The following is a 72,089-nucleotide window of genomic DNA, read 5'->3' as shown; positions in this document are numbered from 1 at the left end:
AACTTTTAGGGTTGTGAAGTTCCAACCCTAATATCTCTCACCGTTACCATCGCCACCATTGCAGCCGCCGCTGCAGCAGCCACCGCTTCAGCAGCCACCGCCACCGCCGCTGCCACCGCCGCCGCCGCTGCCGCCACCGCCGCTGCCGCCGCCGCCGCTGCTGCCGCTTCCGCCGCTGCTGCCGCCGCTGCCGCCGCTGTACCCAATACCACCGTCGCTGTTTCCGCCGCCGCCGGTGTCACCCTTTGCGCCATCGCCATCGCAGCCACTCTTGCGGCGTCGTTTTTGCGCCGTCACCGTTGTCCCTTGCGCCATTGCCTTTTTGCGCCATCGTCCGAGAGAGAGAAGGAACCGCTTCCGTCGAGCGACATCGACGATCGTTTCCCCCAATCGACATTCCGTTCACTCTTGGGGTTGATTGGGAATCCGGTGAAGATATTACCTCTCTCTCTTTATCGTTCCTTTCTAGATAGAACTTGATTTTTTCTCGTTCTTGTGACTTTATCCAAGGATATTACTGCCCGTTGGTGCTCTCCGTTGTCACCGGTGCCTCTCTTGTTGGACTATCTGTGATTATGGCAGCTTCTTCATCTATAGACGTGATGGCAAATTGCCATATGAGGGAGTGGATCATTGACAGTGGCGCTACTCACCACATGACCAGCGATCCTAAGGTCTTTCATGGGTATAAGCTTTCATCAGGAAAGGATCGTGTTTCCCTTGCCGATGGTTCATCTATCTCTGTGGCTGGAAAAGGGAGTCTCCCACTTTTGAACAAGTTCTTAGTCCACAATGCTCTACATGTTCCTCATATTCCCTTGAATCTCTTGTCGGTTAGCAAGATCACGAAGGAGTTAAATTGCGAACTTATATTTTCCGCTGATCGCTGTGTTATGCAGACTTGGTGACAGGGAAGAGGATTGGGATTGGTCTAGCTTCTGACGGGCTCTATCGTTTACCTATGCGTGCTGCTCAGGCTCTCATGATGGCAGTCAGCCAGCCACGAAGAATAGAGAGGACTCCCTTCAGTTGCTTCTACGTTGGCATGAGCGCCTTGGACACTTGCCTTTTGGCCTTCTTAGACAGTTGTTTCCTGATATATGTTCCAGGTTAGATATGACTATGGTGTCTTGTGATGTCTGTCACCTGGCCAAACATGTTAGGGCTTCATACCCTTTGTCTAGCCATCGGTCTAATGAGGTATTTGCCATGATTCATTCTGATGTGTGGGGGCCTGCAGGGATTCCTTCTTGTCATGGTTTTCAATATTTTATCACCTTTATAGATGATTATTCTCGTAACACTATTGTCTACTTGCTGAAAGACCGTAGTGAAGTTCCTACTGTCATAGAGACTTTCATTGCTTATGTGGAAACTCAATATGGAGCATCTGTTAAGACATTTCGATCTGACAATGCTCGAGAGTATATGTGCCAGTCTGTTGATAGCTTCTTTCAAAAAAGGGAATTGTTCATGAGACTTCCTGTAGTTATACCCCTCCTCAAAATGGAGTTGCTGAACGAAAAAATCGTCAGTTATTGAATATGACTCGGCTCTTCTTTTTCAACGTCATGTTCCAAAAAAGTATTGGGGGATGCTGTACTGACCAGTGCGTATCTTATAAACCGGTTGCCTAGTCGTGTGTTGAATGGGAAGACGCCTCACTCTTGTTACCGGGGAGTCGTGAACCTTTCTCTCTTCCACTCAGAGTTTTTGGTTGTGTTTGCTTTATTCACAATCATAGTCCTCACATTAAAAAGCTTGATCCAAGATCTATTAAGGGCATTTTTTTAGGGTATTCTCCCACTCAAAAAGGGTACAAGTGTCGAGACCCTTCCACTGGTCGGGCCTATGTTACCAAAGATGTCACTTTCCTTGAACATGTTTCCTATTTTGGTGAGAATCCTCTTCAGGGGGAGTACTCTATGTCACAGGAAGAGTATTCTCCGAGTCAGGAAATTCAGTTTACAGATTTTTTGGACTACAGGCGTGACTCCGTTGGTCCATCCAGTGAGGTGCATGAACAGGAGAAAAATGGAGAGTGTTCCACAGAGGCAGAAGAGAAGTGCAATCGTCTATTTGGGCAAGTTTACTCTAGGCGAAAGTTTGTACAGATGAGATGACAGGTGGTGAGAATTCTACTCCCAATCCAATTAGTCCTTCCCTGGATGACCAAGTCGTGAGCAGAAGCAACCTGTTGAAGAAGAGATTCAGACTGTTGCTGCTAGTGAAGAGCTTCCCATCGCCCTGCGAAAGGGTGTCAGGTCATGTACTCAACATCCTATTGGTAACTTTGTTTCATATTCTAGACTGAGCAAGGACTACAAATGCTTTGTATCTTCTCTTTCTTTGACTATGATTCCCAGGAATGTTGCTGAGGCTCAGAGTGATCCTAAGTGGACTTATGCAATGCAAGAAGAGATGGAAGCCTTGCGAAGAAACATGACATGGGAAGTTGTAAAGATTCCTGAGGCGGCTCACTTGGTTGGATCTAAGTGGGTCTACACCGTCAAGTACAAACCAGATGGGAGTGTTGAAAGATACAAAGCTCGTCTTGTGGCCAAGGGTTTAGTCAGAAATATGGGATTGATTATTTGGAGACCTTTGCTCCTGTTGCGAAGATGAAGACTATCAGAGTCATTATCTCTTTAGCTGTGATGAAGGAGTGGAAGATGTACCAACTTGATGTCAAGAACGCATTTCTCAATGGAGACCTTGAAGAGGAAGTATATATGTGTATGCCTCCAGGATATGAGGAACCTGGAAAATGTTGCAAGCTAAGGAAAGCTTTATATGGGCTCAAGCAATCTCCTCGAGCATGGTTTGAACGACTCAGACTTTCATGAGACAATGTGGATACCATCAAGGGAATGGAGATCATACACTCTTTGTGAAGAGAAATGAGCAAAAGGTTACTATTTTGTTCGTATATGTTGACGATATGATTGTCACAGGTGATGATGAAGATGAAATAATGAAGTTAAAGAAACTGTTGGCGATTGAGTTTGATCTTAAGGACCTTGGTAAGTTGAAATACTTTCTTGGCATAGAAATTGCTAGGTCTGGGACTAGCCTTGTGCTAAATCAACGGAAGTACACTCTAGATTTGTTAAAGGAGACTGGGAAACTAGGGTGTAGACCAGCTTCTACTCCTCTAGATGCTGGCCATAAGCTAAGTCTTAGAGACGGGGAGCCACTCTGTGAAGAGGCAAAAAGAAGATATCAATGTCTTGTAGGGAAGTTAATTTATCTTACTCTCACTAGACCTGATATTACCTTTGCTGTGAATGTGATGAACCAGTTCATGCATGCTCCCACGGATGCCCACTTGAAGGCTGTTGACAGGATCTTGTGCTACTTGAAGAGGAATCCAGGCAAAGGTCTCTTATATGTCAAGCAAGACACTCTTGGGATTGAAGGTTATTCAGATGCAGACTGGGCAGGCTGTATTGACACTAGGAGGTCCACCTCTGGCTATTGTATTTATTTGGGAGGGAATCTCATAGTGTGGAGAAGTAAAAGGCAAGATGTTTGTTCGCATTCCAGTGCTGAAGCAGAATACAGAGCTGTTGCTATGGGAGTTTCTGAGCTTTTGTGGCCGAAAGTATTGTTGACTGATATTGGTATAAAGGTTGAAGAACCAATGAAGATGTATTGCGATAACAAGTCCGCAATTAACTTGGCCAACAACCCTGTGCTTCATGACAGAACAAAGCATGTTGAGATTGACCGGCATTTCATTCGAGAGAGAATTGATGCTAAAGAACTTGTACTTCCTTACATGAGATCTGAAGACCAAACAGCTGATGTTCTGATGAAGGCTTTATCTTCGACCTCATTTGAGAGAAATGTATCCAAGTTGGGCATGTTTGATATGTATGCCCAACTTGAGGGGGAGTGTTGAAGTATGTTAGATGGGTCTCGGGACCGGGTTTGGATCCTGATCCGATCCAGCTTGTAGCCCTTGTTGGGCATTATTTAAGTCGTGTAACCCTAATCCTTAAGGTGTGAATGAAAGACTAAGGAGAGAGAGAGTCTGGCGCTAGTGGGCACCGGCTCCTCCTCATTCGTGGTTTTTTTCCCTCTTGTTGAGGGTTTTCCACGTTACATCGTGATCGTTGTTTCTCTTCCTCTTCTTGTTCGTGTTTCTACACTTAGTAACTTGATCTGGTGACACCCAACTAGAAGTTTCTCTTGTTCTCTGCCTTCTTCCTCTGCAATACAATATGCATGATGCCGGTAGGTATGGTCATGAAGGGTTGCATGCAATTGATGTCTAGCAATGTTAAAATGACTTGTACATGACCTAAAAAATCCTTAGACGAACTATAATGGATGCCACCAGGCATGCCATCTATTTGCTCCCCTCCCCTGAATGAGGGTTTGCATGCAATTGATGTCTAGCAAGAGAATGGGATCCGCCTACTGGTACGAGGTCTAACCATGTCTCCCCACCTTTAACATGGATAATTGGACCTAAGACTAAGCATTCTCAAAAGTTGTACAAGTCATTCGATTGATGCATTATATATGTTTGTGCATAAGGGTTTGAAATTTGATTTGAAGTTCATTTGAACTAAATTTTGAACAACCAACGTTTGACATGTTTTAGATAAAATGATATGGATTTTAAACAAGTTATTTGAAAATCTAATTGGTTTTGACAAGTTATTTAGAAATTCAACTTTTTTAGAAATTTGGGCAAATTCTTTTCAATTTTGGCAAAATTGAAAATTGTTCAAAATTGATTCTAGTTGGCACCATTGATTTGATCTAAAAATTTGAGAGTTTAAGTAATTTGGTTGGAAATTATATTTGTAAACTGATGATTTGATTTGTAAATAGTTGAAAATTGGAGTTTTAGTTCATGAACTTGAAGTTAATATGCAATCTTGGATCAAAATTTTGAACTTAGTTTAAAGTAAATTCGAAAATGAATTGACTTAAATAGTTGTTTAGCTTGAAAAAATGGATCAATTGATCAAATTTGAAAATTGGTTTATTAAAAGATAGGAACTTTGAATTGAAATTGTAGAAGTTCTCTTTTTAGAGAAGATTGTAAATTTTTCAAGTAAAGCTTTTTTTTGGAAAAATAGGGATTCCAATGTTTTATAAAAAAATTTATGTCCAAATATATTTTTGGCAAGATTGATAGGATTCTTGTATTCTTTTTCAAACTAAGTGAGATTCCAAATTCTTTGTTGCAATATAGCTCGGTCATGTTTTGTAACTTGAATTGTTCACTTACTTTCTAGAGATGGTGCATGTGTGTGTGAATTAGATAGTGAACACAGGCATGAATTAAGAAAATAAACTATATGCGTGCATACATTCTTCACTCTCACTAACTCTCCATGCATCTACACGTGTTAATTTTTTATACAACATACATGCATTCATGAAATAAAGAGCAAATTTATATTAAATTGGATATGTAGTACAATGTCTAGGCTATACTTGGTATTGGATCAAGTATAACTACTACAATGCAGTCCATAAGCTTGACATAGATAAAATTCTTAAACTTGAAAGTGAAATCTGAAAATTGAATGAAAAATCCCAGTTTTAGAATGGGAAAAACGTGGAAAACCTCCAGTTCCTCATGTTAAAATGATTATAGAACAGACCATGTACTGATTAATGGTTGCAAATTAAGAAATGTCTACTTTGGAGATCTGTCTTCAAAGTAAAATGTAATTTGATAGATTAAATCTTGAAATTGATGAAACATATATACATATTTTGAATATATACATCTATTTTTCCATTAAAGTACATGTTGGAATGCAAAACACATTTTAGAAGCATGTTTACTCCAATTTGGTTTTAAATCTCAAGGCTATGCAAATTAGTATAGTATGTTGAGAGAATTTGACAAAATTTCTTTTGCGGTTTTGTGAATTTTATTTACAGCTTTTGGCTGAATTTTGTGATGTATTAATTTGAAAACCAAACCAATTGCAAAATTGAAAATGTGAAGTCGAAATCATGAATATCAGCCATATTAGAAGCTACTCTCTACATGCTGATTAGGCAAGACTAGGATTCGGTCTAATTTCATAGACATTGACAAATTAGTAGCTTCCTTTGAGCTGAAACAAGTATTTTAGGATCTCAACTTGATGTTCCAAGATTCTTTGAAATATCAAATTCTAGGATTTAAAAATACATATATATACACTCAATCAGCCTGATTTCAAATTTTTAATTCGCTAAATCTTGTAGTTTTGAGCCATCAAGATTCAATTTGGAAGCAATCTCCTTTAGATTAGCTTAAGGATGTGACCCTTAACCTAATCTTGAAAGAATAATAGCCATTTTCATGTGAGATGATAATATATATATATATATACACACACACACATTCGTATATATACATAAATGTTGCTTTTTGAATTAAAAAGATTGACTAAAGGGCCACATAACACATGAACAGTGATAGTTTATGGCTGGGATTTTTACATCAAAGGGTTGAAGGCATGGCTTCTAACCTCCTTGACCACCTCTCTCAAAAGAAACTACAGAAAATTATGAGAAATATAGATTGAAATGGAAGAAGATCAGTGGATCATCTCAATCAATTATTCATTATGTAAGGGTGGATCTCATCTATAATAATGAATCTGTCCCTAATAAGCTTTTGAGAAGGGAAAATGCAGGCATGGAACATTTAAATAAAAATTCTCTCATTTGGTGACTAACTCAACAACCAGAAAAAGGCAGTGGCAGTGGCGTTCTGGGAGTTGTGTCAGAGGTGAGCCTGCACAGGAAGAGCTTGCTGGTGGTGAGGTTTTTGTGGGCGGTGATGGGTAGCTAGCATCCCAGATTCACCAGAAAGCTCATTGGAGTGATGTGTGGGTTGCTGGAAGAGTGGCTCCTCTCATTGGGAGACTCCATCTGTGGGTGGTAGAGATGCTACCATGGATTGATAGCTATGGCAGTGTTTGGATGGGCAGTGGAATTCAGGCAATGGTCACCGGATTTCAAGTGGGGCACTGCCCCCATACAAGTAGTTCAGAACAAGAAACGAGACAATATTAATGCAGGAATAAAGAATTTTATATAAGAGAGAGAACGTAGAGGTGCCATGTTGACATGGGACAATGTGATGCTGATGTGGTGCCAAGGTGGAAGGTGTGGGGGCTAACTGGGTGCTAGGCTCGAGCCTGCACAAAGAAAGGCCAGCTTAAGGAGCTAGCACGCATGGACTGGCTGGGCAGTGCCTTGAGTAAGTGACTGGGAGAGGACACGGCCCTTGGTTTGGTTGGGCCAATAATGGCAACGTAGGTAGTCGATGGCAGAGAGTGTGTGTGTCCTAAGAAGTAGCAGTTTGGGTCAAACCTCGGTGGCATGTTGCTATAGTGGCTGGTCCACGGTGGCCAGCTCAGTCTGAGTCATCCTAGAAGCTGGGCAAATGTGGTAAAAAAAAAAAGGATGAATTTGGATCAGCTGGCATACCCATGCCATGTGGCAATCTCTGGGGTCTGCTAGTGGCATCCTTGGGCACTGGCTGGTCCTACATGGCATTGGGAGGTCGGGCCCTAGCTATTAATTGGCCAGGTTGCCTTTATGCACCCCAACTTCCCTCCCTAGTTGGCAAAGGCGCCAAGGTGGAGGGCATTAATAGTTCCACGCAGAATTTTGGGGTGATGTCTTGTCCACTATGGAGGAGCCAGGAGGTCGACTCTTGAGTGGCCCCATCTAGGCCAAACGGCCATATAGGTGAAGGTAAATTTTCAAATTCATGAGCACGCACATGCACAATCAGTGAACTCTAATACGAAGTGCCAAATATGGAGAGTTAAAACCATGGAGAAACAAACATTTGTTTTCGATCAATGCTTAAATTGAAAGGGGTTGTATGGGATTCTAAATGTAAGTGAACATGAATAAATCACTCTCAATTCTAAGTCCTAATGCACACAACACTATTAAATGGTTCTGAACCAAAGCACTCTACTTAGATGTTTGCATGAATCTATAGCAACTATTTGGATTGACATCTCGCATAGTGTTCAAAATCAACTGTGATATTTTTTGCATATATGTACATTTATGCATTTGGATCTTGGTTTGGGATATGGTTCTGAGATTCAAATCATGATATCCATAGAAATTTAGATGATAGGTATGGCATGGATCTAAGATTCAATCAAGATCTAAATCCATAGAAAGTTTCTACAAAATGGATCTTAAGAGATTTGGATTAGAATTCTAGACAATGTTCGTAGATCTAAGAATGTTGATGTAAACATTGTAATTGATGCTTCAAATACCATAACGTCAAGTATATCTAGCATATAGACTAAGTGCAAAATGACATTATTCAGATAAATTGTTGTTTTACCCTTGGGCATGGGTAAGAGATTTAAAATGAAATGACTTTTTACCCTTGGGTGAAGATTTGGACCATCTATTATGTGTTTGAAATGATTTCAAGTTGGAGCTTTGAGATTTAATAATGACAAACTTGATGACGTTAAGTATATATGACATATAATCCTAGGTTCATATAGAAAATATGGATTAAAAAAAATTGATTGGTTTACTCCTTGTGTAGATTTTGAACTCAAATAAGCATAAATCATGGATTTGACTTTGCTTAAAGCTCTAGGAATCAAAGAAAGCCATAAACTAATGTATATGAGACATATGTCTATGTTTGTGTAGAATAATAGGCTTAAAAGAAAATGACTGTTGTGTCCCTATGTGTAATTCTGATGCTCCGGGTGAGTTTGGCAAATCTGATTAGCCAGCCTATGTGCCTATTTCTAGATTGACTTTAGTTAAAATATTACTAAAAAACCCCCAACATTCTTCTAAAAATTTTCTAAAATTACAAGCTGTGAATGTCATACATATAAAGAGAAACATAGAAGGTTTTCAAAAATTAGGTTATGATCTCATCTTCACTAGTTGAGTTGCGGGCCTTAGATCAGCCATTTACTGGTAAGGATATGTTGAAAGATAGAAAGTTTTGCTCTGAGTTAACTGAATTAAGCTTGATAGATGTTTACAGAGTGTACAAGTATTATGAATGATTCCGGACATTCAATACTGAATTAACTCAAATTGGGTATGAATAACTCAAACCCAAAAACTAAGAAAGATAGATTCATACATGTAAATACGATTTTGGCTCAATTATAGCTCACTCTATTAGGTTGAGGTCAAATTCAGCTTAAATCCAAGAGAGAGAGAGAGAGAGAGAGAGAGAGAGAAAATGAACTTTAGGACCTTCCAAACTAAAATGAACTAAGATGGCTTCATAAATGAACTCAAACCAAACTAAAAGAAGATAGATTTATACATGATAAACATGATCTAGCTTGGTTTCAGCTCACTCCACTAGGTTGAGCTCAAACGCCTTAAAAACAAAAAAGAGAGTGAAGTTCGGACCTTTGGAACAAAATTGAACTCAAACCAAGATGAATAAACTCAAACCAAACTAAGGGAGGATAAATTTATAAACGATAAATATGATTCTAGTTTGGTTTGAGCTAACTCAACTCGGTTGCACTATAACTTAATTCGAACAATGCTAAATAGGGGAGAGAGTGGCCTAGTGGAAATCTGTGAATAACTTTGAAACTCAAATGTGAGCTTGGTAACTCAAAGTAAGTAAAATAATAAATTTTTTCCACTAAAGCAAACCTATCCTGAATTTGGTTAGACTTAATGATATATAATCGAGCTAAAAATTGTAGTTCTCGATTCTGGTAAGCTGACTTATAGGGAAAGCTGACTTAAACTGGTAAAAATGGTTGGTGATATGACTTTAACTACTCGTAGAGACTTGTAGAGCTAAGAATTACCTGATTTATGTTTGTTTTAAATCATTACAAAGATTTCTAAGATTTTCTTACATTAAGGACAAAATGGTCATTTGACATGGTTGCGACAACTTAGGTGATCTAGTCTAGGTATTAGATGTCTAAATAGGGTAAGTTTGACCCTGGTTTTCTATGGTGGGCTCCTACATTTGAAATCATTTTTTTAAAGCTCAGTTCAAAACCTCCATGTATGAGGTAAAATGGTCATTTGGTCATGGTGAAAATTTTTAGAGTTAAAAAGACTTCCTGAGGTGCTTTTGAGGTTCAATTTGTGGGCATGCCAAATTTCACTAAAAGGTTACTCAATTTGCCTTTGGAAAATCACATTTTCAAAAATTGACTAAATTGTATCTGTGGTTGTATAATGGAAAATTTGGCTTTGCATATCTCTCAAAAATCAGCTCAAAGTTACTATGACAATGTCTAATATGAACACTCCATAAGCACTGAAAATCTTCAATGTGTGCTCAATCTAAACAGAATTACTGAATTGAAAGCAAGAATAGTCAGTTCTGCACTTAAGAATCTGATCGTAACTCAATTTGGTCTAACTCACTCGAATGAGTGGAAAATGATGATCATACATGAGGAAATGGGAAAAACAAGGTGTCATTTCTTAAAATGATTGTCCTAACACTAGAATTGAGACTTCAAAAATGGAAATGGAGCTGGAGATAATATGCTTATGCTGAGGAGATCTTATCGTGGGTCTAGTCAAGTCTGCATGTGTTTTGATGGCAAGAAATGATTCAAAAATGAGGGAAATTACCTAGTTCTAGATCATTTCTGACCAAATGTAAGCTAATAAACTTGGTTGGGTGTTTCCATTGACTTATACAAATGAAAATTACCCCAATTGCTTAGTAATACAATTCTCAGGACTTCCATAGTTATTTGCAAAGCCAGAGAAAATGGATACAATGAGTTGATCGGGAGCAAAATGTTCATTTTCAATGTGATGATGACTTGAGTGATATGGGAATGGAGTTAGATACCTATGATGTATGATTTGCTTTGGTGTAGTTCATGGCCCTTATATTTGAAATTCTTTTGGAAGAATCAGTTAAATATCCCATTTAAGAAGGGTAAAATAGTCATTTTTAACCAACTATTAGCACAGTTTGGTTCATGCTATAGAAAGGCTATAAACTAGGACAATTGGTATAACTAAAGGCCTAATTAGACAACACCCAGAGAACCAGTAGTAGGTTCATTTGGGGTGATTCAACAGATGGGAGGCATGATCATGCACTGAGGTTGTTCTCCCTGTGCTTACCTTTACAGGAGGATGGGGCTGGTTTGAAAGTTTGAGTAGCCTAATAATGCTTGGATGTTCTAGTTGACACTCAAGGCCAAGTTAATGGGCTCCTTATGGTGCTACTTGTGTTGACAGAAGTATTTGTGCAACCATAGCCTTTGGTTGCAGGTCTCATGTGGGGATGGGAGGAAATTTCTCATCTTGTCTCTTAGAAAGTGATTAATGTCTGACCAGAACAGTTAGGTTGGGGTCTGCTGTGCTAATTTTTTCAATGTTTGGAACTTCCAACATCTGTGAACTATAAGCAGAAGCTGGTGGGGGTGATTCACTCATAGAATTCTTGGGATGTGGAAGGTTTTTGGGTCTTTGGATTCCTTTAGCCATGAGGAGTGTTCGTTTGGTAACAAATAGAGACACTTTGTTATGGTCTGATTCGGTTGTGAGTAGTCTGAAACTCTGAATTGAGTGTATATACATGAGAGCATTAAAGTGAAGATTGTGAGGATGTGAGGGGAGCCATAGTATATAGAAATGACTCAATGGAGTGCACAAAGTGGACATCGTATATTGCTCTGAAAGGCGGACTCTCACCCAAGATCGCATAGAAAATTTTGAAGTCCCCCTTGCCAATCGGTGTCCTCTTTGTGAGAAGGAAGAGGAATTGATAGCCCATGTGTTCATTCATTGGTCTTTGGCGTGATCCATCAGGAAAGTCATCGGTTGCAAGTTTAATGTAATGGTGAAATTCAAACAGTCTACGATAGTCCTTATGAGTCCTGGTGCTGGGGCATTAAATTTAGCTAGAAGGGGATGGTGTTTATGCTTTCCAAAGGTTATCTGGAAGCTCTGGCTATGAAGGAATAAAGGAGTCCAGATGGGGATGTAGTGCAGAAATATGTTCAATGAAACCTTTGTGGGAAGATTGTTAAACAATTGATGATAAATGCGTGTTGGGGGTTGGCGAGTAAGTAGGAGATTTTGGCTTGGTTGGATTCTGGCATTCATCATGATCCTTAGCCATCATTTGATGGTTTCAGTTGATCATACACTCTGCCTGCAGATGGATTGGAGACTCTCATAAGGTAGGGTACTGGGTGAAAAAGCGTGGATGCGGGGTTTTTGATTCTGGAGTTGTTATATCCCAGTCAGACTATGTTAGGGTGCCAAGGAGATCTAAGTTGGAATTCTTTGTAGCCTACCATGATTTGGGGGTTGGCATTTCAGCAGCTCCCATAGGCTGAAGGAATGCATGGTTTCACTGCATGAAAGAGGTTGATTAAGTGCCTCATGGATCTGGGCATCATGTTCTTTCAAGGAAGATTTTTGTTCTGGTGCATTGCATCCTGCGTTTGAGGTAGTGAAAGTCTCGCATCGCGCATTGATTTGCATTCTTCTGTTGAATGGTCGACTCCTTAAAGGTGTCCATGTTGGTTATTTTTTCTGTACATTCTTTTAATTCTGTTGAACAAATTGAGAGACTGCTCTCCCAGCCGTTTATTAAGCAAAGCAATTTTGAGCTCATATTTGAATCTAGGTTCCATTTGATAGTTTCAGATCTAAGAATCCGGAGTTGATTTTTAATACTTGGATCTTAGATCCAAGGATTTAAAAATGTGGTTTCAGTATGGGTGAACATGAAACGCTCGCCTTCTATATTGCACAACTCGAGCTCGAATCAAGTTATATAATGTCAACTCGAGCTCGGCTCAATCAAGCGTGTCAGAGCTGAGCTCATTTAACTAGTATATAAGTGTGTCGTTTATATGCTATGGCAAAATGTGGCAGCAAGCATGCTGCTGCTATGGAAGAGATGAAGCAGAGTATATGCAGAAAAAGAGAAATCATATGAGATATTTGGATTTTAAGTTTTGGGTTTTCAAGGAACTCTCGCTCATGCTCAGCGCTGAATGAAGGTTTCAGATCGCTTGCTGGAACGAGGGCTTCATGAACCTGAAAGCCCTCGCTCCAGCCACCCTTTGCTGGCGAGGGTTTCTGATTAATCTGAAACCCCTTGCTGTGTGAGGTTTTCAGATTGATTTCAAACCCTTTGCTTTGCTGAGCAAGGGTTTCAACCCTCACTCGTTCCGAACGCGGGTGTTTTGAAACCCTCGCTTGTTGGAGCAAGGTTTTGAAGAAAGAAACCCTTGCTCCAGCGAATGAGGGTTTTAATTCCGAAGCTCCAGTGAATGAGGGTTTCATCCCTCACTCGCTGCGAGCGAAGGTGTTCTGAAACCACGTTTGTTGGGCAAGGGTTTTGAAGAAACCCTGCTCCAATGAGCGACCCTCGACTTAGAGTTAGAGAGAGGGAGAGGGAGAGAGAGGTGTACCTTGACAGGCTTTGCAGCAGCAAATGAGAAGGGCAATGGTGGTATTGGGTATTTGGATGAGATGCTTTTCATTTGGATGAGGCATTGAAGAAGAAAGAGAAGGAGAGAACCACGGGATGGCATGAAACGTGAAATGGAAAAAACAGAATAACTACTACTTTTGCTCGAGGTGAGTCGAGCTTAAAATATTCGAGTTCAATGAATTTGAACTCGGCTTGACTAAAAAAAGAGTTGAAAAATGAGCTCGAGTTTGGCTCGTTCGTTAAAATAGTTGGCTCAAACTCGATTTTGAGTCGAGGTTTAACGAGCTGTGCTCAGCTTTGTTCACCCTCTATAAACCGTGTTTGGTAATGCAAAGCTTGCATCCTCGTCCTCTCTTCTCTCTCGGCCCTGACCATGGCAGTGTCATTTTTTTTTCCCGATCTCCTGTCATCATAAGCAAAGGGCATCTTCTATGGCTGAGCTCTCTCTTTTCAGTGGTGGTGGCTGTTTTTTTTTTTTTACTGATCTCCTCTTCATCATCACAGAGGAAGGGCATCTTTTGTGGGTGAGTTCTCTCTTTTCAAGTGTCTGCAGATATACTCGGAGATGGTCAGGCAAGTCATCTCCCTCCCTCTCCCCCTCTCCCTCCCTCCCTCCTCTATCCCTCTCCCTCTCCCCCCCTCTATACCTCTCCCTCCCTCCCTCTCCTTCTCTCCCTCTCTGTCTGAAATCATCAACAGTGCCGATGGTTTTTATTCTTGAAATCCTCAGGCTCATCAAAAGTGTGAAGTTCCCTGCACTTAGGAGTGTTAAAGGTAGTGTCTAAAGAGGGATTGGAGCTCTCATCTCCATCGACTGAGCTTCAACATCTTTCTCCCTCTCAAAAAGCTATTTCTGAAACCATTGCATTGCCAACAGTTTATTTTCGTAGTGTTCTTTGGTGGAGAGAAAGGGCCATGGACAGTCGATAGTTACAATTGCTTTTTGAAAGATTTTGAGAATCATATCTTCTAGTTGGTTTTAGGTGGAGAGAAAGGGCCATGGTAGGAGATGGGTCGATAATGTGAGATCCGCGCAAGTGATCAGATGGGGGTGGCTCGATTTCTAATCCTGGATTTCACTCCACATAGATTTGAAATTTGTGGATTAGAGATGCACGGTTTGTTTTGTCGTGGATCTTCTGAGTAGATCCAACCATGGCCGAATCTCGTCTCAATCATCATTTGTCTGGCTGAGTGCTATGAAACAAGTCCGCGGTAGTTCAAAACTATCCAAAATCACCTACTCGATTGACAGGCATAGCTTTAGTAGCTGCTTTATCTCCTGAAGTCGTGTGGACCAGAAATTAATTAACAAATAGGAAGCAAGACCTTCCGACCCAACAGACCAATGAGACTATCCAATCCAATGGCTTTGCGGGACGCTCATGCTGGACGCCTGACTTAACTAGAGCTCGACTTGAGCAGTAGCTCATGCAGGAAAGTTCGACACCTCTCGTGCTTGACTCCATCCAGAAGTTCTCGCGAAGAGAAGAAAATGCTGCCCTCTGTCTTTGACCACTTTGCGAAACAGAAAACCCCTCTAACCGGCCCGCCCTTCCACGAAAACTTTCTTGAATCTATGTCTTCAAAGCCTTTGTTTCGGAAGCCAAGCATTGGGAACCCCAATTTTGATCTTCGGAGAACGGGAGCTATGGAGAGGTTCCAATGCAATGTTTGTTGTTTCAAGCTCTTCATCGAAGTTTCCGTCGATACATCTTCTCTGCCAAAAGGACCTTTCTCTGACACAGGTCTCCGGTTGAGCACGTGGAATCCACTCACCATCTTTTTCCATTCGTGGAAGAGACCTGAAAACTGTTCGGTCATTTTCGCTCGGTCCTCTCGTAGCCTTGTAGCATTGGAAAGTACTGGGTAAACTAGTGCTTCTTCAACCAGATCTAGGGCTGGATACCAATAATTGTATGTCACTAGTACTTTTGAAAGACAAAACAAAATAGCAATTTTTAGGAATTCGGGCCAGCACGAGTGATCCTCGAGTCTGTGGTTACCTCCGAACGAAGGGGCTTGAGTTCCCGAAGTCTCATGTTCTATCTTTTTCTTTTGGCAAGGTGGTGCGTGCTATCTGCTCGGGAACAGCTATGTGATAGGTACAGGAAAGCCGGTCATCCAAGCTGCAAGGGAGGGATGATTTGGTAGGCCCTTCCGCCAGTTCTCCATACCAGCTTCTTCTACATATACGCAGTTGAAGCACCTCAAGGCTCCGAGATCCAAAGTAATCAAACACAGCCTAAGGTTTCTCATGTGGATCTAATTTGAACTAAATTCCTTCTATTTTGAACAAAGTTTTGACTATGAAAATGTGATGCAATTCTTGATTCATGGTAATTGGCTTCCGCACCTTTTTATAGTAATAACACAAACTTATTTGTAGATTCTTTGTTGGGGTCTTCTTTTGTTACGATTTCAAATTAATACATCTTATTGCAATTTATCTAAGGACTGTGTTTTTTAATTTAAATGGCAAAATGAAGGCAGGAAGTAAAATTCCTATTTTAAAAAGTGAAATGTTAGCTGAAGTCATAAAAAGTAATTTTGTGATATGAGGATCATATTAAAACAAAGAAATCAGCTTGGCTCCCCATATTAGTGGATGTTGGATTGAAATCCGTATTTGATAGTTTTTATGAAAAGCATGTTATTTAAAAAATATGATGTGGTCCACTTTTAAAATTATAGAAAAGGTAGGCTTGGAAATGAATTTTTTTGGAATTTATTGAAAGCACCAAAAACTTTTTTCTTTGAAAATGCTTTGCTTTAGTTTTTTGTCAAATGCAATAAATGAACGTGTTTGACACATAATTACCGACAAACATTTGATCAGAGAATATCTTTTAATAAACAGGCAACGGCAAAATTATTTAGGAGAAATTAAATGGTGTTTTCCAAATTCTCCGTCTTTTTACAGAATGTGATGGTGTTGGCATACTTAACACATTTTTTTCACTTTGAATCAATTCATTTTTTAGAAATAAAATTACGAATCATTTTAATTCCATATTTTTAATTTTCCTTTTTTTGATGATCCACTAAGTTATTTATCATTGATTTTCTTTGTTCTACTTTGAAACGATTAAAATTTTAAACTATGTAAAATACATTTTGTAAAAAGTATATTTCTATCACTTGACATGATAAATTTAGGTCGAAGAACGTGGGTCAGTGTTATTAATTATTAATATCGTTCCACATCAGCGGATGTGTGTTGAATCAGCCATCTTGCCAATACGATGCAAGGCTAATAATTATCATGTTTCTTCTTTTTGTCATATTTAAAATCAATGAAATTAGTTTGAATTATTCTTTAATTCAAGAATTTTAAAAATAAGGTGACGACGATACGTCCCATGTATTCAAAGGAACACCATCCATGGAAAACGATTGGATATTTCAACACATGGAGCATAGGTATGGTTACCTGTATCTACCTCTAGCTACCCATTTTTATATGGATTTGGTATTTACTGATGAAGTCAAAGTAACAATGAACCCAATAAATTGTGAGCATTATATTTGGCCTTGGGGGAAGAATAACAGCTATAAAAATCCTGCTCTGGCCAATACTGACAAAAGCACTAAGCTAAACTTTACCCAATGGCCTATACATATGTCATTGATAATTTCCATATTGCACTTTCCATCCTTCAAGGCTACAGTAAAAGAAGAATGAAGACATTCTTACCTCAATAATTTGCAAGGAAGAAAATCCAAACATGTTAAGTCCATCAAGACTTCCCAGGAGTTGCAATGGTGGCAGGTTCTGCACTTCGAGCCTTGTAACTTTTCTATTTCTACATTAAGCCTCTGACACACCAAGTCCCAGCACTTTCTAGGAGAAGCATGCATAAAGACTTCAGTTGGATTGTCCTCAACTGTAACCTGTCATATTACATTCACAGGTATATAAATTTCAAGAACGACCACCAACAGTAATCAAAATAATGTTTCCTAAATAGGGTTATGGCAGTCAAAATATAGGACATGGAACTTGAGAAAGGAAGGAAAATCTTGATGAAAATCAGAGGCCTAATTAATCAGACAAATACATTCAGATTCAAGCTTCCATTGGTCTAGCCAAAAAGAGCGGGTTCTATCCAAACTTGGTATAATTAATGAAGGGATAAGGTTTACCTAGCAAAATTATTTATAGAATCATGGGCAGTTGGATAAATACAGAGCTGCTACTTTGAATAGTTACTCCCAATTCCAAACCTGAATACAGATTCAATAGCTTGGATGAGTCTGTGAACATGTCAAGCATTGTAACCAAGCTGGTATATGGTGCTCTCATTGTGAACATAGAAAAAGTGGTTCCCATAGATAACTCCATTAAAGGTTAAGAAGACAATGTCCACCATTTCCTTAGTGATAAGCCTTAAAAATGTGATGCCTTAATTATTTTAGCAATCAAATAAGTTGCCAGCTTACCTTAAACATGAGCCCAAGCAGTCCAACATCAAATACTTTCGAGGTATAGCTACAAATTTGTGTTGGATCAAGTATATCAAAGAACATGACACAACTCTTATATCCTACAGAAAGTTGGCAACAGTGACCCTTTATCATCAACATATATTAACTCAAAAGGTGAACCAAGGACATCATTGGAGCACAAGAAAAACATAAGCATACCTTTAGGAAATATGGCTTCCTTACTGCACCATAGCTTTCGAGGAACAATAGAGCCAATTTCTATTGGCACAGGTTCATGCAATGACTTTTTCAATATGAAAGGTACAGGTATCCGATCCAGAGGCTGGACATACAGCCACAGTTGAATTGGATTTGTTTTCATTCATTATAGTACATGTGCATGAAGTAGTTTCTTTGATATGCACTTTATCTAATGATTCACAAGAAGATGGATTCAAAAGCTGCAGATTGACTCCAAAGAGTTTTTTTGCTTTACAACATGCACCTTCTCAAAGACTGCCATCTATAAGAAGTGAACTGGTTTTGCATTCATTGAAACATGCTCCCAGCATGGACTATCCTCCTCTCGGGAATAAGCTATATCGATGGTTTTACGATGCTCTTTCAATTTAATGAATATTTCAGCACTCAACCTTTTTCCCCTTTAGTGTTAGATACATCGCTCTCAGGTGCAGACAAGCATTTTATGCTTAAATAGCCATTGAGGTATATATCCTCAGACAACGAAAGCTGCTTTTCATTGACCTTATATCTACGCCTACTTCTATCACTCTCTGCATTAGATGAACTGTTGCTTTGCAATTTCTGCTGTTTCTGGTCGTGATCAACATTCTTATCCTCCTCTCCAGAATACATGATCCATCTGGAGTGCTCCTTTTATGCTTTAAAAGAGGTCCTTCCCTACCTAGATCGGGAAATTTTTGCATGCATTAACCTTAGTCCCTGAACCTGAAGAAGTGTCATCCTTAATGTGTGAAAGCATTCCAAGATTCAACTCTTGATGACCGAAACCAATCTGAAATAACTTATCAGAGTTGGTGGTTGATGGAAATTCCAAAGAATTCATAATGTGTAGTTTGTTGACAAGATATGAAGCCATGTGGCTATTTTCTACTGAAATTGATTGAAAGGCTCTTGAAGTATCACAACCATTTTCCTCAGATTTGCATGCTTCGTTCATGTCAAGGACTTTTGGACTCTTTGCACTAGAAGTTGATCCTTCCTTTGAAGGATATTTCAGTGCATTGATTTCTGTTTTCCACTTCTGAAGAAAGGCCATCAGTTGCAATTGAGTCAACTGAATGCTCACCCAAGAAGTCCAACTTCAGGCTCTAACTTACCTGCAATCTTTGATTGTGTGGTGGCAAGAGTTCCAAAGCATGTTTCCCCTGATTTGGTGAAACTACTGCAACTTGTTTCTGGCTTCAAACAAGATGAGTTCTCGGGTGTTGTCATGGATAAACCATCAATGGACAACTTTCCAGTTGCCCAATCGTACAGAGCGGTCAGATTTCCTTCTAAAGCTTTTACAAGGGTATGCAATTCATCCAAATCGTAATGGAAGAGGAAATATCTTTTCTTGGACCATATTAGTAGAGTAGCTTCGCATGATCTAAGCATGAGAAGCGGTTCCATGAACATTCACAACCAATCGCTGAGAGATGTGAATCACAAAAGCATAAAAAGCATTCTTGATCATCAGTCAAATCAAAGTTTGCATGCATTCTTCTGGCTTCAAAAGGTTTAGGAAGTTTCTCTCTCCTCATTTGCTCCATCTGTACCCGTGCCTAAAAGAGTAATAACAAAAAATGTTACAACTTACAATGATGAATGAGTAACTTCATGTAGCTAAAATATGTAATGCATAAACACATGATTACTTTAACTGCTTTTGTAAGAATTTCATCCTTCCTGCATGCACTTCCCATCTCAGCCTTTCTTTGTTGCATTCCGTGAGTAGCAGCAGCCTCCAAGGAGCCCTAACTGCTCTGTTAGCGGCACGAGTAGCAATTTATCATGTGATATCGATGTTTTACGGCACTATTCACAGTAAGTTCCACTACGCTTTGCCCATGTGGCAACCAATAATTGGAGCAATATTGACTGCCTTAGTACAGTTGAAACCACAGTTAAATCCTGAATGGTATGCCCTAGGGAAAGTAAGAACAAACTCACCAGCATGCTGAACAGTAAGATAAATGGAGACCCCTTCAGATTTTAAAACTGATGGCGACAGTTGTGTGAACTAGCAAATGAGTTGTTAAAGATTAATGTTCAACCGAAAGCAAAAATAATAAGCTTGAAAGCAGATTGAACCACTACAAAATGATCGATACCTCTTGGATTGTGAAGTATGTGCATTATCAAAACCTAAAAATGATAATCAACAGAACCAACTTCAGCTGGATTTATCCAAATGTAGACCAAATAAAAAAAAAGGTCACAAAATTCTATAGAAAAAGTATAAAGCAGAGCTAATTCTAAGCTTAACTTTGACATTAAAAAATGAAAAAAGAAAAACAAATAGGGGTTATCTTCTGTTCAACTTTGTTGTGCACAAAAATTAAATAAAATCATGTAGTGGGAAGAAAATGACAATAAGTTCAAACTTTAGCAAGCCAACCAACTTATTTTGCTAAAAGCAAAAGGGCCATAAAAATATTTACAATGTCCATCTTGCTACTACTTGTAATAATCATGTCATTGACATATATAAAAGAAGAATGACTATACCTAAAAAAGTAATCTTAGCAAAATAGAGTTGTATCAGAATAACAAAGTTTAAAATTTATCTTAGCAAAATATAGTTGTATCAGAATAACAAGATTTTAAAATTTAGAGATGTAACAAATAACTTAAATTTATTAAAGGAAAACATAGGAGTTCACATTACACTATAAAACTTTCCTCAGGTGAAGAATCTTACCATAGAATGTTTTTCCCGAAGAGGGAGATTCATATAAACTTCTACATTTAATTCTTATTAAAAAAGCAATTCTAACGTCAATTTGGTATATGTCCCAACCTTTAATAGAAATTTACAAGAACCCTAATTAATGTCATCTTAGTGATGGAGAGAAGTTCTGAGTAGTCTATGACTCATCATATTATTGATTATTACCCAGGCAAGTTCATTCTAAGACTCATAGGATAAAATGAGATAGCAGTCAGGCATGTCCCATGCTGAGAAGAAAATGATTGATATGATGTAGTTAGCAAGCTGCCTATAGGTGTACTAGACCTTTTTTTAACTCAATGGTCTTTTCAGGTCGGCTGTTGACATCTTTACTAGCTTCTTGACTTCCTGTGTAATAGATAATGACCTAAGGGGAATTAAGGTCAGTGGATTTATTACAGATGGTTGTTTAGTTCAAGAGTATAAAGACTAGGCATATCAGATTGTACATCTATCATCATAATTCTCAGCTAAAGCATCTTCTTTGTAAAGAAATACATATTCATTGTCTTCTTTAGGAACATCATCATAAATTTTTCCCTTACCAAGAAAACTATCATTAAGAAACATATACTTTGCTATTCTAGGGATAACAACAACTATATCTGTTTGATTTAGGTATACCCAAGTAAAACACAAGGATTTTATAAACATCAAATAAAAATGCTCAAAGAGTTTGCATTATGTGCTTGTGTTTTACTTCTACAGGCCCATTTTGTTGAGTACAACCATGTGTTTCTTGTGAACAATTTCTTCAAATTTAAGGTAATTTTCAATTGACCTAAGATGAATTGTCCTCTAAAATAAGTTCTAAAAATTTCAGATTTTTCTCAAACTGAGTTTTAAAAAGTTTTGTGAAAATATTTGAAGAAACAAAGAAAGTCATTTCATCCTACAACTTAGTGAAAGAAGAAAGTATCACATGTTGTCACCATGACCTTGTTTAGTGGCATGAATTTTCCACTCAAACTGACGTCGGTAGACAATACCTTTCTTGTACTTGTTCACTAAGGAAAAATTCATGCTTTAACAACAATTGAAAATACCTGTGATATTCCTCGGATTATTCACAAGCAATATTCAAGCTCTCATTTTGCAACCTTAGCCGGGGTTTATATAGGTGAATCCATAGATTGTCATCATTGAGGACAAACAAAAAATAATAAAATAATGCTTCGAATCAAAGTTCAAAGAGTCACTTTTTCTTTTCTGAATTTTAGTTCCTTCAAATAATAAAAGAATGCTGTTGTCATTTATTGGCTCATTAATAGTTTATATAGCACTCCACATGTTTGCATTTTGGAAGGACTTAAGAATAGTTTCATAACAAGTTTTTGCCAACACTTAGAAGTTTAGATACTCATGGGTCATTATCAACCAATTAGTAGTGTATATTTCCCCTACATCTGAGCTTATACAACTAAGAGGAAAAAAAAGGTATACCACTTAATATGTGCAGATCAAACCCAATGGACGTTACAAAATTATGCTAGTTGTTTATAACATCATAACTATGAGCTTCAAACATTTATGACTATTTGGAACATACCCTCCATGGCAGTAGTAAATGGGCAGCAAAACTGTTACAAGACAAGATCAAATAGGCCCCTCTTCAGCTGCACCAAGGTTTTCATCCGAATTTGCTGCTATGCTCTCATAAAAGAGGGTGGCTTTTCAGTTTTTGTAGTCCTGTTTCAATGCCTCATTTATATTTATGTTAATTCTTTACCAATGCAAAAATAGTAATTTCTTTCTCATGACAAATTTGACCAGGCATCACAAAATTAGGCCATAAGTCCTAACTGAAAATGCAAGATAATCAGAATTATATAAAAAAATCTAAGCAATATTTGGAGCTAGGAGAAGATAGGAGAATAAAACCTAAAAAACATACAATTTGAAGTAAATACTAAGAAGTACAATAGGCAGTCCCAAATATAATTAAACAGATAAAATATTTAGCAACCAACTTGAGAATAGGTGACCATTGGCATGGAAGGCCCAAGCTTGAGCATCTTAATAGCAAAAATACAAAGAAATAACATTTGAAAGGAAATAACTCCAGATTTTCATGTTATGTAAATGTTATGGATGATCAAGTAAGCATAATCCCATGAATTAAATAAAATGGTGATCCAGTTTATACATGTTTTTTATATTTTTTTTCCTCTTTCATTCAGGATCATTATATGAATCTTTGAACTCCCAGTGAAAAATCTCATTTTATTTATATATTCCATTCACTTAATGTCATGAAGCATCCGTAATGAAATATGATATGGAAAACTCAGGAAATGAGACAGAAAAATCAATTTCTTCTTTTTAGCTTATCAGACAGGAAATGCGAAAGGGAGTAAAACACAAGGGAAAAAGTGTTGTCTGAGTGCGAGTGCACTAAAAAAAACTAAAATAAAACATTCACATTCACTTATTATTCAAAACTTCATTTAAAGAGAAATATCCATCTCAATTCAACATTAGCTGTCTTGTTAAACTAGTTAGAAGCTAGCATAACATAAATCCAGTATAATACATAAATGAACTTACCTGAGGCCAATCTCCAATTGAAATGTTAAAAAAAATAAAAATAAATTAAGAAGGAGAAAGTGAAGCACGACACAGAGAAGTACTTGATCTGTAGAAAATCAATTAATTTTAGGACGAAAGTGACTATAAGAGGCAATAAAAGAAAAAGCTTCAGATCGTAACAAGGGACTCATTGTTCATCTTTCAAAAGGGAGGAGCAACCATAAAACTCCCCATTGGCTCCTTCACATGTAAATTTCCGCATACATATTTCCTTATCCAACTTATCTCTAGAAGAATCCAATCCCAGGGGACCCAGTCACACAATTGCTTATATTATCGTAGAAGTTGGGGAAGGCTCAAACTAATAACGAAGCAACAAAATGAAATGCACGGGCACTTCATAAATGCAATGAAATAGTTTAGAACTTAACACACTACCTTGTCCATAACACAAAAGTATTCTTCTTGACTGTTATATATGTTGGCATATTTAACATTGGCTTACATATACAAGAAGAGAGATTAAGTTGGGGCCTATACATGAGAGGGAGAGAGAGGGAGGGAGCGAAGGGCTTCAATATCCCTTGTGCATATCCTTCATCATTTTCTGTACAGCCATTCGAGTTTCTCTTAGTCCAACATGAATCCATTTGGTTGTCGTTATGAAATTTATGTTTTTTCTTGTGAAGAACACATTTTAAATTGATTTTTCTTGATGTTTTGATCTAGTTCGAGATGCGTGAAAGTTTGATTTCAAATTGAAATTTCTTCTTGCCTTCTTAGTTGTAGTTTAGTATAGTGGGGACGTGGTTTAGAGTAGTGCTCATGGTTCAGAATGCATGCTTGTTTGAGTCCTAGTTAAAGTAGTTGTAGTTTGATTGTTAATTGTCGTGTTCTCTTCATTGAGCTTGTGATTCTATTTAAATGCATGTATGTTAGTTGCACATGTCATGGCTATACTAGGTATATAAGGATGTATGTGTACACTGGAGTTGCATAGTCATCTATATTTGCTGCTACTCCTCCTACATCCGTATCTTCACTTTGTTTTCTTTCTCATTCAAGCCTCTTATTTATTGAAAAGGCTAGCCCCTTTCTCTTTTGAGTGCCTGGGACACTTGAATATGCTTTTTTTTGTGGAGGAGACTCTACCTGCCTTCATAATTATTGATGGTGCAGTAGAACAAGGAGGCAATAGGATTATCTCTAAAGATTTAATCACTGATTCTGCATGCATTGTATTTTCTCATTAAAATTGGTATCCAATTGAAGGGGGTTGTGAAGAAAGGGATTATGGCATTTTTATCACCTCTTCCTATGCATCAATGTATAGTGCCATTTTTTAGTTGAAAGTTCATCTACAAGACAACATGAGCCATTAATCAGTATTTGTGTGACATAATGATGATATCATGCAGAAAACCATGCATCCATGCATGCATGGTGGTGAAGAAAGGTGCGTGGAGGTCTGGCGAGACTTCGATTGTGTGATGATGTTGTCACCCCTTTCATGTCTTGTTTCAAGCATGCATGTCAAGGAGAATTTTTTATTAGCATGTAATATTATTTTCTGCAAATAGTTGAACAATCAATAGGATTGACAATTCAACACCTTGTGTCAGCATTATCAGCATCTTGGACTGTTAGCAAATCTTGGACTCCAAGCGATTTGGCAATTTTGAAGATTGAGGTGCCTGATATTTAACTGCATTTTGAGTACTATGTTGCAGACAGAAAAATATGGAAGGAGAGAACGAGCAGTGCATCACTCTGGTCATCCATCTGAAGTGATACATAGTCAACGAGAGGTGGGTGCTTTCAGTTTCTTGTCGGTGGACTTCATTCATGGTTATGTTCATATCAACTATGGAGTGCTTTTTTTCTCCGATGTACAACCCGAGAAAGACTAAGAAAACTAAGACGTCCAGTAGAACTCTTTCAATGCGGAACTCTTTCAATGCTCCTGTTGGGGCTTCAGTACATTAATTGGTCAGTTTAATTTTACTGTACATATCGATGTTTTAAATGAAGCAGACCGGTCCGGTGCATATTAGTTACCAATTGGGGCCTTCATTTTCTATTTTCTGGTCACGTAATAAGGCCTCCTTCTGTTCCTCACACGTTTTAAACCATAGCCAAAGCATCATGACAAATATTTGATTGACCAGATTAATATATATAACGTGAATCCAAATGCAATTTTTCCTTTAGAAAATGCAAGAGCTCTTTCTAAAGGCTAACTATTTTCTTAATGCCAAACACCAACGAGCAAAGGCATCCTGTTGGTGGACATTGAAACTGGGTGCATCTAAGGTAAGAAACAAGTCCTCAGTGGCTACAAGATATGAAAAGTTTGCATCCTATGATATTGGAAATTAATAATGGTTTGAAAATATACCAACCCTTTACCGCAGACTGTAGTTGGTATTTCATGCATGAGGGAGAAATTGGAATATGACAATTTGCAGAGATTAACTAGTATAGGAGTGCCTCCTCACACGCTATCGCAGATCAATTAGCTTACGGAAATGCGGTTCGTTCAAGAAACTGGGATGTCACAGAAATTCTTGAGCTTTTCCCAAAGCTGAAGCTGTTATTTCATGGATGGGGATGAAATCGGAAATAATGGTATGAGGGAAGTTAGTAAACGCAGGTTCAGTGCAAAGACACTGCGAATAGCATATATACCGTTATTTTGTGATCATAATCCATTCACGTGTTTCAAAATTATCAACATCATGAGGAGACCTACCTGACTTGGTGATGATAAAGAGAATGCGTGGAAAAGGAGAGATGGGAGAGGCCACATGAGAGAAAGGCCGACAAGAGGAAGTGTCTTGGAATCTAAACCTCAAGCAGGAAGTGGAAGTGGGAAAGATTAATTGCAATGGCAGATATGCTGAAGATGTCTTTTATTGTGGTTGACATATAGGACAAACTGCTCAAATATGCAGTAATATGCTTAATCATAGTATAACTTATGTACGTTGTGCCCCCAAATGAAGGTGCGCTTGGAAACGACTTAGAAAAACACTTCAGTATTTTATTCATGTTATAATTCAATGACAATGCAGATATAAGTGTATATGTAGATCTACTATGATAAGATGACATCGTTCTCAAGATAATACATCAAATGCAGTAAAAGGACTGATGATCATGCTGAAGCCGTAGTGTTTATCAAGCATATCATGAGGTTGATCATGATGGTAAGCGTTAGTTGATTAAATATGAAGCGCAAAAGATAGAGATGAACATTTTGGGTGAGAGAGAGAAAGTGTGTCTGTTCGAAAAGGAACTTAATTAAACCACCAGGGCCTTAGTGAGAGAGAGATACTGATTTAGTCCTGTATCGAAGCAACAGGTGGGGATGGTGAGAGAATCTAATTACAAAACAACAAGAGCTGCAAACTTATATCACAGTTGACTGGTTGGACAAGATCTAGACTAGGATTAAACCTGGACCAGATTGGACCATTAATCTTATGTTGGATATTCAAAATCCAAATTCTAGATTTGGATGTGGAGTGTGTCTATAAGTTCTTTCATTCATATATACATATATATTTGGATTTCAAATAAAAAGTTAGATTTGAATATGATATATAAGTTCTTTCATTCATATTCAAATCTGTTTTTATATCCGAATATATGAATATCCAAAAATCAAATATGATAATGTGTGATTCAAATCCAATCATTGGTATTGACATCCCAGTTATCTTTTGAAGTGACTTTCCTTAGCCCTCAAGCAACCCATCGATGTGGCATTAATTAGAGCCTTGATTTTGGCTGAATATCTGAAAATATAGGCCCCAAATTGTAAATAATAATTACCACTAGATCGGTGCCCTTTAAAACACATGGAATTTTTTATCCTTATAAAATTCTTGTCTGGAGTTGAAACTTCACTTGAAAAGCTCGATTCGATGGCGCACCTTCTACCATCAGCCAGGCACCCCATGCATTGTTCCTCCATGTTGATTGCTTCCTCCCAAAGTTTTCTCTTTCTCTCATTGTGAACTGCTTCTTTCTGAAAGCTTCTCATTTAATTTGTCCAAAAGTTGAAGGGGGTGTGATGCCTTCACGAAGCAGCATGGCTAAGCTGAACGTGGTGGTTGGTCTTGCTCTTCTCAACACGTCTGTTTTCCTAGCCCACTCCCTTTCCCATGTCTTCTACATGATCTTAACTGCAGTGGGAGATATAGTCTCCACAAGTTCTTGAAGTGATTCAATATGCGGATATGTAAACCAGTTGATACTCTCATGAGTAAATATCAATGAAATATTGTATAGGTTTATTGAAAAGTTGTTAAACGGATCATGTGGCACTTAAAAGACATTGAAAATTTCGCACTATCCTGTCATGGCGGTGAGTTGTGGCTTAGGGGTTACACAAATGTAGATTGGGTTGTTACCCTAATGAATGTAAGCCTATGTCTAAATATGAATTTTTGCTCAATCGTAGTGTGATACTGTGTAGAAAAACCAAACTGTGTAGCTTATCTACCATGAAAGCTGAACTGTAACTAGGTCCATGACATTACAAGAGGGTTTTGGTTGATGAGATTTTTCAAACATCTTGACATTGTCTTGAAAGTATGTGCTCCAATTGACGTTTACAGTGATAATCAGGCTGCAATTGCTTTTGCCAAGAATCTCAAATTTCATTTTAAAACTAAACATATAGATACACATGGGAAATACTTGCCGGATGTACTATAGGACGAAAAAAATTTCATTGAACTACATTTCTACTTATGAAATGGTACTAGATCCTCTTTGTAAGCCAATTATTGTTGATGTATTTAAGAAACATTTAATGTCGATGGGACTCAATAGAATATAAATCTTTCTTTGGATGAAAAAAAAAATCTCATGACTAAATTCATGTATGTCACACATATATATGTAAGTAGGCAGTGAGCAAGCGAGTGCCTTAGGCACCGAGTGTCAAGTGAGTTAAGATGAAATGGACAAAACCTATAAACCTTTTAAAATGAGATATAGGCTTTTGTGGATATTAAAAGTCAGGTATAAATGATGACATTATGTAAAAGTTATTTTATCACCTTGATTGATCATAAAGAGGCCTTATACTGTGGAACTTAAAGACTGGCATGATCTCCAAAATAATGTAGACTTGGTTACCAGATTCGAGGGCCCAATTCATCTTTGTGGGACTAATAGGGAGATCTTTTGAGATGGATTGGAGACTCTCATAAGGTAGGGTACTGGGTGAAAAAGGGTGGATGCAGAGTTTTTGATTCTAGAGTTTGTTATGTCCCAGTCAGACTACGTTAGGGTGCCAAGGGATCTTAGTTGGAATTCTTTGTAGCCTACCATGATTTAATGGGGAAGTTGGCATTTCAGTGGCTCCCATAGGCTGGAGGAACGCATGGTTTCACTGCATGAAAGAGGCTGATTAAGTGCCTCACGGATCTGGGGATCATTTTCTTTCAAGGAAGATTTTTGTTCCGGTGCATTGCAATCCTGCATTTGAGGTAGTGGAAGTCTCGCATCGCTGCATTGATTTGCATTCTTTTGTTGAATGGTTGACTCCTTAAAGGTGTCTGTGTTGGTTATTTTTTCTGTACATTCTTTTAATTTTGTTGAACTAATTGAGAGACTGCTCCTCCTAGCCGTTTATTAAGCAAAGCAATTTGAGCTCATATTTGAATCTAGGTTCCATTTGATAGCTTCAGATCTAAGGATCCGGAGTTGATTTTTAATACTTGGATCTTAGATCCAAGGATTTCAAAAACGCGGTTTCTAGTATGGGTGAACATGAGTTGAGTCGAGCCCAAGCTTGGTCAGCTCGAACTCCGCTCGCCTTCTATGTTGCACAACTCGAGCTCGAATCAAGTTATATAATGTCAACTCGAGCTCAGCTTAATCAATGTGTCGGAGCTCAAGCTCATTTAACTAGTACATAAGCGTGTTGTTTATAGGCTATGGAAAATATGGCAGCGAGCATGCTGCTGCTACCGAAGAGATGAAGCAGAGTATATGCAGAAAAAGAGAAATCATATGAATTTGGATTTTAAGTTTTCGGTTTCAAGGAACTCTGCTCATGGTCAGCGCTGAATGAAGGTTTCAGATCGCTTGCTGAAACGAGGGTTTCATGAACCTGAAAGCCTCATTCCAGCGCCACCCTTTGCTGAGCGAGGGTTTCATCCATCATCACTGCGAACGAGGGTGTTTTGAAACCATCGCTTGTTGGAGCAAGGTCAGAGTGTATGATCAGACTGAATCCAACCAAGCCAAATCTCCTACTTACTCGCCACCCCCAATACGCATTTATCATCATAAGGATACAAATCCCAAAACATATAATAAATTAAGACACCACTTGCGACACTTGGCAACAATGGGAGGAGGACCACCATCAATGCAGTACATGTCCAGACTTCAAATGATGACAATAGTAAAATAAAGATGAACACGTAATATGAGTGCAAGAATGGCACGCATGAAGAAAATAAGTTCAAGGTCTTGACTTTGTAAGCCACATTACCTCAACATCAAAGCCACAGCACTGGCCATGGTGATACACAGAAAGTAACAAAAGCGCCATGTGGACACACTGTATACCATCACAACAATAGGCAGAGGGTGGCCAGTCATGGCCAGAGAGCTGAGAGTGCAAGAGGGTGCCATGGCCAGCGGGACATGGAAGAGAGACTAAGACAAACATAGAAAGGTGGCCACCTATGTTCCGTGTCTGCGACACAAAGAGAGACTTACAGTTGCAATTGAAATTCTGACGTTGGCGATGGCTTCACCAACTGTAGCTCCAGCCTCTAGCAATTTCACAGGCATGCAACATGGTTGAAATCTTCAATTTCACATGTGATTTGGGATTGAGAAAAGGGGATTTAGGGATAAACGGGGTTCAGTTTGGGCTACGTGTGAAGCCTTTTGACCAGTTTTTTTAGTTTTTAATTTTTTTAATTAAAAAAACCAAACAGACTACATCCCTGAGGTGTACGCCTCAAGCACGGAGTGTACCACGGATGGAGGCATACACCTCTACCAAATGAGGCGCATGCTTAAGGATGCTGCGCCTCACGGCAAGGCCTCAAGGTGTTTTTTTCTAAAAAACGCTTTTACATTTTTTTGTGTGAGGCGTATGCTTCTTACAACATTGTTGTGAAGTAGAACAAGGCAAATGATGCACTAAGCTGGTGATGCAATGCGTAGCTAAGTGATGCATAGTGAAGCTTAATTAAGTTTCATGGCAGAAATACTCAACATATTATATCAACAAAAATCATGTCAAAAATTAAAAACAAAAGCAAAAAACATTTTTTCTTGCACCAAAATCGGAAATGAAAGAGGCACATGCTTTGCAATGTTTAATTAGTTGTTATCAACAATTATACATAAAAGTTTGTAAAATATTTAATACCTTATAAGTACTGTGGATGAAAACAAAGAACATTACTTTGGTTTATTTAAACAACATACTCATGAAAGCCCGCTTTCCTTAAATGGTTATAAGTACAATAAATTCACTAAACTCTATGATTTTCATCCAACATTTACTAACTTAATAAATTCACTAAACACTATGATTTTCATCCAACATTTACTAACTTACACTATTTCAGTCAACATAAAATGTTCAATAAATTCAACACTCACGGTTTTATCTAATTCTACCATGCAGCTGAGAAAAAAAGTAAACAAAAACAATATGAAATAGAAAATCGAAAAGATACAAGCATTTATTACAAACAGAGGGAGAGACGAGAGACAGGCAGGCACTTGAGGTTCACATCTCGTGCGTTGAGGTGTGCACTTCAAATACCACTTGTAGTACGCACTGGTGGTTATGTGTTTGGTTAAGGTAATATATACAGTGCTAAAAATCACAGTTATAGGTTTATTGTGGTGAAAATTTATACCAGTGGTACAGAGCACCAGTGTAAGCACGTTTAGCGGCAAAGAAAATCACTGGTATAAATGTATACGGTGTGACCTAAACCACCTTACCTTCATCAGTAGGGCTGTACAGGTTCGGTTCATCACCAGTATAGCTTACTGTCATTAAAGAAAAGCACAAACAAAATTTATAGCCCTCAAGAAAACATTATAACCTCTAGTAAATATTTCCAAGCCTTTCAACAAAAATTATGTCTCACGTGACGTGTTCCTTCCACATCCACGCACTAAGGGGGAACAAAACTCACCACGTGATGCAATGGTCAACTATTGACAGATGGCAGTACCATGCTAATTAGAGATTATGGTGGTGAGGGCAATCTGTTTTTTTGGTAAGGTTGCAAGAGTTGAAGGTATGTAGATGATGAAGTTGCTTAGAAAAATCAGAGTGAAGTCAATTTTGTTTCACTCAACAAGAGATTTTATTGTATATATAAAATGACAGCAGGAAGGTATTCATACTCTGCCTCGTACATCATTCGTTCTTTATAAAGAATCTCATCTTATAAAAGAACCAAAGAAGGACGGTCTAAAAAGTTTAATGAATATGAATCTATTTTTAGTAATGTTCTCGTAACAAAAAGTGTAGATGCCAAGATAGTGTTATACATAGTTCTACTTATTGCGTTGCAAACACGTTCATGCTTTTCAACTTTGAACTTTTAAAGAATTTGTCATTGAGAAGAACCCTGATGGGATATCATCATGGCTGAGATTCTTGTAAAGAACGAATAATGTAGTATATGAGGCGGGGTATGAATACCTTCTTTCCATCATTGAATCGAACCCATAAGTCGTGCACCACTTCATATATATATATATATATATATATATATTATATATATATATATATATATCCCCAGATAAATTAGACCGGGCAAATAATTAATGAGACCGACTAGGTTTGATGCATTTTCCTTCTGAAAGTGACAAGTAACCATTTATAGTTATACAATAACTTACAGACACATGCCCCAATAATAGAAAATTTTAAAACATATGAAAAACAACATTTTAACCTAATAAAAAAGAAAATACCTTTAAATAGAAATTTTTTCATGAGCCAAATCTTTTGTCAGTTTCCTCGAATATTTCCATTGATTTTATAAGTATCAATATTAATAAAAAGGCCCAGGGAGAGTGTATTTACAAAATGTGATATTTTTCATTTTTTTCATGGAAATTACTCATGATTTTAACATTTTTCTTCAATTAATGAAGCAGGTGTTTGTCAATCATTTACCATGTCAAACAACTTTTTACAATTTATCAAACATTAAACAGTTACTTATAAATATATTAAAAGCAGATTCATTACTTGTAAAGTTCTCAAACTTTTATGACAATTACTGAATTATGACAGAGAGAGGTGGGGGAAAGGTGCACAAATGAACCAGAACCAGACAAGAATATCTTACATAAGTGAATTAAATGTGATGGCTAAGCATAGTTACAGAAAGATGAATAAACATATAAGATTTACATGTCAATATGTATGTGGATACAGCAACCCAATGAAATACATTTTACAAATATAAGGGCCACATGTTAGTTGAGCCCTCCCCTGAATGCCACTAGCACATGCTTAGTATATTATATTATTGAAGAAAATGAATTTGTTGTGTTTGATAGGATGAAATTTTGATTTCAAAACTGAAAATGACTTGTTTGATAAATAGTAATTAAAATTTTATAACTGATGGATTCAAACCATCATAACATATGCCTTAAAGGGAGAATAAAAAATTCTAAAATTCTGAAATTTTAATCATAATTTCAGAATTTTGATTTGATGATAAGCTTATAATTCTAGAATAAAAATTGTTTTTTAAAATATAATGTTCTATTCATAGAAACAATAATTTTAATTTTAAAATTCAACTTCAAGCTCATTGAACACCCCTTAATAACACAAAACACCCCTTAATAATACAAAAAAGCGTTTGTGTGTCAAATTACTAGACAGTAGGCCCATCACATAAAAAAGGTATCTCTCTCTCATTATATATTCATGTGGCTGCTTGTCCAAATTTAAGAATTTGTAGCTAAAAATGATCATTAAATTGGTATTTACCACATTCTACAACATTGTGTTTGTGCATATATATATATATATATATATATATATATATTATATATATATAAAAAAAAAAAAAAAAATATAATATATATATATATATATATAAAAGTTCGTGAGACGTGATATGGCAAACGTATCATATATTGGAGCCTGTTGCTATCAAAGTGATCTTTCGCTGCCGAGAACCCCTTTAAGCTTACCTACAGCCCATTTTATGCACACCTTGGGATACACAAAATTTCCGCATGCCAATACACTAATAATGAAAATGCTCTCAATTAATAAAAATAATAACAAAAAAACTAAAAAATAAAAAACTAGAAGAATATTTTATTTTGAAATAATTTTCAAAATACTTAAGCCCTAACCTTTTTTTTTTTACATATAGTGGTGCACCCACCAACTCCCTCCTATTTTTTGTCACCATGTGCCGATAGGACCCATAGTAGAATGCCACTTGGGCATCCATTTTGAACTTAATGATAAGGACAAAAAAAAGACCCCCAAATGACAAAGATGCAAAAGTTGCTTTCTTTGTAAAATGGAAAAGACAAAATTACCTTTAGCAGAAGAGGAAAAATCCTGTAAAAACTCTCAACCGAACCACTTAGACATTACATTTTTCATGGAGTGGGATCATTCGCTTGAAACCTTCTAAGGTTTTACGTGGCAAATCTGTAATCAGACTATACCGGTTGACTTTGTGGCCAGAAAGTCCACATGATCACTTGGTTAGGCTAGGTTTATAGATATGTTTATTGGGACTTCATGTTATTAAAACTAATAGCATGCAATACCAATATTTGCCTATATATTTAAAAAGCTAGTGGTTGAATGTCTAGGTGGAAGATAGCCTAAGCATGCATTTGTTCTCTGCTATCTGTTCATTAGCACATCGATGAGAATGAACACAAATACAAATGTACAATATGATAGAAACCACTTTAAAATAATCATATATTGATAAAAATTTCATAATTCACAAAACAACAAGCATTACTTTTCAACAATGCAATACAAAAAATCTTGCAATTAGTTCGATGGCTTTCCTCCGCGTCGGCTTTCCATCATGGGCGACGCTGTCAGTGGGAAGATCATCCACAACGTCCTCGCTCCAGCCGGGTGCCTGATCTATCAGCCCTCAAGGGTTGGTAACAGGGACTCTTATGAAACCACCAGCGGAGGGGCTGCCAGACATCGCGGTGATGGTGGTGATGAGAGGCCAAAATGTTCTAGGGACAGGGCATGATATTAGTGGAGAAGCTGAAGAAGTTGGGAAGTAAGGTGGTGAAGTTGCACGTCTTCTCGGAAGAGGAACATGCCTTCTATGTGCGCAGCCCCTAGGGGAGGCATCTACTGAGTTGATGGCTTCATCTCAAGTTCATCTCTCAGTTTTGATATATTGGTGTGAATGTTGTATGAATGCTTTTTTTCTTTAATGTCCATTAAATAATCGCTGATAGAACTCATCTACTGCCTACAGAAAGAAGATTGTGCTGCTATGTTGCCAGTGCAACTGTGTCGGGGTGTTCTCTTGGAAGCAGTGATGTAAAATCAATGCAGTGCAAAACTGAAAAAAAAATAGTGATATGATCGGTTTATAATGGTAGAGCCTGAATTTTTTGAAACAAAGATATTCTACTTGAGAGAATTATAAGATCTCTCCCGTTCATATTCGATTTATAAGAAAAAATAAATTCCTAATGGATCCATCCTTTAAGTAAATGGTGACAAACTGTTGACAAATAATTTCTTAGTTACATTGCAAAGCAACCGAAACATGTCTTCTTCCTACCCAATGTAGAGACGGCTATCCTTTTTGTTTTTTTTTTTAAAAATTCATTGTGCAAATGGATTTTTTTTTTCTTGAATGATACATGTGGGTAAATCCTCATCTTATCAGCACAAATAGTGGAATAAGAGAGGTGAGACTTGATGGGGATGAAGTTTGAAGCTAACTAAGGGTGGTGGGGCATCTAAGGGGTTGTTCAGCTAATAAGACGGTCTCCCATACTTTTCACTGTGAGCACTTTTTTGGTCGATCGCGATCTTGAGTTGAATGAGATGCTTTACAACCCTATGTAATTTGATAAGTGTTTGGTCCTTCTTGTGACATAATTTCTATTTGGATATAAGATTGATGAATAATATCATTTGATATAGCTTAAAAGGGCTATAAGAACTGCGGAACATGTTTTATTTTTTGTTACAGTCATATTTTGAATTTATGTTAGCACTAACCTAAAAGACTTTACGCGCAAAACAGAAGTATATTTTCAAATAATAAAAAAATCAATTTAAAATTTAAAATGCTTTGAAAATAAAAAATATTTTTATTTTAATAACGGATATTACAAGCATGACAGATTGGATGCGCTTCATCAACCAAACCGGTAGGTATAGATTAGTTTTTTGTTAAAGAAAAAAACTAAAAAAACATCGGCTATCACCTCGTTCGTTAAATATTATGAGGCGGATGCAGTTTTTTAAGTTCCTATTTGTTTCGGATCGGATAGGGAGTTGCATGCGAACATGGATTTGGATCATTTTTTCTTTGACCCCAATAAAATGTTTGAAGAAAAGAAAGTCTGCTTCCCAAGTGCATGTTTGATGCAGATGATAAGTATCGGTGTTTTAAACGGTTTTTCCGAAATGCATCACTTTTTACCATGTAAAAACCCAAGAAACAGTGGAAAGATTTCTAGCCCATCTTCTCGTCTACCTCTGGAGGTTGCCTCTTACATCTGCCCTCATCAAGGAGGGGGAGCTCGAAGGTAGCACGACGATGGCTGGTTCCAGTAAGATCAATCACTCTCTCTCTCTTTTTTTTTATTTTTTTTCCGGCCATTTCTCTATCCCTTTCTTGTTTTTCTGGCCCACAACTGGTTTTCTGGAGCAGGGAAAAGGGTCTTCCTTGTGCCATCCAGGTGGTTTCTGAAATAATTTCATCTAACATGTGTAACAACGGTCATGACTCCCCTTTCCAGTATCCTGTTCATATTCGATTTATAAGAAAAAATAAATTCCTAATGGATCCATCCTTTAAGTAAATGGTGACAAACTATTGACAAATAATTTCTTAGATACTTTGCAAAGCAACTGAAACTGTCTTCTTTCTACCCAATGTAGAGACGGCTAACCTTTTTTTAAAAAAAAAAAATTCATTGTGCAAAATGGATTTTTTTTTCTCGAATGATACATGTGGGTAAATCCTCATCTTATGAGGACAAATAGTAGAATAAGAGAGGTGAGACTTGATGGGACAAAGTTTGATGCTAACTAAGGGGTGGTGGCTTCTAAGGGGTTGTTTAGCAAATAAGAGGGTCCCCCAAACCTTTCACTGTGACCACTCTTGATATTATAGTTGTCGCTAAGAAAAGTTTTAGTTTAAACTTTTTTTTTAGGTTCAGCATTTTTTTTGGTCGATCGCGATCTTAAGTTGAATGAGATGCTTTACAACCCATGTAATTTGATAAGAGTGTTTGGTCCTTCTTATGACATAATTTCTATTTGCATATAGAGATTGATCAATAATATCATTTGATATAGCTTAAAAGGGCTATAAGTACTGCAGAACATGTTTTATTTTTTTGTTAGTCATATTTTGAATTTATGTTAGCACTAACCTAAAAGACCTTATGGCTATTATAAGCATGACAGATTGGATGCGCTTAATGAAGAAACCAGTAGGTCTAGATTAGTTTTCATTAAAGAAAAAAACTAAAAAAACATCAGCTATCACCTCGTTCGCTAAATATTATGAGGCGGATGCAGTTTTCTTAAGTTCCTATTTGTTTTGGATCGGATAGGGATTACATGTGAACATGGATTTGGATCTTTTTTTTCTTTGACACCGATAAAATGTTTGAAGAACATAAAAGGAAAGTCGCTTCCCAATGCATGTTTGATGCAGATGATAATATCGGGTTTTAAACGGTTTTCCAAAATGCATCACATTTTTACCATGTAAAAACCCAAGAAACAGGGGAAAGATTTCTAGCCCGTTTCTCGTCTACCTCTGGAGGTTGCCTCTTACGATCTGCCCTCATCAAGGAGGGGGAGCTCGAAGGTAGCATGGCGATGGCTGGTTCCTGGTAAGATCGATCACTCTCTCCTCTCTTTTTTTTTATTTTTTTTCCGGCCATTTCTCTATCCCTTTCTTGTTTTTCTGGCCCACAACTGGTTTTCTGGAGGAGGGAGAAGGTCTTCCTTGTGCCATCTAGGTAGTTTCTGATATAATTTCATCTAACATGTGTACAACCGTCATGACTCTCCTTTTTTTTTTAAAATTTATTCTCGTTGCTCATTTTGATTTGTTGATTGTTTATGGTTTGATTTGTGATTCGTCGCTTTTGGGTATGTGATCCAGGACAATTAAGGTCTTGGTTGCTGTTAATTTTGTTAGTCAAGGTGATTCCAGTGAAGACGATTCGAATTATCGTTCACAAGGAAGTTGGGTGTTTGATCTGAGATTTTGGGCATTTCTTTCTGCTTTCTGTTATATCAATGGCAGCTTCTCCATTTCTTATGCAGGATCAGACGGATGAAGGTTTCTGTGACAAGCTTGTGGATGATGAGTTTCGGATCGATGGTTCTTCTGCAGCTGAGTAACAGGAGGGTAATGATTTCGATGGGATCAACTGGGCCCCCTGCTGACACTTCTCTAGCGAACCTTTCCTTGAGTGAATCGGAGTACCATTCACAAGTTCAGGTGGACGAGGCTGTTGCCGGAAATGCTGGTTCCTTTAGTGTCAGTAACTCAGTCGAATTCAAACCAGAGAAAGTAAATCAGGTTGCAGAAGGGAGTAGTTCTGGTGTGGTTGTTGAGTCCAACGAGTCTGCCATACCAGCAGAGTTGGTTGCGCATGGTGACGGTGCCAATGCCCATCTCAACAATTTGGAAGCAGATTTTCCATCTGTTATGGGTTCTAAGCAGAACCGGGCGAGCATGAAGGAGGTGCAGTGGAGTAGCTTTCATACAGGTATGGGCGATAATGATTCTGGTGGTTTTTGTTCTCATTCAGATTTCTTTGCAGAATGGATGAAAATACATCTCGACAAACTATAGGGGAGCATGGCACCACATTCTCATCAACGTCTTTGCAATCTCAATTGCAAAATCAAGCTGGTTTTTTTCAAGGGAGAACACAGCAAACTGATGCAATCATGATGGCCTGCAGTCACCTTCATCTTCTGTCTTTGATAGTTCTTTTGTTCTAGATCCCTAAGAGCAGGTCGTTCAGAAGGACCTAAATGGTGAAACTGCTGATTTGTTGTGAAGTACAACAAGGCGAAGCGATGCACTAAGTTGGTGATGCATGTGTAGCTATGCGATGCATAGTGAAGCTTAAGTTTCATGTCAAAAATAATCTAACATATTATATCAACAAAAATCATGTCAGAAATTAAAAGCAAGTGCAAAAAAACCATTTTTTTTTGGCGCCAAAATCAGACATGGAGGATGGCACTGCTTTGCTATTTGTGAGAAAGTTTAATTAGTTGTTATCAACAATTATACATAAAAGTTTGTAAAATATTTAATTCCTTATAAGTACTGCAGATGAAAAAAAACATTACTTTGGTTTGTTTAAACAACATACTCATGAGAGCACCGGTTTGGTCAAATGGTTATAAGTTCAACAAATCACTAAACTCTATGATTTTTATCCAACATTTATTAACTTACACTATTTCATTCAACATACAACCTTCAATAAATTAACACTTATCGCCTTTATCTAATTCTACCATGTGGCTGATAAAAAAATTAAACAACAACAATGTGAAATAGAAAAATGAAAAAAAAAAACAAGCATTAATTACAAAACAGAGGTAGAGGGAGAGATAGACATGAGCGATAGCAGGCACTCGAGGTGCACATTTCATGCGTTGAGTTGTGTGGTTCAAATACAGTGGTGGTTACGTTATGGGTTCAGGTAATATAGTGGTGGTAATCCTGTTATAGGTTTATAGCGGTGAAATTTCTACTGGTGCTAGAAAACACTGGTATAAATACCTTAGCAGCGAGACATTTCACCAGTATAAGTATATACGGCTGCGAACTACCTCATCGTTAGACATCTATACCAGTTGTAATCGTCACCGGTATTGGACTGTCCCAGTTGCGTTCATCACCTGTATAGGTTATTATGATTAAAGAATAGCAAAACATAATTTGTACCCCTCAAGAAAACATTTATATGCTCTAGTAAATATTTCCATGCCTTTCAACCAAAAATATGTCTTAGGCAATGTGTTCCTTCTGCTTCCACACGCTAAGGGGAATAGAACTCAGCCACGTGATACAATGGTAAGCTGTTGACAGATGATAGTACCATACTAATAGAGATGATGTGGCGAGCGTGTCTATTTTCTGTGGAAAGGTTGCAAGAGTTGAAGGTATGTAGAGAAATTGCTCGAAAGAATCTGAGTCTGAAGTCAATTTGGTTCACTCGACAAGAGATTTTCTTGTATATATACAATGATGGCAGGAAGGTATTCGTACTCCACCTTGTATACTGCATCATTCGTTATGTATAAAGAATCTCACCTTATAAAAGAACCTTGGAGGATGATCTGAAAAGTTTTTGCTATCAATTTATTTTTAGTAATGTTTCTCGTAACGAAAGGCTTAGATGCCTATGATTGTCTTGTACATAGTTCTAGTTATTTTACTGCAAACACGTCATGCCTTAGTGTACGGAATAACACTTGAGCATATTTAGGAAGAGTTGCCAACAAACAAATGATTAGTGGTCCAACCTACACAGTTTTAGACTTTTTGTTTAGTGGGGAGAATTGTGATTTTGCATATATTTGTGTGTTATTGCTAGGAAAATTATCTAGTAAGGTTTTTGATTGCCTTATTGTGTTCGAGCCCTTCCTCACTTGGGTCTCTCTAGAGTTAGAGCTCAAGCCCGTTCATGTCTATGAGAAGGAGTGGGCTGCCGAGCCACTAGGTCCATGCTTTAGGATCCAAGGCGTCACTCTTTCTTGGAGTCCTTGGTGAGTCCGAGGATAGGGATGTGGTGCGACCTCTAGGTGAGAATACAGGTGGAGGCATAACGTGCATGGGTGCGTAGGGACTTGGTAGGGATTCAGCTTGGCTAGGTGGGTGCTAAAGGAGAGGGGCGTGGAGGGGATGGGAGTGATTGAAGTCAGGGGGCTATACATGAGAGAGAGAGAGAGAGAGAGAGAGAGAGAGAGGCAGCAAAGGGGCTTGAATCTCCCTTGTGCATGTCCTTCATCATTTTCTGTACAGCCAATCGAGTTTCTCTAAGTCAAACATGGATCCATTTGGTTGTCCTTATGAAATTTATGTTCTTTTTGTGAAGAACACATTTTAAATTGAATTTTCTTGATTTTTGATCTAGTTCGAGATGCGTGAAAGTTTAGTTTTAAATTAAATTTTCTTCTTGTTGCCTTCTTAGCTGTAGTTCAATATAGTGGGGACGTGGTTCAGGGTAGTGCTCATGGTTCAGAATGCATGCTTGTTTGAGTCTTGTTAAAGTAGTTGCAGTTTGATTGTTAACTGTCGTGTTCTCTTCATTGAGCTTGTGATTCTATTTAAATGTGGATACGTTAGTTGCACATGTCATGGCTATACCAGGTATAAAAGGATGCATGTGTATACTAGAGTTTTATAGTCATCTATATTTACTGCTACTTCTTCTACATCATTATCTTCACATTGTTTTGTTTCTCACTTCAAGCCTCTTGAAAAGGCTAGCCCCTTTCTCTCTTGAGTACATAGGACACTTGAATATGCTTTTTGTGGGGGAGACTCTACCTGTCTTCATAATTGTTGATGGTGCAGTAGAACAAGGAGGAATAGGATGATCTATAAAAATTTGATTATTGGTTCTGCATGCATTGTATTTTCTCCTAAAATTGGTAGCCAATTGAAAGGTGGTTGTGAAGAAAGAGATAGGAGCATTTTATCACCTCCTCCTATGCATCAATGTGTGAGTGCAATTTTTGAAATTATGATCTTATGTTGTTTTTCAGATTTGTGGATTAATTGGAAAACTTTAGATAGGGATTTGCATTTGAGTTTGTACAATTAAACTTGTTTAGGTATGAAGCTCAATTTGTGATGGCACATGTACAGGGTTCATCTCTTTTTTTTTTCCATTTTTTTATTGCAGACAGTTGAATTTGGCATCCTTCATATATTTCCCTATGTATTCTTGACATACTTTTAAAAATTTAAGTTATTCAACCGCTGTTTGTAGGACCTCTCAAGTATTGGTGCAACAAAAGCAAAGTTGATGTGCTGGTTTCCAACTTAGCCACATGGAATGACGATGCTTTTTCTAGTTCTTTAGATAGTGTTGGCTATTGGGTTGAGGGCATGCCATTTGTGCACTCATTGAGTGGTTACTGGAAATTTTATTTGGTAACTAGCCCCACAAGAACACCTATGAGGTTCTATGAGAGTACATTCAAAGATATAAATTGCAAAGAGCTACCAGGTTTGTCTTTTTGTCTCATATGCAAATCAGTGGCAGAGTTAGAAAGTTGAGCCACAGGGCCACTGTCTTGTCATTTAGTAGAATATAAAATGTCGTTAAGTAAGATTTTCCTGAACAGAAGATATGTTTAGTTAATAGAATAACAAATTGCACTACTGCCCAAGAATAACTTAATAAGTTAATGAACAATATATGTCCTTTTTAAGACTCTTTTTTAATACGACAAAAGGTGATGCCACTTACGGGCCTTCTTTTTGGGAGTTTGTCCCTATAAAAGTTGACTTGTTTTTATATTTGTTATAAATAAAACTATATCCACACTACAAGATAAAATTGCTCCTGAAATGGATTTTCAATGAGAAGATGGGTGTTCATAAAAATTTGTCCACATCAAACTTTATGTGCAACCTGTACAAAAGAAACACGGCAATTGTTATACTCTCTATAATTGCTTTCATTAAGAAAACATTTTTCCTTTTTTTAATATGGCAAATTTTGAAATGAGACACTGCATGTGGGCCTTTGCACATCCCAAGCCATGGGTGGCCCTGTCTTTGATGTCAACTAATTTTATGTGATATTATTTTATAATTCTTGCTCCTTTGCCTATCCACAAAAGTGGGAGTGGTCATTGTTTCTCTAAGATTTACTAGTGTCATGTTCACTTATGTGACTACTTATCTTTCTATTGCTCTCATTCACTTATACTAAATTACTATGTTGACAAATACCTACACTTTCTGAGTTTCGCAAGGTGACGCCCTGTTCATAAATCCTACAACCTGTAAAGAATCTCGAGTCACGCCTATTCAGGTACTAAGGTCTCGGATTGTGAATATATGGCATGTGTTTGAGAGAGAGAGAGAGATTTTAAATCTTCGTAAATGTTGTGTTCGCAAGTTTGTTCTAACTGGAACAGGGTAATCTTGCATAGCCAAGAAGAACAAGGTAATTCTATATCATGCAATCACATGCTTTAAGGACTTGTTGTCTTTGATTTGGTATTTAAAATATTTGCGATCAAATAGTATTTGAGTATGAGTTGCTTTGTGACTTGTTTTTTTCTGTTGAATAAGAACACAAACTTTATATTTGCATTGTTAAAATTAGTTTGTAATGTCAGCACAAAGTTAACTTCTGATGTTCTTTATTTTTATGTTTCTTCGTGCATTGGTGAACATTGACCATGTGAAGTCAACTTACCCAATTCAATAGCCCACCGTTTGCGTTAGTTCTTGTAGTGCATTTTCAAGTAGTCCTCCTTGGAATGCTGGACTATGACCCCATATGCTTATTTTGCTGCCTTTGGCATTCATTTTCTTTCTATGTAGCCCACCATTTTCTTGATCTAAACATGAAACTTTTGCAGAACTTGGCAAACTCGACCTCCGAACTGGCTTCTTCACTTTGAGACAAATTAAAGTAGCCACATTGAACTTTGATGCTGTTGACATATGGAACTTTTCTTTATAAAATCTCTACGGTAGTTAGTTTGTCATTGCTGTGGATGTGTATGGTGCATGTTTAGATATTAACTATTCCTTATTTCTGTGTATTGACTAAGTTTTTGTTCCTAGTGATACAAGAAGGATGTAGGTGAACCAAGTAAATAGGCTACTGAGTGAGGCCTAGTATGTACCTACGTTTCTTTGAGAACCTTCCTTCAGTTAATTATGATTTTGAGTCAAGCAACCCCCTCCCACTAAAAACTGTTTTTTAGAGGGTCAAGTTGTTTTTACATGTATATTGTATAATTCCCATTTTAACCATATGTAGTTAACAAACCAACAAGAAAATCTTGAAAATTAGTGTTATCTTCTCAGCTGTTTTATTACATTTTTTCTACTTATATTTTATATTTGGCAATGCTTTCCTGAAAAATCTTGAAAATTTCATGTACATACTGATGTATGTGACTCCATGCTCGTGCAAACCTATAAGTAGCATCTCTTTCACGAGTTTGCTGAATGTTTAGAGAGAATTGTGACAAAGATAGGTTGTTTACTTATTTTCACCTGCTATGCTGTGCATCTCATTGCAATGTAGCTTCTTTGCTAACTCTGCTTTCTTTTCCTCGCATATTGTGCAGAACCTGAACACTATAAGCTGGTTGCTGAGGCAAAGTTCCCAGTAATTTTATATTTCAGTCCACATTCAAATTCATTGATATGTACAGTATAATATAAAATATATACTTCATACATGTATTGTATATATGTTAACATATATCTATATACGTATATTAACATATCACATACTATATAAGTATACACATATCACATATACAATAGATATATTATTATATTCCACTTATATGTTATACCATTATATTATAGTATAATATAGTACTTATGTACATACATATATAGTTTCAAATGTTATACATATTATGCATATACATACATATATATGTAAATGTTTATATATATGTTTATACATACATGTGTATATGTATATATGATGTCATACATTAATATGATTACACTTGTATATATCCATAGTATGTAACTATGTTATATAGTATGCATCTATGTCACATGGGTGCAGGTGCGGCTATATATATATATATACACATTGTTTGTTATTTACGTATAGTTTTAAATTTTTTATCAAGCTTACCTTAATCTCATCAAAATTCAAGGTTTTATTAAATAGAGTAAATGGGGGGGGAGGAGAGAGAGAGAGAGAGGAAGGAAAAAAAGAAGAGGAAAAGATAGGAGAAGGAAAATAAGAAAAAAAACAAGAGAAAAGAATAACAGATGCGGTCAGGAGCATCCCATTAGGTTTGATCGAGTTGAGTGACGTGCCAGGCAGACCCGCATTGGTGCCAGTGCGCCACCATAGTTCGTGCACCCATGTGACTTACTTTATAACATGTTATATTACATATGCAATACATAATTTATTATATATGTATATATATGTTACGTAACCACAAAAATACACACACACACATATATATATATGTATATATATATATATATATATATATATATATAATATATATATAATAAATTTATGTATATATTACAGATATGTAATACAAGTAATATATTGTGTATATAATGTGTACATCTAGTTGTATGTATATAATATTATAGTATATGACATAAATAGTATAGGGTTATATGTATATGTATATATAACTATTATAGTTTTAACATGTATATTACATAAATATTATATATAGTTGTATATAATGTATATATGACATCAGAGATGTAGTATATTACTATGTAACGTATATGTAAATGTATAATATATATATAATACATAAAATATATGATGTATATGATATATGTATATTTATAATATCCATATACATTAACATATAACATGTAGGTAACTATGTGATTTATACGTATTACGTATGACATATACTATATATTCATGCAGAACAAACATAGATGCTAAACATGATAAGGGTGGTAACTGAGCATTCTTGGTGTCCCTCAAGGCCAGCGCACTCAATGTGACAACACCTGAGTTTGGAAACTGGTCCAAGCAGCAGTAGCAGCATTACGAACGGGGCTTGGACATTGGAAAGCCAAAAGTAAGGTGCTTTTGAAGTGTCTTGAGAGCACTATTTAAAGAAAGAAGCCAGCTTCCATTGTGACCAGAACTGTGCTTCCCATTCGGGCAACTGATGCAAGCTTCTTTTTTCAGTAAAATCTAGATTGCTAATGTAATCAAACCCTATTTTATAAATCTTTGCCCAAGCTTAAAACTTAATTATGCAAAAAGTTTGGAGTTTGAAACTTTAAAGTTTGATCTTTGTTTATAAGTTATATTTTTTGCTGGCTAGTTGTTTCTTAACTTGCTACTTTGGTTCTCGTTTGCTTCATGATATACTTTTGGGTCACTTTCAGTTCATTTCTTGGTTCCTACTTCCAAAAATTTGTAGGGGTCTCTCTACTCGCTCTCGATTCCATACTAACCCTGGTCCCAAGAACAGAGGCAAATGTGAATAAGTGCGTGGTGTTTTAACTAACTGGAAATAATTATGCTTTAGATAATTTATTCCTTAACATCTTGTTATGATGGTATCTGTTTCTGGGAAACAAGGAGGATTGATATTGCTAGTCCATGACTATTTTTTGTTTTCTTTTGATAATTGCAGAATGTTGATATGGACAATTTTGATGACTTTGGCACCGATTTGTATACAGTGCCTGAGACTTCCTGCTTGGGCACAGGCTTTGATGAAAACGAGCTAAAATGCATAGATAATGAAGAGACAGACAATGCAGCTCAAAGGTTGATGATTTTAATTGTTAATATGTTCATCGATTGGTTTCTCATTTTGCATTCCTCTAGCACATGCCAACTTAGTGCATCTATTAGAAATATATGCACATGAATAAGCATTTTATGCTTATGTTGGTCATAAAGAAATGTTTTTCTTCTGGTGTTATGTTAATTTCTTTTTTTCCCAAACTAATTACTTATTTACTCTCTGGTCTCTGCTTTCAAATGACATCATTCTGGTGTATCTTGCAAGCAGGACATGTTCAGCGATTCATGTAAATTTGAAGTTCATTTCCTTCTTGTCTGCATTCTCCATTATGTTATTGTGTATTTCCCACATTAACTTACGACAGTCTTGTTCTTACTTGGTTTTTCTCTTCTCCAACTTGGCTGCCTATTAAGTACATGATGTGCATCCAGCGTTCTTGCCATATATTGGTGCTGTTTGTAATGTTAAATTAATCAGTGGTGATCACAATGCCTCTCTGACATGATAATACTGTGATTTGTTAGTGAGCTAAGAACAAGTTGGCTTTGTTTGATTTAAGTGGTTTTTTTATTAATAAATATTGCTACTATTATTGCTGTTATCACATTTATTCAGCAATTTGACATGATTTTGAGCCGTTCAAGATTGACCCTGGCTGGAATTATACTTTATTTCATGGTACTGAAATCCATGGATCCAAATCAACCCTCTTTCAATCAATATAGATCACATGTCCTTTTTGTTTTTAATTATTTTCAATATTCTGAATTTTTTGTTTTTTCTCTTTTACCTTTTTATCATAAACAATACAATTTTAAACTTTCTCTGATTCACAAATGATTCCTATTTTTGTTTCAGCTAATCGTTTGAATCTTTTGCTGACTAATTAGATTTAGGAATAAATTTTAGCATCACTTCTTTTATTGACAACAATTTTTGTTCCTCGTTGACTGTTTCTTAATTATTCTGTCTTCTTTTATGCTATTTTATTGAACTCTTCTCTTGTGTCTTGATTCAAAATCTTTTGAAGCCTTTCTTAAGGTGCCAGGACCTTAAAGCAAGTGAGCTCATTGACGTTTCTTCTGAACGAGTGTGACTTTTGTTGTTTAAATATCTCAAGATCATTTGATATATGTTTATTGTTGCTATTCCTTTTTCTCTTTTTATCATTAGACAAAATCATGTTCTGAAAGGCTGTGCTATGGAAAGGAAAGTGTAGTGCAAGCAAATCTAGGTCTTGTGCCAAAAGATGCAAAGCTTGATAAGTATGCTATCAGCTGTATATTTATGTTTCTTCTTGTTTATCTGGTCACCTCAAGAAAGTCATTTTTCAGCTATCATCTCAGTTATCAAATTTCGGGAATCAAATGCATCAGGTTTGTATTCCGAGTTCTACATGTGCCACTTGGGAGAACAATGATTGTGAAAATCGGTTTTCTGTAATCTTTTCCATTTTGCTTATTGTGGGTTGTAGATTCTGCATCAGAGAAATTGAAGATAGTGCCATCGACATGGAATAATAGGTCGAAGAAAAGGATGCCTTGTTGAACCCGATGACGGTGGCCAATGCACAATGTAACAACCCGACCCACTCCCGGGCTCGGGCACCTCGTTCGGTAGATCCCAACCTGCCCCCTAGCAGTTTTGGCTGCAGCCTGAAAAAGGGTAGGAACCAGGACAATCTTCTTATCAATGGCCTTCCTTTATAAGCCCTTGAAGTTTCCTCACAATGTTCGATACGAGACTAAACTTCTGGGGTGTTACAATCCACCCCCCTTAAGGCACACGCGTCCGCACGTGTGGGACCCCAGGTCCGAGTGTTGAAACTGGCTCTGATACCACTGTAACAACCCGACCCACTCCCGGGCTCGGGCCCCTGGTTCGGCGGATCCCAACCCTCCCCCTAGCAGTTTTGGCTCCAGCCTGAAAAAGGCTAGGAACCAAGACAATCTTCTTATCAATGGCCTCCTTTTATAAGCCCTTGAAGATTACTCACAATCTTCGATACGGGACTAAACTTCTGGGTTGTTACACGCAATGGGGGGTCAAGGTGCACAATGCCCCTAGGGAGAGTACCCAGACCAGGAGGCTGCAATTGCCATGCGGCTAGCATTGGAGAGAACTGAACCTTTGGCAGAACTTGATGGCAGTGACACAGTGGACTCTCTGACACACCCTCAAAGCATGAAGGTGCCAGGACAAAGGAGGAGAACTAGACTCACGCCTGGCAGGACACTGCCCTAACTTTCAAGCTAGAACGGGAAAAGAGAACCTAGGTTGGTCTCTTCAAGCAAAAAAAAACAGTTGATGTTGCCCATGCTATCCAGGGCCAACGACTGCATACCAACCAAGGAGGGCATTCTGCCACCAGTGGACCCAAGGAATGCCCTCAACCAGTGATTACAACACTTGTCTCCTAAGGAAAGGCGAGTACGTTTCAAGCACGGCCAGTGCGTCACGTGCAGAGCCAAATGGGGGCGACTACATGAGTGTAAGCGACCAACGACCTGCTATAAGAAGCCAAACTAGTGGCTCTTCTAGAGCTTCCAAAGGAGAGGGCAAAGGTGTGATTGTTACCTCTTCCGTCGCACAACAGCCTGTTAAAGGCAAACTATGGGCAGCCCACACTCTCTATCTCCGTTTTGTGCCTGGTTGTGAGGACAACGCCTACCAAGGAGACCCCAGCAACTGTGGTGAATGTAAAAGGATATGTCGGCACTGCTGGAGCAATTTGGCTCATTGAGGGTGGGTCTGCTCAAGCCATCTTGAGTCAACAGGGGGCTCGAATGGGGGTCAACACAGGAGGGCCCTTCGGCGCTGCCTACAAACATTAGGAAAAAGGGTGTAGGGTTGACAGCTCCATGCAAGCCTGTTTGTTTTTGTTGGATGGGGACCAGGCATTGAACTTGACAGCCCTCGGCTAAAGCGACTCAGCAAGGATTCCTCTGACCTCCTTGAAAGAATAAGCAGGATCCTTGAGGAGGGTGGTGAAAGGGTGACCATATACGACTTGGGAACCAACCTCATACCAAGGTAAGGGGGCAACCAGTGTGAGGTGACAGATGGGCCAAGACTACTGAGCTGGCCAAAGAGTATGACTAGCCCATAGCTTAACAAAGCACATCAATTCGGGTCAAGTAAGGGGAAGAGAAACAATTTAGATTTCAGCATATGCTGCCACCAAATTCTACCGGATCCACTGGAGTGCATCATGGGCTAAAATCTATCACTATTACTATATGTTAATGATATCATTCTTACAGGACATTCACATTCATTTATAATGTCATTGCTCATCACCGTCAAACAACAATTTGCTATGAATGATCTAGGTGATCTGAATTACTTCTTGGGAATTCAAGTTGCAAGGACTTCCAATGGCTTGTTTATGAATCAGTCTACATATGCTCAAGACATTATTTCTAGAGCACAAATGCAGCAATGTAAAATAGTGAGCGCACCTATTACTATTGGTTCCAAATCTCATGAGGAAATTGATCCTCCTTATTCCAATGCTACTACATATTAAAGTCTTGTAGGTGCACTTCAATACTTGACCCTTACATGGCCAGATCTCTCCTATACAGTAAATTTTGCATGTCAATTCATGCATGCCCCAACGATGAAGCATTTTCAAATCTAGAAACGCATTATACGATATGTTTGAGGCTCGTCTCAATAAATCCCAAGATTTGACTCTCCGAGCATACTTTGATGCAGACTGGGTGGGCTGTCCAGATACACGCCGATTGACTTCAGGATACAGCACATTTCTTGGTCCAAATTGTATATCCAGGAGCTCTAAGAAACAACCGACTGTTGCTCGCTCGTCCTGTGAAGCTGAATACCGGGCCCTCGCCGGAGCTGCTGCTGAAATTAAATGGCTTACCTTTATTTTACAAGATCTTGGTGTCTACCTCGCCAAAGCTCCAATTCTATTGAGTGGCAACAATTCGGCACTACATACCACTATGAAAACAGTTTTTCATTCACATATGAAACATTTTGGAACTCGATTATCATTTTGTTTGTGAACAAGTTGCACTGGGAAATATGAATACTCAATTCGTCACAACCAAAGGTCAACTTGCAGATCTTTTTACCAAACCATTGTCTCAGCAACGATTCAGCATCTTGGCTTACGTATGCAACCTTCCCTTCGGTTGAGGGGGATGATAACACACCAGCTCACTCCAGAAAATCAGGTGCGTCTTCAACGGTTCATAACTCCAGGAGATCAGGCGTGGATCATAACTGCAGGAAATCAGGCGTAACTAATATGGCAGAAAATCAAATCAGCCACAAGAGTCAAGAAACTAAAACACGTCTTGATAAGGATTGAGCAATAAATCAGAATTCCAGAAAATTAAGAGCAAAGCCAATCGGACAAGCAACAAAAATGCCTCTTCACAATGATGAAAGATTTCGGGAGAATGTCAGTTTCTCCTATTCAAAACCAAAGGAGAAATTCAAGCAAACAGATTGTATGCCCATGGAAACTGATTCAAATTCGAACCAGATCATCATGAAATTGATGACTGAGTTGTGGAGTAGGAATTTTTTTCCGAACCACATTAATTTTTTTTGTTCATCATCTTCATCCTTCTTTCTCTTTTACAGGCTTACAATTAAGTTGATGCCAAAGTACTTGACAATGTTAGAGCGGCAGAATGCAGCATTTTCAAAGATCAGAAAGCAAAATCCTGTGAACTACATAAGGAGTCAAGAGGAGCAATCTTGCTCTCTGTCTACCTCTCGGGTAACACGTCTATTTTATTTTTCTTTAGTTCATGTCTTAATTGATGAAGTTTCTTCAAGAATTCGTGTGGCATCTTTGGACTTTCCTTGGCATATTTATGAATGCAGGAAAATTGGTCTCATTTCATACCCTCTTGTTGGGTTTTCCTAGGGTAAAAAGGCATGTCCTGGAGAGTTCCATTTGTTTGTTTGGAAATGGAATTAATTCCTGTTGTAACATGAAGAATTAAGAGTTTTTAGTGAAAAGGTAAGCTACTTAAATGTGTTTGCCAAGTGTTGTTTCCTGAAAGACGATTTCAGTTTTGATATTTGAGTTATTTCTTTTTGTATAAAAAGTTTGTCCATTCTACAGCTGTGCCCAATACTTGAATATTGTGCTGCAACCATGGGAAGATTGTCTTTTATGGTTATGGTATATTAAAGGTAGAATACTTAGTCATCAGTGTTTAACCACCGATCATATTCTCATGTGCAACTGATTATTAGCAAGTACCTTATGATGCAGAATGTTTACAAGTGGTTGTTTAATGTTTAAGCGATTGTGCTTTCAACGGCCAAAGACTAAAATATCACATCTTCTTTTCTCTTTGACTTTCTCTCTCACTTTTCTCTTGGAAAAATCAAATGGTCACGTGCCTACCAATTTCTCTCTTTCTAAATCAGCCTTTTTTTCATTTTTTCCAAGATATCAGGCTATTTTCCATTTTTTTTAACGGACAAAGACTAAAACATCACCTTTTTCTCTCTTTGAATTTCCCTCAAAATTTTATCCAGGAAAAATCAAATGGTCAAGTACGTACCAATTTCACTCACTCACTCACTCTCTCTCTCTCTCTCTCTCTATATATATATATATATATATATATATATATGGAAAAAGCAGAGAGGGAAAAAGAGAATGAATCTCGAGTTCTTTTAATACGAAAATTTGATTGTATTCATCTTTCATCTCAGCATCCTCCTTTCTATATCAAAATTAAACAAAGAGAGAAAAAGGATGGTATACGAATAAAAATAACTGATGAGAATTAGTGGAAGAGCAGCCCGCTCCTGGTTTTCATTCATTTGGGTTTTTTTCTAAATGCAGCCACATAGATGTGTTTGAGATGTTTTAAGAAAATGTTGAGTGTTTAGTTGTATAAATTAATTTATAACTTGAAAAGGCTACATATTTTTTTATTCTTATAAATCTTGATCTATTGCATTGGACGTTGGTGATTTCTTTATCTTGTAAAATTGGAAATTCCAGACTTCGAGTGCTTATTTTGCTCACTAAATAAATGGCCCTATTTTTGCAATATAGAAGAGTTTTGACAAAATATAACTATAAAATTTTTAAAATAAAGCAAATACCTGTTAAGCAGTCGGTGGGCAAAAGAAGGGTTTCTATTAAGAAATTGAAAATGTGAAGGCATTTTTCAAAATTACAGCAAGTTATCAACGATGACGTGAAAATTTTCTATAATAACCCCACCAACCGCTTAGGTTCTCTAAAAAATTTGCTGCCAAAAGCAAGAAGCCGGGAAGAGAGAGAGAGAGCATCAGAGCACTGACACGTAGACCTGGGCGGCGGGCCGAGCCGCCGAGGGGCACCCGGGACCCAGGCCAGCTGACACAAGCGGCGTTGCCGATTAGTAATTTTTTTTGTCGGTCTTGTTTTTAAAATTATTTTGGGAGCCTGAGATTGATTGAAACTTAGGTACTGATCGTACTTGATGTGTATGAATTTAGTTCTTTCTTGCTCTTCTTTTTCGATGTCCTTCATTCTCAATCGACTGATTGAGTTGATAAGCCTAGTAGTTGTCTCTTGCTTGATCTTTTTCGAGAAACTCTGTTGAAGAATGTTTGGGATTTCTAGGTCCGTTGGGCTTCAGGTGACTAGATTTGTGGAAGACCATTCAGTATGCACCCACAATCATTAACTCAGGTATCTTCAACCCAAGCTTGATAAAACAAAAAGAGAAGGAACCAATCCACGTTAGTCACATCATCCAAACATGAGATTCTGCATTCTCAGCAAAGGCAACAAAAAATCACACAAAAAAAAAACCAGAATTGGAACAACTGAAAAAATGAAGGAAAACCTACGTTCCTTCTGTCACATGTGGCAATCAAGCAAGTCAAGAAAACATGAGAAATCCAGACATTAATCCACAGAATTAATGCTGGAGCTAATGAATATGTTGGCAAAATGTGAGGGTCAAAGTGAAACAAAGACATTAATCCACAAAAGAAAACAACTAACATGCGGCCACCTTAAACAAAAATTTCAAAGAAAAAGCCCATATCCCCGTTAATATGCAGCCAGATTTCTCAAGCTCTTCCTTTGACTTCTACCAAGAGTTGGCCACCTGTGCATCCCCTAATTCTCACGCTCATCCAATTGAGCCGACTGCAAGCAGATTACATTTCATAGCCAATTTAAGAGTGAGACTGGACAGATTCTAATTACTTTTTAATATTTCTTGAAATTTTTATTAACCATATATTTTCTCTTATTTTCGACAAATATTCGAAAACTAAACTCCTATTCAATCCGAGCAAACCAGCAATTCGGCGATTGCTGCAAGCAGAGGAGATGAACAACAACATGACAATGGCAAGGTGAGCAACCAGCAAACTGAGCAAGCAGAAATGCCAGAAAACGGGCAACAAAGCAGGTGAATCATGGATTTTTTGTTGAAGCAGAAAAATTTGGGAAGCAATGACAGAGTTGGGGAACTTTTCTTCTTCTTCACCTCTTCTGTCAGCGACAATCGGTCGATTGTGATCAATGCTTGACATCAGTGCATGCTGAAATGGCAAAGGCCACAGGGATGAGCGGAACATGGATTTTCACCAGAAAGGGGGCGAGGGATGGGCTTTGTTGTCACAAGTAACACATCTTTTTTACGTTGAGATTTTGGAAAGGATCTACAAACCGATCCTAGTGGCTCGATCCTAATTCCAGTTTCCAACATTTGTTGTTGTGAGTACTCACTGGTGGAAAACATGATGGATCGGGAGTGAGAGAAAGAGAGAGATAATATACAGGCAGAGAGAGAGGCGATTTGGTCTAAGACCCTAAAAGGCAAGAAGGAAGTTGATATGGAAGAGCAATCAACACATACGAGGGTAGCACGAGAGAAATCCAACCGACATAATCTGCCTTTTTAAGACATTATGTCCAAACAAGAATCTGAAGCCTCCAATTGATGTGGTTATAGAAAACAGGAACTTTCCAACTGCATATCCAACTAACCTTTGTGGAGTACTAGAAGGCACTAGTAAAAAGAAAGACGCCGCAGCGAGACGAAGAGGAGCAAAGCACAATCATTCCAACCCTCTCTGTTTTGTCATGCATTCAATCTTTTGTTGGTTAAAAGAATGGGGAAATCCTAGATTTACATTACGCTTCTGCAACTTAACAGGTGGGTTTGAGGGGAGAAAGAGAGAGATAAAAGGTGGAAAAGGTAATCGCACAACTGTGGTTCACACAAAATATGCAAATGGCTTGGGCAGGAAAACTCATTCATTGTCCTGACCAAATGTAGATGTTATTCGCTACGATTCTCATCCTAAAGTATTGGTGGTAGGGCATAAACAAAAATATTGTAGTGACAGTGTGCCAGCATGAATTGTATTTGTACATGCCTGCAGTTGAGACACTATGTCTTGTTTAGATATTATATCAAAACTGGGTTCTGAAATGCAATAAGATATTCTGTTGTGACCATCATGAAATATACATATGTGACGTTATGCATAGTATCTTAATATGGATGATGGTTAACATACTCATGCCCACCTCTCCGTTTAACACGTAAATTTGACGATAGAAACTCTTTTTGTAGACATGATTTTATTTGAATGAATAATAAAACGAATCCTATAGGTGCTTTATTGCAATCTGGTTTGTTTTACTATTTATGACCTCTTTGTAAATGTCTTTTTATCATAAAACCAGTTCATATAGTATCATTGTTGCATTTAATTTTTCTGAGTGCTTATTTCCTACTTATAAGCATGATATTACTTGTGTCTATCATAAAATAAATCATGTGGTTGTGTTATCACAAGATTTTTTGTTCTTATCGCATTCTTGTAAACCCAAATTTATTTTAGGATATCATAAAATGCATATTGCATTTTCATTATTAGAATCTATTTTGTCTGACTGCTTATTGCCTTTTATTAAGCACATGTTATCATAAAACCAATCCATAAAATGATATTATTGCTTTTATTTTTTCTAAGTGTTTATCACGTCGTTGTAAACACTATTTTATTTGACCTATGTCTTAAAACAAATCCTTCAATTGTGTAAGCAAATATAATAGGACTCAATTAGAGAGCTCGGAGTGCCTTGTACTGCATGCTCACCGACTACAAAGACCTACTTGCTCGCTCCTGAACAACAGAAAAGAAAAATGGCACGAATCAATAAAAAATGGTTCACTGTTACTACCCTTTGCTAAACTCTATTTCACCAAGGAACCCCATAGCACTGAATCTCTTCTTCGGCCAAATCTGCTATTCTTTTTCATCAGGTGGGGTCAGTTGATAATGAGCCCCAGCCCCTGCAGTGTGCAGCATGAGCAACCAAAGAAAAAAAAAGTTTTGGGCATATTCTACGTCAGTAAAAAAATGAGAAAGGAGAAAACAGTTAAAAAAAAGAACAAAAAATGAGGGGCCTGATTTCACCATAGAACACCTATGTCACCTGGGTGCGGCAACCCTGATGATGCACCCGCATCGCGTCTACAACCCAGATTCGCACCCAGCCCGCACCTTATTGATTTCAATTTTTTTCAGTTTTTTATCAAATTTGATATTATTAATATATTATAATAATAAATTAATAATAATAAATACCCTCGCTGCACCGCTGCACCGCAATTTTTTTAGATGTATCGCACCGGCACTAGCAGCCACACCCATACCCCACACACCAGTGACATAGCAGAACACCCTCAAGGAAAGAAATGTAGAAGAAACTTGAGGGGGTGAGAGAAAGAAAAAATAATACTTGTTGTTGTTGGGTTTTACTGCCGCTGCTCAAGCTCCTGTGCTCACCGATCGCCATAGATGGCTGGGGACTTTTTGTTGCTCAACATAAAGCCCTCACAAATATAAGGTGACGAACAAGTTTCAAGAGAGTGAGGAGAGATAAAATGGGAGAAGGAAACAGAAAAGAAGTCAGACAAAAAGCCACTTATACTTGTCTTGGGAAATTTGATGTTGACCCATTGTTTTGTACACAATTCTAGTGAAGACCCTTTTATTTTTTCAATTATTATCCTACAACCTTTTGGGTTTCAGTAGGGGTCTGGTTGACTCGCACTTTGTAAAAAAATAATTTCAGGACCCAACCAAGAAAGATTTTAGTTGTGCAGAGTAAGGTAAAGATGATGTTCAGAATCTCTTATACATGCAGCTGTCGCTGCATTACAAATCATGCTTCTTCATGATAAAATTCTTTGTAACGTAACAATTGCATTATAGATTGTAGCTGCATGTGTATACATCAATATTGATGATCTATCTCACTACACAAAGTCCCCGTACATTGGATTTAAAAACAGTTTAACACATAATTTTTTTTAATTGAACTGTAAAAAAGTAACGTATATATGTTTTCCCAATCACTACGAGCGACGTCAATGTATTTAAATCTAAAAATCCAAACCAACAATGTTTTCAATGTTAAGAGACACTGCTCCACAAATTAAATGAGAAAAATAAGAGATAACTCCTTTTGAGAAACACCAAATGTCCACCCAACTTTTCCTTCTGTTTTTCAAACAGATGCTTGATCTCGTCAAAAGTATTGAAGTAATCACCCAAACGACAAAATTATCCCTTCAGGTGAGCAGGATCTTACCCACCACCTGAAAGAAGGCCAAAGCACTAAAAGATATTAGTCACCCAAATGATGAAATTATCCCTTCAAATTGAAAATATAATCAAGAAAATAAAACTAAAAAGGAAAAATTGCTAATTAATGGCTTCCGTGCAAACTCCAAATTATATAGATCAAGTTTGTGGGGATGAGTTTAAGTAGAAAGATGTAACTCACTAATAGCTATATATATGTAACAGGTATTCTGGATCTTACAACCAACATGAGCTATTAAGTGAACCAAGTTGAAGAGTACAGTTTCAAAAATGTCAATGACTGAAAGCGAGATATATATGTAAAAAAGTATCTCGGGGTTCTTGATGTGGCAACATGCAGGATTGATTATGGAATTTTGCCTCTAAGGCGAAGATTTTTGTGGAAAAATCTCGCACATAAAATTTAGGGAACTAGAATATAGAACCAAAAGGATCATTCCATGTTCATTGAAAACTGCAAACACAAAAACTGAGTATGTTTTTCCTTTGTTAACTAAAATTAATTTTAAGTCTGATACTAGGATAGAAATAAAACAAAAGAATTAGTCAACCTGTAAAAATAAGCCAAAGAATTAGCCAACATGTAAAACTAATCGGAAGGCGGATATTAAAAGCACCAAAGGAAGAATATCATTTTGTTCTTCATTGCTTTGGTTGGGAATCGCCATGATTTCTTGATGTATAGATACACCTTTTGATGGAGGGAAATGGTAACAGTGAAAGCAACATAATACTTTATTTTTCAGGGCTTATTTCATCTTTCCAACGATGTCTTTCAACATGTGGCTGTTTTTTCTTTCCCCTTAGTGCATTGACTTGTAAGGAATAGATCCCACAAGACATATCTTTGATTGACTGGAACTGGAACTTGCTAGGAGAAAGTTGTGGATATTTATCCATACCGTTGATTTTTGTGGCTGGTATATATGCCCTACGGGGGATTTTTGTCGCCGTTAAATCGTATGTATACTGGTCATTGTTAAATGTTAACACCCATATATGTCCCCTCCGCTTTAAAACTTCAACGGTTGTTTTTTCCACCGGTAAATTGTGTCGTAACCAGTACCAAAGAAAGAAGCACATATTACCACTATTATTTTAAGGAAGCACGCAACCACCCATTTCAGCTGCCTCTTATCACAAAAGTGTCCCCCCCCCTCTCCTTTTTGTGATTGACACCTGCATTTTTTCTATTTTCATATTTCATGTTAGCTATGTTTTTGTTTTAATTTACATTTTTCTCAACAACATTTAAGATTTAACCAAGGTTGTATGTCGAATTAAACCATGTCAAATTTGCCATGTTTCTGATACTCATCAGGACATCTGCAGCCGCACAAACAGTCTAAAGTTACATCTAACAGACAATGTACCTTAATCACATATAGATGTACGTGTTTTGGACATTAACTGAGATGGCCAAAAATGCAGTTCAAAATCCAATTTGTTGGAAGACGACATTATTTGACAGTGTTTCTTTTTTAAATTCATGGCAAGTACTGTTCTCAAGAAATTCAAAGCAATTGAATAACCCAGAAATTTTCAGGACTTGTTTTCTAATGACTCAATTTGAGCAAGTGACCAGAAGGCCCATCCTACCCTTGGCCCTACACTATTATCAGCCGAAAGATCAGAAAGGAAAGATCTTGTGGAAGAAAATATAAAAAATAATGGATGTGAAATGAAAAGCTGCTAACTAGCAGGTAAAAACTGAATGTTTCCACCGGCTCAGCCTTTCCAACCTCTTAATCCTAGAATGCAGTCCCAAACTGAAACTCAACCAGTCACACAGGCAAACATAAGGTGCAGTGCACATGCAAATGGAAGCAAGAAGTCCATAGGAAATACTGAAGAAGTTTCTTTAGAACTGTTTGTTTCACAATTTTAATGAAGACTGGAAAATATAATGTCATTTAAGGCTACTTCTCCAAGTTAATATAAAAATAATCAACTATGAAACTGTTCCTTTACAAATTACAACTTTTCAATGAAATAAGTCTTGTTTATAGGGAAATATTGAGTTGTTATATAAAATATGACATCCTTTTAAAGTGCCCATCCCACAATTAAAGAACTGAGTTTCAGAAGTGCCTAGGACTGATGAAAGGTTATGGAAGACTGATTTTTTTTTATCCTATCTTTACTGAGGAACTTCAAGACTGATGACCTTAAAAAAAATCACTCTTGGTGGATCCTCACAATGCAATGTGGTTGGACCCTCATGTTGGTCTGAATGAATCAGCCTTTTAGAGGAGGGTGAGTCAGGGCCTGCTACTAAGGAGCATAGCAAGTTACAAGTCTCAGTAGGACATGTATTTTTATTACTATTGGTTAGGTGAGGTTACCATTATCCTTTTTTTGGTGACAAATCTTATGTCCCTAATAAAGAGAATCTGTCAATTTTTCAAGGTTTCAAAACCAAAAAGGCATGGAAGCACATGAGATGTAGCTCCAGTTCCTTCAGAAAAGGTAAGATCTTTGGTGCAAAAAGAATGGACAAATGAGATAACAAAGAAAAATAAACGGCTCCAATTCCTATCTCAGTTTATTTGAAATATACCACATAGATAAGCATCATTCACATTATTGATTGACAAGAATTTTCAGGGTTTTTCAAATAGATGAATTTCTTTGTACGACGAAGGGTGTTAAAAAGATTGAAAAGTTGTTTGACGTAATAAAATGATTGACAAACACCTGCTTCATTAATTGAAGAAAAAAGTTAAAATTTTGAGCAATTTCTATGAAAAAAATGAAAAAAATCACACTTTGTACATACACTCTCCCTGGGCCTTTTTTTTATTAATATTGATACCTATAAAATAGACGAAAATATCGAAGAAATGGTCAAAAAGATGTGGCCCATAAAAATCTTTCTATTCAGGTATTTTCTTCTTATTAGGGTAAAATTGTCTTTTTCATACTTAAAAACAGTGGGTCATGTGCCTGTAGGTAATTGTATAAATATAAATGGTTGCTTGTAACTTTTCAGAAGAAAAATGCATCAAACCTAATCGGTCTCATTAATTATTTTTCCGGTCTAATTTGTCTAGCAACATATATATATATATGTGTGTGTGTGTGTGTGTAAAGTGGTGCACGGATTGATGAGTTTGATTCAATGACGGTAGGAAGGTATTCATACTCCACCCCATATACTGCATTATTCGTTCATTACAAAAGAATCTCATCTTATGCTGATGTACCATCTGGGGCTCTTCTCAATGACAAACTGTCCTTTATTACAGCATCATACTACTAATGGTATCAGCTTGGTTTTGAATTGAAATAACATTTTTGTATCCAATGACGTGGATGTCAAAAGAAAAAACATAGAGCAGAAAGAAAACCCAACTCCTAGGTTGGACCACTAATCATTTGTTTGTTGGCAACTTCTTCCTAAATATGCTCAAGTGTTATTCCGTACACTAAAGGCATGATCATGTTTAAAGTACAATAACTAGAACTATGTACAAGACAATCTTGGGCATCTAAGCCTTTTGTTACGAGAAACATTACTAAAAATAAATTGATATTCAAAAACTTTTCAGATCGTCCTCTAGAGGTTCTTTTATAAGGTGAGATTCTTTATACATAACAAATGATGCAGTATACAAGGTGGAGTATGAATACCTTCCTCCCGTCATTGTATATATACAAGAAAATCTCTTGTCGAGTGAACCAAATTGACTTCAGACTTTGATTCTTTCGAGCAATTTCTCTACATACCTTCAACTCTTGCAACCTTTCCACAGAAAATAGACAGCGCTCGCCACCATCATCTCTAATGAGTATGTTGTTTAAATAAACCAAAGTAATGTTTTTTTTCTGATTTTGGCGCCAGAAAAAAAATGGATTTTTTGCTCTTGTTTTTAATTTCTGACATGATTTTTGTTGATATAATATGTTAGATTATTTTTGCCATTAAATTTAAGCTTCACTATGCATCGCTAAGCAACACATTGCATCACCAACTTAGTGCATTGCTTCGCCTTGTTATACTTCACAACGAATCAGAAGTTTCACCATTTAGGTCCTTCTCAACGATCTCCTCTTGGGGATCTAGAACAAAAGAGCTATCAAAGACAGAAGATGAAGACGACTGCAGGCCATCATTGATTGCATCAGTTTGCTGTGTTCTCCCTTGAACAAAACCAGCTTGATGTTGCGATTGAGATTGCAAAGACGTTGATGACAATGTGGTGCCATGCTCCCCTGTAGTCTGTCTAGATGTATTTTCATCCATTCTGCAAAGAAATCAGAATGAGAACTAAAACCACCAGAATCATTATCGCCAATACCTGTATGAAAGCTACTCCACTGCACCTACTCTACTCCATTGGATACTGTAAATATAAACAGTATCAAATGTTTTAATCAACATCTATGCACAATTCATAAATGCTCCAACCATACTCATTGGATATATATGAGAATTTCACTATAAAGTATACAACAGTAGATAAAACACATACATATTCCCATCAGTGATAAAACATATACACAAGTATTCAGAAGAGCTTCAACGTTAAATACAAAGCCAAGTGCATGTGTAGAGTATCCATAGAAGCAAGTACATATGTAGCTTCATGTACGCATCCACCATAACAAAAAGAAGCTCAACAAAATCAAATCTGCCCCTTGCACCACCTTCGTACAAGACATCATAGTGATGTCGGGGCTTCATCTTTGAACAAGACGTCATAACAGCTGATGAACTGAAAATGAAAATACATACATGTCTAATGGCAAGCATAAGGGCATAGCAAGTGCTGAACTAGAAATCAGTAATGACACTGACGACAGAAAATTCCAAAGATATTATCACAAACATAAGATTTAGTTGTTAAATTATGCAGTTACTAAATGAATAATATTCAAAATAATGGAAGAAAGCAATTGACTTGCTGCTTTCAATGTCTACATCAAAAATTGTAATGCAGTTTACATTAAAGTATGTAAACTAACAACTACTCTGAGTATGCATCAACAGTAATGAAGAATGTCAAAGAGAGGGCATCCATCTCAGCCATCTAGTTGAAAAGAAACATACAGAATCGAGGCACTCTAATTCCAAAATACACAAATGTTTGGCATGGCATGCAGAAATGCAGTCTGAGATCTTCCTCGGGTTGTCTTCCTTTAAAAGTAATCAACGGTGTTTGCCCATGGGGTACCATCTCTTTGAAACTTTTTTATTCTAGAAGATACTAGGTATGTCTTTTAGGCTTTTAGCAGTCCTTTCAGACAGCAAAAACATAAACTGCATGATGCAGATAAAGATACCATGCATAAGCCAATTCCATGATGTTTCGTGAAGCCTTACTGCTTTCTTGAATCAAACTGAACTCCCCTGTGGCAACATTCTATGAAGGGGATTTGCTGATCAACTTGCAATAAAACAAAAAAGTAGGAATCAACTTGTTGATCATGTTTGCCATAAATTAAGGAGAGTTCTCCCATGCAGATTCCCAACTTGCTGATCATGCCTTAACTAAGAATCCTCCCAATACCATTATATTTCATCTAGCCTGAATCCAATCGAGTCGAATCAAATCACTGAGTTCAAAAATCTAAACTATTTGATGCAAATGTTAAAGACACAAGAAAATGCCGAATGAAGTGAATGTGCACTTTCCTTTATTATGGCCCATACCAGCAACCAACTTAAAAGAGTTAGAAGCGTAGAAGAAAATCAATTTCATGCTGGTAATCTCGAAGACACCCATTACTAATCTGTGCGTGGAGAGAAAAAGAGATTGGGAGATATCTGTACTTGGGAAGGATGCACTACCCATTACTAATATGTTTATGGAGAGAGAGAGAGATCTGTACTTGGGAAACATGAACCTTCCCTTTATGGTCTATAATGACAGCCAACTTAAAAGAATTAGAAGCATAGCAGAAAAGCAAATTCATGCTAATAATCTTGAAGACACCCATTACTAATATGTGTGTGTGTGTGAGATAGAGAGAGAGAGAGGCCTTCTGTTTTTACTAAGAAATGATTATTGATCTCTGCAAGGTATCACTCATTCCAGATGTTTAGGTGAAAGGAAAAAGGAACATAGAAAGCTTTAGTCTATATTGTGAATAAGATTGGGTTTATCCGAGCATTAGATATTTGAGTTGGGGAACAACTAAAATTTATTAGTTTTACTGAGGATTTGCTCAACGTTTTTTCTACTCTTTCTCTAAAGTGTGTCATCAAATCAAATTTAATTTTCTTGAGAATTTATTTTATGGGCATTGGACAAAAATGATGGAAGTTATTAATACCCTATGATGTATGCATGTGCATGTATTATTTACAATACATTGATATGCATGTGAACTATATTCTAAAAGATAGTGCATTGAAGCTTTTATGTTGCATGCCATGAAAGAGATGTCACTTATGGGTTTGTTCAGCGATTGAGTCTTATCTTATAGGGCAGAGGTAGCTATGAAGATCGTTCTGATATACTTCGTCTTATTGTAGACCTTGTGGAGGCAAGCTGATATGCTGACAACCCTGAATGGAGGTTAACATGATTCTTAACCTTAAAGTGAAAATTTAACTAGCTTAGCAATGGCCACTTCTCATGAAAAGCTCTTAGTTCAATTGTGAATAGTTTTAGTCATTTTATCCTATCTAAGCTTCATTTTCTCTCCAGTGTTGGTGAACAAGTTGCCAAAGATATTCAACTCTTAGATTCTATTGCTGAAAAACAAACACAGATATTTTCTAAAGAGTGCAAGCTGTTTCCAGCAGATCTTCAGATCCAATCGCTGTATCCTCTGTAAGTGTTTACCTATAAACACTGGAATGAGTTCATAAGTATACTTGTGGTTTTCTTTTGTATGCACTGTCTGCTGTGTATCTAAAACATTTTCCTATTCAGTAAATAAGAAAATAGTAAAATCTTTTGTTTGGAACAACACCAACATCAAAAAGAATGGCTTTCTCTTCAGAAATGAGAGATTCCATCCATAGGACAGAAGAGGGGCAGAGCTTGATGAGTCTGTTCTAGCTCCAAGCTTTTTCAAAGAAAAAGACAGGAACATTCAATTGTTGAGCTAAATGATAGGCACGAGTTAAGAAGTTAATGCATTTGCAAAGAAACCAGTCAACAACTAAATGTACAAACTTAACAAAATCGATCTCTGCGACAAGAAACCCTCACAAAAGAAAAAGGGGATAGAGAAACAGACTGGACTTTCTATATGGAAGGCACCGGGAAAAAAAATTCTTTCACAGTAGAAGCGAAAATAGAAAGAAGGATTTCCAAAAATTCAGCGAGAAACGGAAAAAAAAATTAAATACTATTCACCATTCATGTTCAAACACTAACCTTTCCATGAAAACCTTGCAGATCTGCTCACAGAGTAACAATCGAGCCCAAAATTGTTGCTGCAGAGAGGAAGAGACAGATTCCTGCGCTATGGTAACAGGGCGAGCCAAAATCAGTGTTTCCTAACATGGAAGCCGCTGCACAAACGACAAATAAAGAGACTGAGGGCTTCTTCTTCAGCAAGGGCGAGAGAGACGAGGTGGGGATCAGGAGAGTGAGAGGGCGAGAGAGAAGACGAGGGAGCAGGAGAGTGAGAGGGCGAGAGAGACGACGAGGGAGCAGGAGAGTGAGAGGGTGAGAGGGACGACGACCAGCAGGCAGGACAGAGGCAACGGAGGCAGCTGCGGGCCTGCGGCAGGAGGGAGAGGGAGGCGATGCGTGGGTGCCCTACAAGGCAGAAAAATAACACGGGCAAAATGTTTCCACCTTTCATGGTGGAAACATTTTCCGAAAAAAAATTTCCGGAAACGTGTTTAACGGTCATAATTTTCATTCCACCATTGATGGAAGGAGAAAAATTTTGAATATTTGAAATTTTTCTCCATGGCTACAGGATATTTCCAAGCCATCAAATGGCCCCTAGAGTTTTTTCTGGAACCCCAATCTCTGTTCTGTGATTCTTCTTGCCATTTTCTTTTGTCATATTTAGGAATGCCTAATTTTGAAGCATATTAAGAAATATTCCAAGCTTTTCGACTTTTAAGAACCAAAAGCCGAACTGATGATTCCCTATGCAATCCATCTCCTGTAGTTCATAGAGGTAGGTTTCCAAGATAAGGATAGGTATACTCTCTATGACTGCCTTTCCAACCACTTTATACGGCAACCATCTACATTATCCATTTATACATGAGTGGGATTTTTTATACACCCTTTTTTGCATTGGGGGCATTTGTTTGATCTAAAATATGAATTAGTCCACATTTTGCACAATAAATAAACATGTATAAACATTTAATGGGGTAACCTTTTTCATCAAATAGAAGACTCTTTTTTTTTTGTTTTCTATTAGTTCATACATTGTTGAAGAGAAACAAAAGGGCGTGAGATAATGAAATAATAACTCCTGCACATATTATAGAAGAGAAATAGAAGGAAGTGAGATAATGAAATAACAACATTATTTCATATACTTCTATTTCTCATATTTTTATATACACACTTTGTTATTTTAATGTCTTTTATATGTTCGTTTATCTATGGCTCTATATATGTTGTTATTTCAGTACTTTATACGTGTCTTTTTTGCTTCTTGTAGATCAATGATGTCTACTTTAATTAATACGGAAGAATATGACACTGAATATCAATTGTTCGATGCCAAATTGGGTAAAGTTGACATACACAGTACACCAAATCTGGAGAACTTTGAAAACGTTGAATGATAGAAGTGTGATGTTTTGGTAGAATGGAAAGAGGATGAAGTTGTCATTGTAGCATAATGTATGTCACATGAGGTGGAGCAGGTTGTGGAGAAGGAGAAGGAAGGCGTGAAAGAAAATAAGGACGAGGAGGTGGCGAAAACGAATGGACAGGCCATAGAGTAAGTAAATGCAGGGGTCAGGAATTTGAGCAAGAGGGGTGGTGGAAAAAAAGAGACAAGCTACAGAGACAAACAACACAAGGGATAGGGCATTTGAGCAAGAGAAGGTAGCAGAAACAAAGGGACAGGATGTAGAAACAAAGAATGCAAGGGAGAAAGAATTTGAACACCAAGTGGTGTCAGAAATGAAGGGCCAGGCCACAGAGACAAGGAATGGAGGGGAGATGGAACCTCAACAGAAGGAGTTGGCAGAAGAGGAGTGACTTCTGGAGCTAGAGAATGCAGAAAAGAAAGATAATGGGGAGTAGAATCCACTGCTTGATGAACTAGAGGGATTAGTGTTAGATGCGCATATTGTACCTGCACTAAAAATTAGAGTTTCTAAGCGAAGGAGGAAGCCTGATTCAAATTTAGAGGTGGCGAAGATAGTTGGGAAGAAAAGGAGGCAATTGTGTGACGTCAATGTAAGTAATGTATGTTGTTTATTGAGGTATTTGAATTAAAGTTTTGGTACTAGATAATATCTTTGACACTGGTATTTCTATTGCACAAATGCAGGCACTGGCAATGGCATTCAGTCATTGATTGATATGAAGTTCAGTCAGACTCTCAAAAGCAGAGATTGGAGAGAATGCAAGTCTTGTTCTATGGCGCAATGGAACTCCAATTGGGGCCTTTGTACACCATGGCACAGAAGTGGAATTCTCAGACAAACGCATTTGTGTTTGATGGATTTGAGATGATGACCACCCTAGAAGATGTTGTTAGGCTGCCGCATTTGAGAACACATGAAAACCTAGGCTTGGGATGTTCAGGTACAGCTTGATAGGGAAGAGCAATGACTTTTTATGGTTGACAGATTTAGAGTTTAAGAAAGTTGTGGCCTTTGGAGGAAAGTCGATGTCATCATTTGTTTGAGCTATAGAATAAATGGCAGCATGCAAAGCAAGATGCACATAGCAAAACTCTCCTTACAACCAATCTTCTGATTCGTTACATGCCATATGTTATTCACTGCATTTTGGAATATATGCCATAAACACAAACGATGATGTGCCTTTAGCCATACGTGGGAGACTACAACTGCTAATGCACTGTCACCATTCATCAATACAACTTTGGGGTGCTTCCCGTTCATGGCTTCGGTGAGTACCTTGAACAACCACTTGAATGCCTCAGTAGTCTGATAAAAGTAGGATGCTCTACCGAAAAGGCCACCCATGAGCATTGGCACATCACTGAAGCATCTATAATCTAACCAAGACCCTTGAATATGCCTAGAAGAGATTTGTAGCATAACCATCCCCATCTGCATGGTGTTGTAGAAACTTGTATCTTTACATAATTTTTCGTGAATAGATTCGACTAATTGCATAGATTTTCCTCCTTTCATCAATTCTATCTTCTTTCTCCTTAAGTTGTTTGTATGATCCATGCGAGCGAATGGAACATTATCATGGCTGCTTTCTACTTTAACAAATAGGTCATATGGTTTCCTTAGTGGTATAACTGCACGATCAGCCAACTCACTTACTTCAGCATATGATGATGTCAATTTGTGATGCAACTTAACATGCAGCTCGTGTGAGAATGTGCCAATGGATGCTTGTGTTGAATCGTCACTACGTGAATACAATATTTTTTATGTGGATGCCTTCCCACCTCAACTAGACCTTGTATAAATCCTGTGCTTAGTTGCATATGGGGCTGATCTCTTCCATCAATCTTTCAAACATACATATGACCATTTCACAACTACGACATCTGTGTTTCTCTTTATCCTACTCTTCCATACATTAAGTCCATGGCGAAAAGCATAATAATTGTAGAGGCTATATGTTGCATCCTCTGTCTCAAACTCTATTTCTAAAGTAGGAGCACATCCTTCAGGATCTTCCGTCTCAGACTTCATTCCTATAGCAGGAAACTCCAATCCTACAGCAAGACTATGTTCTTCGAGATCCTCCATCTCAAACTCCATTCCTACAGAAGGAATACATTCTTTGGTGTACTTTATTTGCTTGCAAAGGGACCCAATCTTTTGGTTGTCATCATTTGATGATGTAGATATTTAATACACCATGCCATTTGCCTGCATAAAGTAGATCAATCAAATAACGTTTTAACATTGTCTCACGAATTATTTATTCACGCATAAATACCTTCCATCAAATAACATTCAACATTATCTCATCACAAAGTTCAACGATCAATAACGAACCTTATCTCATAACGTTTAGTTATACGTATCTCCTGTAGAAGTGTTGTTATATCTTTCTCTAGTTACCATTCCTGCCCTTCTTGGTAGATCCGTTATTATCTCATTATTTCATAACCATTCCTTTCATAATGTGATTACGTTATTTTGTCTTTGTTTACTTATTGCTTACATTGTACATGTGCCTTCTCTCATTTTGTCAATCAATAACGGGAGGAATGATTATAAAATAATGAGATAAATTGGGATGCAAAAACGTATCCCCTGAATTCGTTCTCTCACACATTCATTATGTTACAAATTTGTTATCTCATGCAAACTATACAAACACATTACGTCCTAACATTGTCTACCACCTAAACTAGGATGCATTCACTATTTTGTCTATAACATTATCTACCACATGAATTGAGATGTAATGTTACCTGTTGCATCGATATTTTCTTTATTTTTCATCTCTTCATCACCTTTGCCTAAAGGTGCTGCTTCGATTTCTTTGTATGTCCAAATGTTGAAAATAAATCCTGTAGAAGCCATTGCCTTTGTCATTTAACGTCCACAAATAAAAAACTAGAACGATATCGCTGTGAACTCAATCCTTTTATTCTGTTGTCATTTCTGTCATTCTTGTTTCAAGGTCAATCTTTCTTTAGTGGCAACCTCTACTCCCTTTCCTTCCTTCACTGGAAACCTCTCTCTTCTTTTTTTCTCTTCCTAACTGTCTTCCTTCTTTTGGGTGAAGGAATGCATGCGGCGTGAAGGAACACAGGTTAAGTACCTATGTTGTGTCTGTGCAATGCAATGACATTCAAGTAAATATGCACACGTACCTTTTTTTGGCACAAAGGTCATTACTGAAACCTTACATATACGTAGCAGGTCCACCCCCAGCATATACATAGGGTGCGCACGTAACTTGGTCTCATAACGCTGGGGGTTGTACTACATGTTTTGGGGATTATGTGCATCATTCATATTTGTTTGGATGGATCTTCACATAGAAGTGGAATTCTTTATTTTTGTGGCTTTGATTTTTGTTATTTTAATTGTTCTGATTATTTGATTACTTTGTTTATGTTGGCGTTTGAAGCTAAAAAGAAGAATGCTTTTGATGCCATTGTGACACCATTAAATGCCATTAGAGATTGTTTGGCAACAGGGCGATTGTTACTATTTAATGGCAGATCTACGTTGTAGCTAGTGCAGATAATTGTCTACACCATCCCACAAAATTAGTAGCATTTACATATAGAAGTTTAATTAATTTTTATTTTTTTACATATGATTGCACCTTAAAATTTGAAATTTAAACTTAGAGTGCCCCTTAATAAAATATTTATGAGAGATTCATGAAACACTTGTTAAGGTTTTACATGTATGTGCGCATATTCACAAGACTTTTACTGTTTGACAATTATGGTATCGGACGATGCTGTCATTATCAGGCCGTACAATAATGACGACACTGATTAACAATGGACAACTCATAGGTCACATGGAGTAGTACTGAAGAAAACTGCCTTACCTACAATCTCGGTTGATTCGATGAGGTTAAATAAGATGATTCTTTTCGGTAAAGTTTCTGCGAGAAAGATGCATTAATGAAAGATGCATGCAAGAAACAAAGACATTTACATCATCAAATAGACAATACACCGTCCAGTACTTTTTGGAATTATCTCGACAAACTTTACCATTCCAGGGAAGCATCTGTTGGTCAGACATTTTGGTGAAATCTAATATTATAGGCCATGCCTTACTAAAAAGGTATATATGGTTTTGTACATATTTCCCATGCAGTTGTTTTTGCAAGATCTCGACTAGAATTTTGAGATCCAACTGTCTAATAAACTCAAAATATACAAAACTACTCGCGGAAGAAAAAAAATCATCAACAACATAATTGTACATATTAAATCTAATTGCATAAAAATAAATCCACAGCTGCATAATATCCAGAAATAGAGGATGTCATTAATGAATCACATCTAGAGGGTTGAAATCTGATGATATTTCCTCATGCATATGCATGTAATGTTACCCAATAAAGCTCGTCTAGAAATGAAGTTGGACTTGCAAAAAAGCATCCAGCTCTGACAGCACACGCAAGCCAAACAAATACTGAACTGCTGGCCATTCTGGTTTCCATATATATGTGCACGCATCTACATTGAGATTTTATCGCTTGATCCAAATTAACAAGAGTATGTGCTCATAGATGATATCATGTTTAATAATTTAATAATTATATGTTAATCCAAAAAAGTATGTGTTTCCGTCTGATGCCAATATGTTTATGAATCAGCTTGAGAATTATTGCTATATATTATATGCTTTCTATGGTTTCCTTATGCTATGTCTTGCTTGCAAATAGGCATGCGACTTTGCTAAAGAACCAAAAGCCATCTCGCCAAAGTCAACTAAAAACACGGAATTAGGCATTAACAAAAGGTGTGTGATTGCCCATGTTTTCAGTTACGGTTTCAGGGATAGGATTTTTAAGGCCGCAAGAACTTGACTATCACTCTCTTTGTCTCTATCTCTCTCTCTTTGGAATTTAAAGTAAAGGTGAGTTTAGAAATACATCTTGTCATGCAACCCAAAGAAAACAAATTTGGATCATCAGTGAAAGAACCATTCAAAATTGCAAGCTGGAATGCGGGTGGTCGGCAGACGGCAAACAAGGAAACAAATTTTCTGACCCAATTAGGCAGTGACAAGGGCCCATGATTCAATTCTAGATGACGATTCGTGATTTTTGAATACTTGGTTCTGTTTCTTTTACTTAAGAACATACTCTTCCAAATAAATTACCGCACGAGCAAGACATAAGCTACGATGGAAGGTATTAGTTGGTTCTGTTTATTTTCAAGAAAGGAGAGAATCAGCCTTCGTGTTCTCTTTCAATTGCCCTACATGTTCTCCAATTCATTCTTAATGGAAGCTATGGCTTAACTTTCTTCTTTTCTTCGTAAACATGACAATAGTTGCTTTGCATGATTAGATACCTTCTCTTTTTCTGAAACTTTTCAGTTCCTTTAGTTTCGCGTGCAGCTAGCGTTAACTTGCATATAATTCTTTTGAGAAGAATTGAAGATCATGGAGCTATCTAATCTCTGGTCTTAAATATTGGCACTTAATTAAGTGGTGACATATATAGTTTTCATGGCTTGCTGGGTTTCTGAAAGTAAACATGTAATAGACAAAAAGCTAATTTTGTGTCCATTCACTCAAAAGAAGAGAAAAAACAGACCTTGGAGGAGCAGTTAAATGGAAATCGATTACCTAGCTTGTTGCTCCTTTTGTTGATGAGGAATGTACATTCTCCATGAATTCATAACCACCTCTCTGTACATGTCGAACCAGACATTGCTGCCTGCTGTTTTTGTGAAGCGCCATTAATTGGTGGCCAAGCCAGATACTGTGCTGCTAACGTGACAAAGTAACGGAAAGGATGGTGTACACTTATGTAGGCAAACTGAGAAGCCGACCTAGCCTTTTTTTTCTCTCTTTTTTCCTTCTCTTTGGCAGAAGGGCCAATTTGTCATGATCCCCGTGCGGGACATGTGGATGCGTTCGATATATCTATCTGATTTCTCTTCCTCCTGGTGCAAAATTGTCTACACACCTGTATTTTTTTCCCCTTTAATTTCCAAAGATTTTTCTTTCCTAATTTCAAACACCAAAGATGAAGATCGATTGCTCGAGTGGCCTATATTCGATCTTCCAGTGTAAATCGTAAAGACGCATGGACTGCATGCTAAAAGAAGCTGGCTGTCCACCATTTTCCTTCTCCTCCTTTGCCTCCAAGGCCAAACATATATGCATATAAACCATGGTCGTCTAGCTACTTCTCAGTTGGTGCAGTAGGGAATAGAAGTTCATGTACGATCGGAAAGAAAAGTTTTGGATATATAAGCAAAGATGCGAGGCATACCTTCAAAGCTGGTATTCCTGTTTCCCTGGCTGTCTACTTGTCAGTTGTGTGTCCCTAGACTCACTAAAGCATTGGTATTCCTGTCTCATTTCATAAGTTGCGTTAATGGACAATATGAAGAAGATCAGAAATGGCCAAATTGAACAAGTAGGCTTGGCTCGCACTTATAAATGTCGCTCCAAATGCAATTTATTGCCATTTAGGTCGGCTCACATCCGTTGAGGCCAAACCATTACCAATATCACATTGGCGACGGCATTTGAACTATTGACGATGGCAAAAGCTGTTGCCAATAGCATACTTTCTGGT

The sequence above is a fragment of the Nymphaea colorata genome, unplaced genomic scaffold (genome assembly GCF_008831285.2).
Source record: "Nymphaea colorata isolate Beijing-Zhang1983 unplaced genomic scaffold, ASM883128v2 scaffold0001, whole genome shotgun sequence".
NCBI classification, from domain to species: domain Eukaryota; kingdom Viridiplantae; phylum Streptophyta; class Magnoliopsida; order Nymphaeales; family Nymphaeaceae; genus Nymphaea; species Nymphaea colorata.
This window is presented reverse-complemented; position numbering follows the sequence as displayed.